This window comes from Aristolochia californica, unplaced genomic scaffold, assembly GCF_029961685.1.
Source record: "Aristolochia californica isolate CCGP_79_NKW_82.1479 unplaced genomic scaffold, dmAriCali1.0.hap1 SCAF_4, whole genome shotgun sequence".
Classification (NCBI taxonomy): Eukaryota; Viridiplantae; Streptophyta; class Magnoliopsida; order Piperales; family Aristolochiaceae; genus Aristolochia; species Aristolochia californica.
In genome coordinates this window covers 37068166-37140254 of record NW_027182103.1, presented here as the reverse complement: position 1 = coordinate 37140254, position 72089 = coordinate 37068166, and the positions used below count along the sequence as shown (strand labels likewise).

General features: G+C 38.3%; 3 protein-coding genes and 1 pseudogene across 3 annotated transcripts; 1 reads left to right on the top strand and 3 right to left on the bottom strand.

The window, feature by feature from the left end:
* Nucleotides 1-1393: 1393 nt before the first annotated feature.
* LOC137962481 (protein unc-13 homolog) lies at nt 1394-5511 on the bottom strand. The gene is made up of 5 exons (XM_068809370.1): nt 4705-5511; nt 3687-4556; nt 3043-3501; nt 2748-2934; nt 1394-2666 (listed from the first exon to the last, which is right to left on the bottom strand). Exons 1-5 carry the CDS (start codon nt 5254-5256, stop codon nt 1690-1692), a joined length of 3045 nt encoding a protein of 1014 aa, XP_068665471.1. The 5' UTR covers nt 5257-5511; the 3' UTR covers nt 1394-1689.
* A 9379-nt stretch (nt 5512-14890) lies between these two features.
* LOC137962967 (protein JASON-like) lies at nt 14891-17095 on the bottom strand. The gene is made up of 4 exons (XM_068810122.1): nt 16838-17095; nt 16653-16741; nt 15425-16427; nt 14891-15288 (listed from the first exon to the last, which is right to left on the bottom strand). Exons 1-4 carry the CDS (start codon nt 16916-16918, stop codon nt 15202-15204), a joined length of 1260 nt encoding a protein of 419 aa, XP_068666223.1. The 5' UTR covers nt 16919-17095; the 3' UTR covers nt 14891-15201.
* A 35142-nt stretch (nt 17096-52237) lies between these two features.
* LOC137963300 (K(+) efflux antiporter 3, chloroplastic-like) lies at nt 52238-55762 on the top strand (annotated as a pseudogene).
* Nucleotides 55763-59560: 3798 nt separating this feature from the next.
* Nucleotides 59561-69366, bottom strand: LOC137962813 (soluble inorganic pyrophosphatase 6, chloroplastic-like). Its single transcript, XM_068809894.1, has 6 exons — nt 69096-69366; nt 62708-62868; nt 61728-61828; nt 61436-61617; nt 61184-61282; nt 59561-59972 (listed from the first exon to the last, which is right to left on the bottom strand). Exons 1-6 carry the CDS (start codon nt 69321-69323, stop codon nt 59880-59882), a joined length of 864 nt encoding a protein of 287 aa, XP_068665995.1. The 5' UTR covers nt 69324-69366; the 3' UTR covers nt 59561-59879.
* Between the last annotated feature and the right edge of the window lie 2723 nt (nt 69367-72089).

Below are 72089 nucleotides of genomic sequence, written 5' to 3'. Positions count from 1 at the left end.
AAAAATGGCTATTTTGGCTAGGAAACTTACAAATAAGCTCCAAACTCGTAAGGTAGCATTTAATGAGCTATTTTGGCATACCAAACCTCTAGAAAAATATTTTTGTGCTTCAAAATTTTAATTATACCATTTTAAAGACAAAACCTCAAAATTTGTCTAAATCTTTCAATATCACTTCACATTCTTGTTGTTCATAGTTCCATCAAATTTCATACACTTCATTTTATGTGCTTAAAGATTTGGAAGCTTGGATCTAGTAACCTGAAAGATAGAAGATTTGGTATTTTAAAACCATGAATTTAGAAAGAGGGTGTCCACTAGAGCTGAAATCTAGTTGTATGAAAATCTCTTGGGGAGAGATTGGGATCATGTAATTGGGGAGTACAATTAGTTTAAACATAGTCAAAATCTCTTTGTATTTTCGGCACTAGAGCAAGATATTGAAATTTTTTTCCAAGCAAGCATTCTTAGTTGGTGATTACCACTAGGTGAACATTAGTAACAAAACATCTTTGTCTCTTTGTGTTTGTGTACATGCACTTTTATTTTTGCTTATTTGCTTACTTTTAATTACATATTAAGAGCCTAATTTTTTTTATCTTGTACTCAATTATCCTTCCTCCCCCTCTTGAAACATGACCTGGGCCAACAATATTCAGGTGTAACAGAATTTTAGTTTTTTTAATAGATTATATACTTCCAATGGAAAATATTTTCCATCGAAAAAGGTATAATTTTTTCAGTGGAAAAGACACCTGAACAACATTTCTTTAGAAAAAAAAATACTTTTCTAGGAAAACTTATTTTGGTGGAAAAATAAATAATTTATTTCCCGTTATGTTCTCTCTGTGACTCTACCAACAATTTTGGTTGATAAAGAATTATTTTATTATTCCCCATGCTCCATATTGACAAAATGATAATTCCACCGATAGAAATAACCTCTGCTAGCAGAATTAATTCCGCCAATACAAGTGTTTTTTCTTGTAGTGAGACTAAGGAACCAACCATCCTTGTTGTGTTACTTGTGTACACATAGGGAGAGGCAGTAGTCCTTCCTAAATAATGTGCAAAGAAATTTCATGTACTGATGAGAAGCATAGGGTTCCCTTCCCCTGAGAGGAAAAAAGGGAAAGTCTCTATCTATCAATCCTACAAGCAAGCAGGGTTAATGGCCTTTTTCCCTCCAAAAATAAAGATGGTTGCCCTTACTCCTCTTTGTATAATTGAAGATTGGAAAGGGCAAAACCGGTTAGGAGAACCAGTAAAGTTGGTCAGATAGTGAGTTTTTGCCTTTCCTTGGGTCTATAAATTCTAGAGCAAATAAGGGATCATGCCAACAGTTCATTTCTTCATCAAAAAAATCTCAATGCTAGCTGCTTGTAGTGTCCTCTTCAATTTCCTCTATATTAAATGATGGTTCTCTACTTTGGGGTCCTTTTAACCCACTGATACACTTCTGCTCTTACATAAATATGTTAATTTAACTTGAAGAAATAGTCACACATAAGCATGAAACAAGCAACCTCTGTACATCTCTCTCCAAAACTAGATTACAGCTCTCTCAACTCTTTGAAGCTCCAGCCTTGGACGGTTCCTTTTTCCTCTTACTTTTATAGCCTTAAACCCAAAGCATGTTCATGGGAGATGTGATTCATCTTACCTCCGATTGTTACTTAAAACTCCTTTTCATGACCTCTTGGCTAATTGGAATGTCCTCTTAAGGAAGCGATTAGCTACTTCGTCGTTCCTATGGCACAAGACTCTGAGGATGGTGTTTGGATCTGTGCGATTCCATCTCCCAGTGGTTGGAGGCATTGGCACCTTCTGGGCAGATCCCAAAAGCCCTATCCCACTAGCCTCACAAGCAACGATGCTAAAATCCTCGATTAGTTGATCTGTGCCTTGTCCCATCAGCTCTACTACTCCTTCCACCACCTCCGCCTCCCGTTGCACCACTTCCTCTGGAACCAACCCTTCAGCGCAAGTGCAAAACACTCGCTTCAAATTGGCAAAGTCCTCGGAGATCATCTCATTGTCTGACCTCAAAAAGACTCGGGATCCTCCTCCAGCAAGCAGCACCATGAGGAAGGCTTCGAACGAAGCCTTCATGAGTTCTTTCAGAGCCAGTGGCTGGGCTCTGTCTGTCAGAATAGCGGTCAGGAGTGTGAGATTCTGCTTAAGAATGCGTAAGGCCGGACGGATGCGGGCGTTAGCAACGTCACCCGCATAAAGGCTCTCATAGAATACAGAGTTTGAATCAAGGAATATGAGACGGTAGGCTGCGACCTCAGAGACATGTTGGGTGGCAGTATGGATAGACGAACGGGCAAGGTCGAAGTAGGAGGTGGCGGTGGCAAGGCCGCGACGTGTGCCGGCGTAACGGGAGCGAGGAGATGGGGTAGGACGTTGAGAAAGGGAGATGAGTTTGTCAAGGGAATGAATGTGAGCCTGGAGGTAGTAGAGAGTGTTCAGGCGAATGTAGAGACGTTGAGTCCCCCTGCTGGTCGAAGGACGAGGATTGTGACCATCGTTGGACGCTGATTGTGACGTTCTTTCTGCTCCCACCCGGCATGGGCTAGCCTTCCTCCACAACTTGATTATCCTCGAGTCCTGGTTACATCTAGTTAGAGCAGGCAATGTGGGCATATAGTTTTGCTTCGATCCTGCAAAGGAGCACGCTGAAGATGAGCATTTAAAAGCTAGCGTCAACTGCGAAACTTTAATTGACAACTAAATCGAGTTACCACAAGAAGCTGCAAAGGTCATATATTCCTGGAGGAGACTTTCTAAACCATCGGCAAGGTTTTGAATCTTGTCATTGCCAGCTCCTGCTGGGATTTCGAAGAAATGATCCAGAGTTTCCTTGGCCAGCGTCATGATTTCTACCGCCGACTGTGCATAGGGCTCTGTTTTTGACTTGGGGTTCCATGTCTGTAGAACAAGAGTTGCAATTTTTCACCTTCTTAAATAGCTCTTCTTTAAGTCTTTAAATTTTGAAACTAAAAAACATTATATCATAACTAAACACAACTTTCTTACTTCAGTGTCTTTTGCTCTGTTCAAACAATTCCTTATCTTCTTCAACCTCTCCTCGATCCAAGACTTCATGAGCCTTATGATGATCGAATCTACCTCATAAGGTACCATCTCTCTCACAATCGCCTTCCCTCCATCTTCACATTCTACAGATTCTTCCACCACCATTTGAACCAATACCTTTTCTAGCTTACCGGCTGTCTGTAAGACCTGAACCACATCGCTTGATAAGGTCGTGATAGTCGACAAGTACTGCTTCAAAACCACTGGATAGCAATTGTGAAGAGTGACTGCTGCCACTCCTGCTGCAATTGGGTGCCATTTCTTGAGGATAGGACTGAACACTTCCTTCTCTTTTATAGCTAATTCCTCTGTTTCTTGACATAAATCAATTAGAGTTTCGCTCATGTCTTCTTCTACTTCTTCCCCGGTACCACTGCTGGAATTATGAGCCTCTAAGATCTGTTACAGGAGTCAGCAAAGGTAAGATGTAGGCTAGTTATTATTCTATAGAGTTTGGAGGTAAGGCTTGTCATTTATTTTCACACTCATTCATAGAGATCATCAACTAAGGAGAAGTTCATCCACAAGACGCGGATCGTGTATGATTAGTTGAAAAAATAAAGGGAAGAAACAGTTCTTAATACCTTGGCGAAGGCATTTCTCAACGATGACCTAATGTAGTAATCAACTCTATTGCTGGTGGAATCCACGGTACCATGCTCCTTGTCGTGTGCATTGCCAGAAACATCATAATCTAAGATCCTGGCAGCTGAAAGTGCTAGAGGTAGAACGTTCTCCATTAAACTTGCACTCTCGTGAAAGAAATCGTGATAATCAAGCAATCTTTTCTCAGCCCAGCTCTGCATCGATGTCAATGTGGATGACAAGATCTTCATGTCTATGAGTTCGCGGTCTGTTCTCTTGGCGTCTTTGGAAACGTCGGCCAACATGGTGACAGTTGCACTGAGGAGGTCCTGCTCTGTCTGCCCTGTCACAACAAACTGCTGGAAGAGTGTCCATGTTAAGCAAATGTTATGTAACAGCCTATTGATTCCTAACATGGACCACGTCTTCTTCATAAGCTCAATTAGCTCATCAACTTCATCCAAAACCATGGTCTCGTCCTTGAGATCAAAGATGGATTGAAGGAGAGAGAGGTAAAGGTGAAGATTGAGAGGGAATCCATCAGCCCAGTGGCGAGTTTCGGTGGGGGCGCCGCTCGTCCCACGACAAGCTAAGGTGCTAACGCAGTTGCAGAGGGTTCGCATGGTTTCGGAGTTCTTGCTAGTGTCGATTGCTTTGAGCTCACTGGAGCGGATAATATCCCGGAGGCGCATAGCGGAGGAGTTGGATCGTTCTAAGGGAATGGAAGGGGAGAAGAGAAGTCCCGCTTCGAGGATCTTTAATTGGCGCTTTTGCCAGAGGTGATACTCGTGTAAATCGTTGAACTCGGACGGTTTTAGATCTCGGAGGAGCTCCAGAGGGAGGATTATTGTCTCTGCACGCCGCCCCATCTGTTTCAAAATATAAGTTAAAAGTATGCATGACCAATCGATCGAGCACTTGCTTTGACTAGCAACACATCTATGGTCCATGGGAATTGGAACGTAAACGAGTGACGCGCGAAGGAATGGTAGATCTAGAAGATTAATTGGTTCGTACCCGACCGGAGAGTGTACTTCTGAGCGTCTTTCGGAGGCGGTTGTTGCTCGGCTCTGTCACCTTCATCTGCTGTCTCATCAATTCTGCAGACGTCAACGGCCTTTTGGGCCTGATTGGCATCGTGGCGTAGGGCCCCACCGCCCCACCACCGCTGCCCGTCGTCGAACCACCGCCACCAGTAGTATTATTACCAGGGGAATTGGGGGTGGACAAACTCCTCCGGGGGGAGGAACGCTTGGCCGTCTTGAGCCCTAGGGCCATCTTGATCTTGCTGGTAGGTACCAAGCCCAGTCCATTCCTTCCGGGGCTCGACCCAACGGAGCTCGGTGAGTTCTCTCCATCTTGGTGCACCCCCAAGTGGATGTAGGTAAGCTCATTGCTTCCTCCAAATCCTGGTGACGACCGGCAGGCAGTAAAGAAAACCTCGTAAGCCGCCTCTCTGAGGTCATCTCGATCAATGGCGTCGAGATTGCCAAACGGCCAGTCGAGTTCAGTGTCCAGGCCGGTGTCGGAGGTGGAGGCGATGGAGTCCCGGTGGGGGTGGGGGCCCATTGGGTGCTACTGGGATTGGTTCTACTCACGATGGCGGCGGGGTTCCGGGCATCTCCTGCTGTTGCCGAACAAAGAGAGAGGAGAGAGCGCGGTGGGGCGGGGTGTATTTTGTCGGAGAGAGAAAGAGATGAAAAGGGGGAGGGAATTGGTTAATTCTATTTCTGCCACCCAGCGCTCTAGTCGACGAAAAACCAGGGGAGAGGCGGAGGGACAACTCGAGGGAGGTAAGATCCAGCGGAAACATTTGCGGGGCGAGGTTGGAATGCTTCTTTTGGCAGTATTTTTGGGTCCGTTCGTTCTATAATCTTCTCAATACCGTCCGATTCCATTTCCATACCACACAGACACACACCTTACAGTGAAGAAGATCCTTTTTTATTCTTGTGTTCATCGTAATCTCAGCCTTCTTTGCTGTCTCCCCTATATTAAGGCTTGCCACCCTGATATGGTGGATCTAGCTCTTAGTATTACCGGGCCAAGTTTTATTCGGTCAATTGGCCAGAAAAGTTTGATGAGTGTTAACGAAAGTTGGGGTGTAATCGAACAAAAAATTAAAATAATTTATTAACACTATATTCATTTAAGTTAAATAATATACTAAAAAATAATTAATATATATGAATAAGACCTGTACATTATACTGGAGTTAGGATAGAGTAAGGTTTAAGGATTGTATCACTATTCAATATTGACCTCCTCAAAAAATATTTCATATTGTTTTCTTCTTATATTACCATAAAACTACAATAAGCTCATCAACTTTTCTTCTCTCTGCCTCTACCTCTACCTCGGTGTTCCTCCGGATCATCTATTGAGATATGTAGTACAAGGACATTCACTCCTTGTGCAACTGTTAGTCCCAAAAAGGATTAGGCATGAAATAATAGATGATTTGAACATGTTTTTTGGAAGTGAATCAAATCTCACTTTAGCAACTTCAAGCACTTTTGCAAACTTATCCTTTGTCTCCAACTTCTTACCGATAAACTTGTGCAATTATGGGGTGAAAAAACAAATAGTAGAAATAGTTGAAAATAAATAAAATCTAAAATTTTTATTAAACAAATTTTAAATGAACAATAGGAAGAATAAATAAAAATAAAATACATGTAGAAACAAATAAAACCGAAACCATAATTACATAACCTTTAAATAAACAACAGGAGGCATTTACTCATAATTCTCAGATATATCTATCAAACTTTTTTGCAATTATCTAAAGCTTTTTGTTTTTTTTTTTTTTTTTTGCATAGTCTTCATCATATTATCATTGATATTTGTGTACTCTAGTTAACCTTTCTTGATTTTTTTTCATACTTGAATTTTCTTGAAAAAATATAATTTCATACATGAATATAATTATGTGAATGTTTACTTTCAGTATGTGAACCACATATTACACATAAATATATTTTTAAAATAAATATATTACAATATCATGATGATAAACCTATGGAAAACATTGAGTAATAAGCATTTAATGTTGTTTGATATTATTAAATATATTTTATTTTTATTTTCACAAACTTTAAAACTGTAAAAAAATAACAGTGAATTTTATATTTAAAGATATTGTTGAAGTAAATTAATTTAATGTGGAGAATGAAATCAAGGAAAATACATTAAACAAAAAAATAATTTATAGAAAGTAGTTGAAACAATAATCAAAATAAACATGAAAATATGAACCAAATAGCTAAAATCAAGATTTAAATAAAAACATCAAATTACAAATTAATTTTTTTAAAAATTTTAATAAAAATAATATAATTGCATAATTTAAGTGTAAGTTACCAATAATAATAAAATAATTATTTAACATAAGAATGAAAGCATCAATTATGAATAGTTTAATAATTTAAATATTTAACTAATTAATTAAGTAAAATATTTATTTAAAGTAAATTATTTAATTAATATAATAAATTAAAATTAAAAATTTAATTAAAATTAACTAACTAAAGTATTACTTAAATGAACATATTAAAAATATTTAAGTAAATTTAATTAATTAATAAAATTATTTTTTCATTTTTTCTTTCATTAATCTTTCATTGAAGTTTTTGGAAAAAACCAACGTATTTTTTTGTGTTTGTGTTCCAAAAACAATTATGTAATACTTGTATCTACATTAATAACAATGCATATTCACAAAATTTATTAGTTTTTGTGTCTCCATAAAAAAACAGAAAAAATCATTTTTTCTTTCAATAATTATTCATTGGCTTTTTCATTGGAAACGACTAAGGGTGATGTTGAAAGACATAAACAAGCTTGAGTGGCATTATTGTATTAATCTTAAGTTTTATTTCTCCTTCACTCTCTCTAGGGTAAAGGGCATACTTATAATTTATGTACCTTTGTCATCTATAAATAAAGGTCAAGGGGGAGGGTTGAGTATTGAACTACAACCATTATTTTCCCATCTCTTCTTTACGTATCTCTCTCTCTCTCTCTCTTCATTCACTCACTTCACCACTTCTCTTCTCCTCACTTCGTCTCTCTTACACTCTAAGTTATTGATATCAATATTATGGATTCCTAAAATCAACATGGTATCAAAGCAGTGATTTATAGATTCCAAATTTTTTTACTCGGATAATGATTCACGAAGAAATTATTCTACAACACAAAGATGAGTTTTTTTCTTTTTCTTGTTGTTCCTGGATCTGAAGCAATTGATACCCTATGCTTCCCTTTAGTTTTATAACTGCTTATTGTTGCTAATCCGTTGCTCATCCATACATTGGTTTATCTACTAATCCACTCGATATATCGATCTTGGTGCTATACGTTCACAAGTACTTTCATTGATAATCTCTCTTCGGCTGATTTTTTTCCCGAGATCATTGATCTTCTTACTTACTCATTGATTATTACTTCATCATCCGAACTCTTTTCTTTTGAGAAATGGAAAGATAACTAGTATGTCTGACTACTTACTGCTTCATCATTGATTACTTACTACTAGTTAGTTGTTGGTTCCTGTTGCTTGTATGCTGAATACTTTTCTTGGTATCATTTGGTAGAACCCACATTCTTGCCTGAAAAGTGTATGAAATAGTAGACTATAGACTATGGGCCATATGGACGAATAGCACTGCTGGTTGGAGGATTTATCACTCATTCCAGTCGGAAATAGACCCTTCTTTACCGCACTAGAGCCTTCAAAAGTTGCTGGACTTGGCATTCGGAAGTTGCAGTCAGAAGTCTCAACTCATTCAAAAGATTTACTTATCATTTGGCTGATCGTATTCTATTGGAAAACTTTTAGAGCACGTACCAGAGCACTCGGAAGTTGCAGGTGATTCTACTGTTAGCAAATTTAAAAATCACGTACTAGAGCACTTGGAAGTTGCTGGTTCTCGTTGATTAATTTCTGGAGGATCTACAATGTGGTTCCTAATCTTGGAAAGCTCTACATTGGCCTTAAGTTGATATTTGAAAGCTACTAATTATATTTGGATCCTTATCTTAGTTCCGTGTGATTGTCGACAATAATTCCATTACATCCTGATATTATTGCTAGATCCTTAATATGTTGGAAGGATGTTGTCATCTTGGCATTATGACATTATTGCTGCCAGCCTTCACCTACTGGTCTTACGACATTGCTATCCTTAATTTGCTTGATTATCTCTGCTATCTTAAACCGGAAAGTGAACTCACCGATTGCTCGCTTGTTGTCATATTAAAAGATGAGCTCAAGCCCACACAAGTATGGAGAAGGCCCACACATCCAAGAGGAGTGGCATGATAGTAATAAAGGCCAATGGAATAATGTATGATGGTCTATACCTCTTTCCTCAAGAAGAAAAAGATTTTGCAGTCACAAAAGAATCACAATCTATGTTGTGGCCTAGAAGACTTGGTCCTCCATCTTCAACTTGGATTTCATCCTTAGTTAGATAAAACTACTCCCTAATTCAAGTTCTTTTTTAGACACTTGTGTTAGTTGTTAGATGGTAAAAGAAATTAAATTTCCTTTTGATCATGTTGAACATAAAACTACTAAATCACTTGAAGTGGTTCATTCGGATTTATGGGGACCTTCACCATTAATTTCTAAATTTGGATTCAAATATTTTATTATTTTTCTTGATGATTATTGTAGATTTATGTGATTGCTTCCTCTAAAGGGTAATAATGGAGCCTTTGGAACATTTGCTAAATTTTGAAATAAGGTGGAAAATCAATTTTCTTACACGATCAAGGTATTTACATTCAGATGGAGGAGGTGAGTACATAAACTCTTTTTAAATATTATTTGATTCAATATGGAATTCTTCATCATCTCTCTTGTCCTTATACTCCATGACAAAATGGAATAGATAAATAAAATGTAGATACATAGTTAAAACTAGATTATCATTGTTACATGATTGTAATGTTCTAATTAGTTTTTGGGTTGAAGATTTTTAGAATACAGTATATTTGATTAATCGTCTTCCTACTGCTCCCTTACCAGGTAAAACTCATTACTCTTTACTTTTGAATACCTCTCCTACTTAAAATCATGTTCATGTTTTTTTATGTATATGTCTTCCTTGTTTACTACCTTATAACAAAACCAAGTTTGAACCATAGTCTCTACCCTGTGTTTTTCTTGGATTTCATGATTATTATAAAGGTTATCAATATTTTTGTTCATATTTGAACGAAGTCTTTATCACTAGGCATATTATATTTTATGAGTCATGTTTTCCTTATTCATCACCATAAAAATTTAAAATATGCTTCCACTTACTCTTAGTGTACCAATTTTTTTTGACAAATTACAAAACCACCAACTACTTCACCATCTCTTTCAACCTCTAATGAAATTTATGTTCAAAATTCTCCAAACTTATCTTTCAATTCTTCCACAAAACCTCCAACCTCGTACCCTACTTCCTCACAATCTTCGTGAGACAGTTTTCAAAATAGAATTATTCCAACTACTCTCCATCCTTCTTGCATTGATACCCAAACAATTAATTACTAGAGAAAAGAGTAAGCCAGTTGCCTTAACATTCAAGCTCTTATGGTCACATATATATCGGCCTACGTCATATAAACTTGCTCTTACACTTCCTCAATGGTATGATGCTATTCAAGATGAGTACAATGCTCATCAATGAAACAATACTTGGGAACTTGTCCCTAAGAATTCTAATATGCATGTCATACGGTCTCATTTAGAACCAAGTTCAATAATGATGGATCTATCCAAAAATACAATGCTTGTCTTGTTGCACAAGGACATCGTCGACTTCATGACATTGACTATGATCAAACATTCAGTCTTGTTGTTTGACCTCAAACAATTGAGTAGTACTCACCCTAATCCTTCATTATAACTGAACATTGCTTCAATCCGATGTTAATAATGTTTTTCTTCATGGGTCTCTTAATGAGAAAGTGTTTATGACACAACCACCAGATTTTGAAAGTTCCACCTTCTGAATCATATATGTAGGCTCAAAAAAACTATTTATGGTCTCAAACGAGCCTCTCGTACCTGGTATGATAAATTTAACAACTTCCTACTTTGGTTTTCAAATCAATAAAGTTGAACCCTCACTATTTTGTTATCATTCTTTATCTAACCATCTATGTCTACTTCTTTATGTGGATGATATTATTCTCACTAGGAATATCCCCTCGCTTCATCAAACTTTTGAAACAACACTAAGTGATACTTTCTCTATAAAAAGTCTAGGCCCTTTAGATATTATTTTAGGCATTCGAGTATGTAGAAGTCACACCAATCATTTTCTTTATCAAACTAAATACCTAAAAGATATATTAACTCGATCAGGGATGGAATCTTGTAAACTTGTGACAAGTCCTCTTACCACCAACACAAAACTCGATTTTCAAAGTACCCCTTAGTCTAGCCCTACTCACTATAGAAGTCTTATAGGAACCCTTCAATATTTAACATTAACTTGACCTGATATATCTTTCTTGGTCAATCTTGTAGCCTAATATGTGCACTCCCCCATTGCTTTTAAGTTTACCCCAATTAAAATAATTCTTCGATATCTTAAAGGTATCATAGACTATGGTTTAGTTTTTTTCAAAACCCTCATCACTAGATATTCTTGCCTTTTTTATGCCGATTGGGGTGGTTCCCCACTAACAAGGTATGTAGTATTCTTAGGACCCAACCTAGTCTTTTGGTATGAAATGAAAAAAACCTACTGTGTCTCACTCCACTATTGAAGCTGAATACAGAGCCATGACTTCTACATGTGCTAAAATCACTTGGCTTCAATATTTTCTAAAATATTTGCACATATACTCAACTCTACCTCCATCTCTTCTATGTGACAATTTAAGTGCTACTTGCTTATGTTACAACCCTGTTTTGCACTCTCGTAGTAAACATATTGGCAAAGACTATCATTTTGTTTGTGAGAATTTTACAAAGGGATGTCTTCAAGTTCATCATATTCCCTTTGTCAACCAGCATGCAGACATTTGCACCAAACTGATCTCTTCCAGTCATCTTCGACAACTTATCACCAAGCTAAATGTTCGGTTGACCTCTCAGTTTAGCCTGAGGGGGAATAAAAAGAAACAAAGAAATATGAACATACAAAGACAATTACAAGAAAGTACATTATTTGAAGTTACACCAAAACCCTTCACTACAAAGGAAGACCATGTTCATTCAAAAGTGGCACAAGAGGAAAAGCGGGACAATTACACATGTAAGGGTGATGTCCACATCATCCACTTAAAAGAGGACATCCCCATGCATGGTTCTAGAGAATTCAATCCCTTCAATCTCTCACTTGCAAATTCCACTACATCAAACTCAAGGATCCTCTACAAATCGTGATAAAATCAATCAAGGAGACAAATTTCAAATTACTCAATCAAAGGAAGAAGATCAAGGCAAAATCAAACAAAGAAATCAAGATCCAAAATCAAAGGAAGAAGAAAGGAATGATTGAAGTCTATTTTGAATTGATTTATATAACTATGTCAAGACACCTAGATTACAATTTGTAAGAGGAAGTCCTTGTGATTTATTCCTCCTTTAAGGTTTTTAAAAAACCTATATAAACCCTTGTAATCCTTCTATAATTCAACCCTTGCCTTGGCTCTCTCTCTCTCCTGGGTTTTGGTCTTGAATGTCTTGAAGCTCTCTCATTCCTACACTCATTCAATCACTCATTCATGGTGGCTCCAATTTTCTCACAGGGTAATGATACATCCACTTTATCACCCTCTCTCTCTCACTTTCTAATATTTTATTTGTACCTCAATTCCCACTTCTTTTCTGACTCACTTACAAGGGTTTCCACCCTAAAACTATTAGTATCAAACTAAGAGGAGGGGCGGGGGGATGCACTCGTGCACCTACCCTAATTCCTTACTTTCTCCATCTCCTTTCTTGCCTCATGTGCCTAGCCTTCTCTCCTAAACTCTCTTCTCTATTTTTCTCCTTCGTTCTCTTTTTTCTTCCCCTAAAACCTAGTTATTCTAAGCATGAAAACCTAAAATCTAACAAATAATAACATCTAATATGAGGCAAATGAGTATATTTATGCTCATGCTTGTTCACATTCCTCCTATTTTGCCCTTTGCGTGCATTCTTGTTAGTAATTGCAACTTAGAGATTTTTCTCCAATTCAATGCACTTCTTTTCAAAGTCCAATTTATCACAAGATAATTTATCAGTTAATTGTTGTTGCTTTAAAGCATTGGCCACATGGCCATTATTTGCTTCCTTTAAAGCAACTACTTCACTCTAAAGCTTGGCTAATTTTTGTTTTTGGGCAGCACATGTTTTATGTTTATCTATGCTTTTAATACAATTTTCAAGTAATTCTTCAAGTTCATGTTCATAGTCTGAATCACTTACCCATTTCTACATGATGTTTTCTCACCCCCAACTTGAGGGGGGAGTGTTGGAAGATGGGCTCAAGCCCACACGATCAAGGAAGACCCACATATCTAAGAGTGTTGGAAGATGGGCCCAAACCCATAAGAAGTAGAACCCACCATGATTACCACGAGCTGTCATATTTATCACATAAGTTGGAAGATCAAATGGAACTCACAAAGATAACCACAAGCTAGTTGGAAAATCAAGAAGGACCCACAAAGATAGCCACGAGCTGGCATATTTATCTTATGGTCACCCCTCATAGAAGAGTTCTAGTTTGAGTTATGTTTGTCTTTTATTTATATTGAATTATTTAATTATGCTAGGACTTATCTTTAAGTGTTAGAGTTTGGGTGTAATTGGGACAATGGTAGTTTAATTGTAATTGGTCTCTACTATCTTCCTCTATTTATAAATAGAGGTTCATGTACTCTGATTATAACAAGTCAATGAAGTATTTCTCTTTTTTATAAATTTAACAATTTAAAATTAGGGCGTCTAGTTTCTAACAACTCCTTTCCATGAAAGTTAGGTAAAACGCTTCCATATTTATTTTTTAACACCCCCTATTCGTGTGCAACCCTAAGATGGGTATTTTGAAAGAGATCGATGTTATAAATACTCTCACCATACAATTTTTAACATACAAGAGTTCTTTTGTAACTTGGACCTGAAGATTTTATTTTCAATTTGAACCACTTGAAGTCCAAGAAAAAAAGAAGAGGTCACCCATTAAACTCACTTTAAGTTCATTTATTTTTTCTCAAGGTATTTTTATCTTTGACTTTATAGAGTTTTAACTATTATGGCCTCATACTCAAAGATTAAGCTTGGATGAGACTCAAAAGAGGGTTTCACCATTCTAAGCACAACATGATTTGTAATTTTATTATTTGTCTGAGTCTCTAAAGTTCATCGTCTAATTGTAGACCTATGTGCTCTATGAAGATCTTGATTGTATTTTCTATTTATATCTTCACTACTCTAGGTAAGGTGTATATCAAGTTTAATTTAGCATAAGTAGGCAAATTTGAATTATACTAAATATATTCAATAACATGCTTTAATAATCTATTGTTGCCAATTAGACAAAGATTACTTATGTCTAGGTTTTCATACAAGTGAGAATCAAGAATAAAACTCATGCTTAGAATTAAATTCTGAATTGATTCATGGACAAGTGAAGAAAGTTGTTGAACTGCTCAAATGTATGATAGCAGGAACTGAGGGATAGTACATAGAATCTTATCAGTCATACTAAATGTTCTAGTGTTTGAAGATTTTTCTGGCTACCACTGAAAGATCGTTTTGTTGGAGCATTTGTTGAAACACTTTATTGGCTTTGAAACTTTTATGTTGTTGAGGGTGATCCGTTCATTCACTATTCATCCCCTTTTTTTTTTTTTTTAATATTCTTTGATGTACATAACTTGTGTTCAGTGTTATCTTTTTCTAATTACACATACACACACATGCAAAGATTTGTTTAGCCTCTTGTTAGTAAAAGAAGCTTTGCTACCAAAAAAAGAAAAAGGAAAAAAAGAAGCTTTGTTAATGAGATCGGGAAAGTGGAGTCTCATGCTATTAGCCTCATATTACTGCAATGGAGCAACTTGAGAAATAGCCCCTTGTGATTGCCATATAGTATCAGCATAATGGGACTTGCTAGTGAATGAGATTCACTATGTGAGAAAATGTAATGTGAATATTCAATGTGACTGAGATTCATTAACATGTGAGAAAATGGACCCTTTTTACAAGCTACTTGAAGGGAATAGCCCCCTGCTAGAGGGAAAGTTGGTAGTCTTATTTCACAAAGGCAAGGAATAATATTTCTATTATTGAACGGAAATGTCACAAACAAAATTTTTCCATTTTTTTGGTAAAAACTGAGTTTTTCTATCTATGTACTATATTAAAGAATAACAAATACATATCTATAACCAAGTCATTTCACAGGCATTACAACAAACAACACCCCATAAAGCCTTCGACAAAAGGTAGAAACAAGAAAACTGATGTATACACAAAAGCATCACACATCAACCTGCACACAAAATCCCTTAACAAGTCATTTCTGCAGCACCACTGCTCAACGCCCTTTCGAACCTCACCTCAAATGGAGTAGAATGCCAGTTCACTCTCTTATCCTGCATACACACCAAAAATATTATGGTTTCATCAGTATCAATTTTACATATCAGGAAATCTGAAAAACCTTAAATACTTCCCCCTTGAAAGTTACACAAAACATTCCCCTGTTTCTTCAGTTTCGCAACATCGTACCTCACTGTATTTGCTTGAAGTATTTGGTAGCCCTTTTAAATCCATAGTTTTGTTCTGATGATTCCAGTAACTTCCCACTGTTCCCAAGATTGGGATTTCATCGGGGCTCCTACTGGGTGACCTTCTTGGTGATGAAGATGCTGACCACCGAATCTCTTCAACTGTTAAAGCACCTAAGATTGGTCTGTCTTCATACTTTTTGGATGAATTAGATCTCGGAGAGACATTCTTTTCTGGTGATACAGTTATGCCTGATGTTGTCATGGGTGAAACCAACCAATTGGAGAGGCTAGCATCTACAGGAATTTCTTGATTTGGAGATGGATTTGAAAGAGTGTCTTTTGGGTCAGTCTCAAAAGGTTTTTTAGGCTTGGGAGACTGGAAAATTAGCTCAAAACTAGAGGCTTCCTCTAGAGCAATGTTTTCCTTTTGATTCTTCAATGGGATTGGTTTTGCCTTCACAGCTTTCCACTGAGATAAATTTTCAATAGGGTTGAGTACAGAATGGACATATTGGCTTCGGTCTCGTGGCCCATTGACAGAGTTGATAGGCGTGGGGCTATTAACTTCTGTTTTGGCATCAAAATGAGGACTAGTTTTTCCTTCGCTCCCCAATGGTAGAGAGAAACAGGACTCATAAGACTCTTCTATACCATCATCGTCAACCTCTTCAAAATCACTATCCCCAGATTCAATTTCATCATCATCATCATCATCATCATCATCATCACCAACTTCTTCATCACTAAGTAAACAATTTTGGTATCGATGATTTGAAGGGAAAGACACAGGATTGGTGCTACTATTGGACTGAGTAGCACTATCTGTTGAAGCTTCATTTTGTTTCTCAGCTTTGGCGTCACTGTTTTCCGTTTCTTTCTCTTCATCCGCTTGATATGAATTTAGAACTTCAGTGCTGTTGTGTACTTCGATGTATGTGTTGACATTCAGATCAAAGGTTACCTTTTTTCTACTATTGAAGCTCAAGTTCTCCGCTTTTTCCCTGTAAAAAATGATAGAAAGAGAATAAAGGTATTTTCAGCTAGCCAAGATGTCAAACGTGTATGAAGCACCACCTAATTGAGCGAAAATGATGTCAACAAATATACCAAAGTTAACTTTGGTGCAAACCCTTAACAAGTAAAACATAATGTTATAGATCAAAATCACAAGAAAACACAATAAACCCCCTCAAAAGAAAGAGAAAAACATTAACTGTAATACTTACCTTGATTCCAGTAGGGAAACAACTGCTTCTTCGGTTGCGGACTGCTTCGCAGGAGAAGCAGGTTGCAGGGATTCATAGTTTCTACGACTCTGAAATAAATAAGAGATGTTTGATCAGTGACAAAGACATAGATGGTACCATAACTATTAATCATCACTGGCCGTCAAGCTAGGAGAATTTCTTACTCGATCTCGGGGTAACGATTTCCGTCCGCGCTTTTGCCGTCTCCTATCAACTGAACCAAAACAGGCGAGGAAACACCCCATCGACGATCTGGTTTTGGTCTTGGATATGTATCGGAGAGGAAAGAACGGGGAAGACTAAATTTCTCTGTCTAGAACATGCCGGCGAATGTAGAAACGAGAAATCGGATGAGGAAGGGGACGAGGAGGAGAGGACCGGGGAAAGCCGTAACTGGAGGACAAAACGGTCATGAAAATTCGAAGTTTTGGTTAAGAAGATGTTGCGAGAATATGACCGTTGGAAGCAATGATGAAAAGGCCATTTTGAATTAAATAAATCAGAAATTACAGCTGTTGAGACGAGGGAGCCTTGGGAGAGTGGCCGTTGCTGGCTAGGTGTTTGCCCCACTTCCGTCGACCCGGCCCACTGCAAAAGAATCTTTCAAATGCCCGAAGGTACGGCAGTGGGGCAGTCACTCTGGGCCAATTTGAGCCCGTATGCTCCACGCGTTTTAATTTTTTCAATTTTCAGGTTCCGTTAGAGCCTCTGGCTTAGGAAAAACTAAAAATGATTTTTCAGATACATATTTTTAAGAAACCTTCTCTTAAAATCCTATTAGGCCCTGTTAATGCTTTTTCATAAAATACTAAAAAATTATTTCTAGTAGAAATATGTTCCAGGGACTATTAGTACTTTTGGTTTCCTGGAAATATTTTTCGACCCGAAAATTCTTACTAAGAAAATACAAGAAATTATATATTTTTTAGGTTAGATTTTCTAGCTAAGAAGGGTAAAAAAATCATATGAAATTTTTTTGAATAAGTTTTTAACAATTGATATTGTAATACTTTCAGCATAAAACAATTTTTATGGCAATTTTGTATTTGATATTTTATTATACTGAAAATTTATAGGATAAGTATGGTAATATATCAGTTTGATTATTAATTTCTATTTTTTTCTTGAAAAAAGCCGGTGCATTTAATTTTTCTTAAAAATTTCTCAACACAAGGCAATTTTCATGGCAAATTTTTATTTGAAATTTTATTTTACTGAAAATTTATCGGATAAGTATGGTAATATATAAGATTGATTATTATTTCTATTTATTTATCGTCACTGGAAAAGAAGGAAGACCACCATAGTTGTAAGGTGTGTAGCCACTAGCTCCACTACCACCAATCTCTCGCTCCGTACATGGTGTAGAAACTACTAGCGTTCGCTAGGTAAATCGAAAAGCCGAAAACGGCAACGACTGCGTCTCTGGACTCCTTTCAGAACTCCAGAAGGAATAAACAAATTTTTTTTTTCTCCCCGACATCACAAACGTCTCTTATACCAGAAAAACAAAAATACATAAAATTTGTTGAGAATTTAATATCAACCGGGCTGATCCCTTTTATATTCATGTTGCGCCTTTACTAATGCCTCGAGGTTTAACGCAAATGGTTTCAATATGGTATCAGAGCAAGGTTGGTCCTGAGTTCGAGTCTCGCTCCCACTTGTTTCCATGAGCCACAAATGGCAACGTGCGGGGGAGTGTTGAGAATTTAATATCAATCGGGCCGATCTCTCTTATATTCATGTTGCGCTTTCACTAATGCCTCGAGGTTTTAGCACAACTAGTTTCAATATGGTATCAGAGCAAGGTTGGTCCCGAGTTCGAGTCTCGCTCCCACTTGTTTCCACGAGTCACAAATGGCAACGTGCAAGGGAGTGTTGAGAATTTAATATCGACCGGGCCGATCTCTCTTATATTCATGTTGCGCCTTCATTAATGTCTTGAGGTTTTAACGCAAATGGTTTCAATATTACAAAGCAAGGTTGGTCCAGAGTTCGAGTCTGGCTCCGACCTGTTTCCACGAGCAGCAAATGGCAACGTGTGGGGGAGTGTTGAGAATTTAATATCGACCTAGTCGATCTCTTTGTTATGGACTCCATAGCATCACGAGTTATCCATAGCCATAGGAATTAAATTATGTCAATTTACTTTTCATGTAATTTCAATTCGGTTTGGTTTAATTTGGGTTGGTTCAGTGTAATGTGGCGTGAACCACTTGACCTAATGGGTCATCTTTGTATTTTCGTCCTCAACCCTATTTAGGGGGACGTGAAGGAAAAGAGAGGCAAGTATTGAGAAAATTATATTTTACAGGTCTGATTCTCCCTTAGAGGTTAAGGTCGGATTCTCCCTTTGAGGTCCAAGGTTGAGCTTCCTCCAAAGCTCCTTCATTCTAAATTGAGTTCCACCATTACTAGTTCAAGAAACAAGGTTTCTCTTCCAACGTCAAGATCAACCATGGAGGGAAGAGAGGAAAGAAGGGTGACTCGATCCATGGCAAGGGAAGAACCTAACATCTTGGTATCAGACAGGTCCAACCTTGGGGATTCCTCTTCCCCTGACGATTTGAGACAGTTAGTGGAAGATAATAGGCAAAGGACAGATAACCAGGCTCATGCCCTAGAAGAGGTGCATCAAACAACCTCTGATTTGCGTGAGGCAATAAAATCAATGGATGCTGCCATCCAAGCTCTCCTCCGGTAATAAGAGGACCATGATACACGAGCCCAACCTCTAGCTGCCTACTCTCCACCGGCCGAACACCATCCCTTCCACCCACCACCTCCCCCACAACCACCAATGCGTCAACACCATTCCCATCTGGGGCCTGCCGTTCAAGGACCAAACACTGTGCCCAGGTATTTAAAACTTGACTTTCCTACGTATGATGGGTCTAAGGACCCTTTGATTTGGTTAGCCAAGTATGATCAGTTCTTTTACCATCAAAAAACACCTGCGGATGAGAAAGTGTATTTGGCCGCCTACCACATGCTCGATGAAGCGCTTCTATGGTACCACCAATTCCGAAATGACCAAGTTGTTCAGGATTGGGCAACTTTTAGACAGTCTTGCATGATGAGATTTGGTCCTCCTGCTATTAGCAATCCATTGGGCGAATTAATCAATTACAAACAAACTGGAACACTAGAGGTGTACCAAAAGACCTTCCAAGAAAGGTTAGCCCGAGCAAACCAGTTTGTTAGCCACACACAGTATGTTCATATTTTTACTGTTGGTTTGACAGAAGCTCTGCGTTTAGAAGTTGAATTACATGCTCCTACAGATTTAGACCACGCTATGAATTTAGCCAGAGCAATTGAGCACAAGTAGCGTGTTCTAAAGGAGTCACTGGTCAGAAAACCAGCTTGGCCAGGAAGGCACAATGCCTCTGCGCCAAACCATTCCTATGGACTTCCAAGATTTAGAGACAGTGCAGCCCCACGCCCAGACATTTCTAATTCAGCTCCACCTGCTCCTTACTTCAAAAAACTTATTAGACAGGAAATGGAGCAGAGAAAGGCCAAGGGCCTCTGTTTTAATTGTGATGAACAGTATGTTTTTGGTCACCACTGCAAACGATTATTCAGTATATGTCTGTGGGAGGATGGAGACGAAATACCACAAGAGGAAGAAATTGTGGAAACTGACCACGAAGATCCAGAGATTTCCCTTCATGCTATGACTGGTCTACACAGTGCAAGCACAATGCAGGTTAAAGCCCAATTACATCAATTACAGTTACTGGCTTTAGTTGACTCGGGTAGTACACATAATTTCATCAGTCAGCAGGCGGCAGAACAACTTGGGTTAGTAGTACAACAACAGAATGGTCTTTCTGTATCAGTAGCCAATGGGGCTAAAATTACTAGTGTAGGCATATCACCAGCCACACACTTTGATATTGAGGGATATAAATTTGTTGCAGATTTTTTGGTGATTCCACTATCAGGATTCGATTTGGTGCTAGGAATTAAATGGCTACAATTGTTGGGACCAATACTATGGGATTTCCAAGCTCTGACCATGTCTTTTATAAAGGACCAACATCAGATTATATTTCATGGCACACAAGCACCACTCACCTATGCACTACAGGTTGCCCAGGTCCAGTCCACAAATACATGCCAGTTATCTCACTTACTTACAGAATTTGAGGATATCTTTTAAGACCCTACTGCCTTACCGTCACTTAGGCACTATGATCACCGTATCCGTTTCAAAACGGGGACCGAGCCGGTAGTGGTACTTCCGTATCGTTACCCTCACTTACAGAAGGATGAGATTGAAAGGCAGTGCCAGCAGATGTTAGCACAGGGTATTATTCAGCCCAGCAGGTCTCCTTTTTCTTCACCGGTATTACTAGTCCGCAAGCATGATAAGTCATGGAGGTTCTGTGTGGATTACCGAGAACTCAATGCCCATACAATTAAAGATAAATTTCCTATTCCAGTGGTGGACGAACTGTTAGATGAGCTACATAATGCTTTTACCTGGTCAGAGACAGCAGCTCATTCCTTTCAGCAATTGAAAGACGCCTTATCATCAGCCCCAGTTTTGCAGCTCCCCGACTTTGAGGAGTCCTTTGTAGTGGAATGTGATGCTTCGGGGGGCGGTATTGGTGCAGTGTTGCACCAACAGGGCCACCCGATTGCTTATTTTAGCCATCAACTGGGCCAACACCACCACAAGTTGGCAGCTTATGAGAGGGAATTGATTGGATTGGTGAAAGCTATACAGCTTTGGCGCCCTTATCTTTGGGGACGTTGTTTTTTGATTCGCACTGATCATTGCAGCCTCAAGTATCTTCTTGAGCAGCGTCTCACTACTTCACCACAACAGCATTGGTTAAGTAAGCTTATGGGGTTTGACTTTTCTATCGAGTATAAACCGGGAAGTTTGAATGTAGGGGCTGATGCCTTATCTCGCTGGGACGGTCCAGAGCCGCAATTAAACGCCATCAGTCAGCCCAGAGCTCTCTTGTTGGATTCTGTACAGGAAGAGGCACAACAGTACCCAGATATTATCTCCTTATGCAAGGATATCCAGCAGGGCATAGTGGCACGACATTGGACGGTTCAGGACAATCTCGTCCTCTACAAAAACAGAATTTTTCTACACCACACATCCCCTCTGATTAACAGCATTTTGGCCTCCTTCCATGACAGTACACATGAGGGCCGACAGAAAACATATTTTCGAATCAGTAGGGAATTTTATTGGAGGGGCATGAAGCGCAGTATAGCTGATTATGTGGCGGCTTGTCAGACTTGTCAATGGAATAAAGCTGAAACATTAAGTCCAACGGGGTTACTCCAACCACTTCAGCTTCCGTCACAGGTTTGGTCTGATATTTCTATGGACTTCATAGATGGACTTCCCTCTTCGTCGGGTAAATCTATTATCCTGGTAGTGGTGGATCGTTTCTCTAAATATGGGCATTTCATTCCTCTGGCACATCCTTACACTGCAATGCAGGTAGCTCAACTTTTTATGGATAACATTGTACGATTACATGGGATGCCTAATTCAATTACCAGTGATAGGGATGCAATCTTTACAAGTACCTTCTGGAAAGAACTCTTCAAGTTACAAGGCACAACGTTAGCCTTTTCTTCAGCCTACCATCCACAGACTGATGGTCAGACAGAGGTCGTCAACAGAACCATTGAAATGTATCTCCGCTGTTTCGTGGGGGACTCACCTAAGAGGTGGGTTAAGTGGCTCGCCTGGGCTGAGTTCTGTTACAACACCTCCTACCACAGTGCTCTCGGCACAACCCCATTCAAGGTGGTATATGGTAGAGAACCTCCCCGTCTTTTAGCCTATGAACCAGGGGCCTCTAAAGTCGCAACTTTGGACCAAGCATTGGCTGAAAGAGACACATTCATCACAGAGGTGCGCACTCATCTACAGAAGGCACAAAATTCTATGAAACAATATTATGACAAGAAGCACCGGGAAGTCTTCTTTTCTCCTGGAGATTATGTTTGGTTGCATCTCCAACACTACAGGCAGCTGTCGTTGACAGCCTCCAAACGTCACAAGCTCTCTCCAAAATATTATGGTCCCTTTCAGGTGATGGACCGCATTGGGACAATGGCCTACAGATTGCAGCTTCCACCAGAGGCCAGAATTCACAACGTCTTTCATGTCTCACAATTAAAGGCCTTCCACGGTGATTCGCCCATGCTGCACACCCCGCTGCCACCACTCCATGAGGGACGTGTACTTTCTACCCCGGCACAGGTATTACAAACTCGTCGTATTCACAGTGATTGGGAGATCTTAGTGCAATGGGCTGATGTTGACCCCAGTGACATGACATGGGAGCCATTAGTGGCGTTTCGCACCCTCTACCCATACTTTGAACTTGAGGACAAGCTCTTTCTCCAAGGGGGGGGGGGGGGGGGGGGGGTGATGTTATGGACTCCATAGCATCACGAGTTATCCATAGGCATAGGAATTAAATTATGTCAATTTACTTTTCATGTAATTTCAATTCGGTTTGGTTTACTTTATTTGGTTTGGTTTAATTTGGGTTGGTTCAGTGTAATGTGGCGTGAACCACTTGACCTAATGGGTCATCTTTGTATTTTCGTCCTCAACCCTATTTAGGGGGACGTGAAGGAAAAGAGAGGCAAGTATTGAGAAAATTATATTTTACAGGTCTGATTCTCCCTCAGAGGTCAAGGTCGGATTCTCCCTTTGAGGTCCAAGGTTGAGCTTCCTCCAAAGCTCCTTCATTCTAAATTGAGTTCCACCATTACTCGTTCAAGAAACAAGGTTTCTCTTCCAACGTCAAGATCAACCATGGAGGGAAGAGAGTAAAGAAGCGTGACTCGATCCATGGCAAGGGAAGAACCTAACACTCTTTTATATTCATGTTGCTCCTTCACTAATGCTTTGAGGTTTTAGCGCAACTGGTTTCAATAAAACTAAAAAATAAAAAAAACTAATATCTAGCAATTATGAAAAAAAACCCAACGGGGAATGAGATATGAAAACCATAGAACTTTGATTTTCACGACTCCATGAATTTAGCTCATGGAGAAAAAGGGAAAGAAACTCATTAGGAAAAAAATTGGAGTAAGAAGGGTTATGGAATTGATTCTCCTTACCCTCCCCCTAAAGCTTTATTTATAGATTTATGAAACTACTATATTATAATAATACCCCTAAACTTAGAGTTTAGAGTTTAGGGTTTTAACCTTGGAACTTTAGCTTAATTACATCAATGTCATCTCTATGAGTTGACCCTTTATTTAACATCCTGCTGTCAACGTATGTGGGTGTATGGGCCTTGAGCCCGTCTTCTATTTATCTTAGATCCATGGGTTTTCCTTGGTTTTATGGGCTTGAGCCCATCTTCTAATACACTTCAATATGTGAGTCTTCCTTGGTCGTGTGGGCTTGGGCCCTGTCTTCCAACAAATCCAAAATTCTAGTATCTAAACTGGATCCAATCAGTTTACACCCCTAACTTAGAGTTATGAATAACGTTTGTGTAGCTCATACCCAGACTATATAATTTATTAAAGAAGTAAGGCAGCACGTTTGTTCAAGACATATAGGAATTAATCACTATAGGCTCCAATGCTTCTAGCGAGGTAAAAGTGAGAAGTTATTTGTATTTGATTCAAGCACCAAGAGCGTATCTATGTTCTCAAGTAGGCACCATAAAAATGGCACATGAACAGGCGTTACCCTTAGGGGTGGGCATATGTCAGGTCGGGGTTGGGTTTACCAAAACCCAAACCCGAATCATGAAACCCGACCCTAATAGGATCACCATACTCATAACCTTGTCCCTATACCATCCTCATAAACCCGACCTGTCTCTGCCCTATCCCCTTAAACTCGACCCATCTCAATCCCATTTTATATTTTTGTCTTATATATGGGCCGGGATCAGGTCAGGTTTGGTAAAACTCATCCCCAACATGAAACTCGACAGGTTTTTCTTCCTACAGAGTCCCCTGCCTACGGGGTGAAATTAAAAACCAAAACCTAGGAATTTTCAGGTCAGGTTCCTCGTAAAATTCGACCCAAAGCATATACGACCCTTATTATCCCCAAAAAATCTCACCATCCATAAACGACATGAATTCAAAATTAGAATTGATCAATCCTTGGGTAATAAAGGTAGGCCTAGACGGTGATGCAATGCACTTTGCAGCTGCCGTTTATGTAATATGAATTGGGTTATCAGAGTGTAGTCACTAAGCACATTATATGAGTCCCAACAACCATGTGATCCGGATAAAAAATTCTTACTCAATTAAATATTTAAATAAATTTATTCATTTACCTATTTACTGTTTATTAAATAAAAAGATATGGATAACAATTATTTCGTACTGATTATGTAATTACTTAATAATAAATAAAAATTTTAATTTTAATTTTTGTTGTGGGTGTTTCTCCCAATGGGTCAACATTCTCTTTTATAAATATTAGAAGAAATGATCCACTCCATTTTCCCCAATTTTTATATCAAATATCAGTTTTATTAGTGTTACTTGTTTGTATGAATATTTTGACTCTTGCACTAATTTTATTAAAATATTTTATTATCAACAGCTAATCGAGTAAAAAAAAATTGATAACAGAGTAACTTTTCTGGTTTCAATCAAACGGGTAAAGAAATACCCCTTACCCGTTTACTCTTCTAACTACACAGCCACATCAGCCCATGCAACTTTGGGCTTTTTCTCTCTCCCGAAGAAGATTTTGATTCTCATTGACTAAAAAAAAACTACTTCCAGATCTTATCGTTTCAATAAAATAATGGAATATTATCAAGGTCAAGCAATCTTGTGGAGCGACGCTAGTTAGATAAATGAGAAAGGAAAACGAGATGGACGCAGGACGATTCTCCAAGCGGATGAGCAAGTCCACCAATGATTCTTCCTGGTGCAATCTCCTGTTTCCCTTGCTCCCTGGCAGCTTTTGATTTGATATGCGTCCAGAGTCTGGATTAAATTTAAAAAATGATGGAAAAGCCAATGCCCTGCACGGTATCCAAATCCAAGTGATGGAAAGCAATCCCTATAAAACCATTTGCTAACAGACCAAGACAGACACCCACTTAACCATTGTCACACAAGAAAATACCAACATTAGGTGCCTTTCTTATAAAACAGTTACACTGGACCTGTCCAAATTATTGCAGTGAGTTTGTGAAATGTAAAAGAATTGAACACACCACTGTAGAAGGAATATTTCGGAACCTAAATTACTTCTGATGGTAAAAAATTCTGCTTCCTGTTAAAACAGTAGGGAGACAATCCTCATTTATTGTCAAGAAAAGACACCCAATCCAATTTCTCTTTTAGAAAGGGGAAAAAACCACTTTGTCTGAATTCCTCCCTCACAAATAGCAGATGGGATCTGGAGGAAGTAAAAACCAGTGAACTGCCATATGCATAAAAATCTTGACTAGAAGGTGCTAACATCAGATTAGCACAAATTATATTACATCCAAGTATTATTGATACTGAAACGAGGAAGGAAAATTCATGAAATGTGGAGATTGTTGGCGCTCCAATACATGCGAATATCTTACAGATCTGGGTGAGAAAATTGAAGTACATGGATGCGTGTAATGAAATCTGTTGTTCCCCAAGTATGTCAGGAACCAACCCTAGCACCTGTAAGAATTTGTCTGTCATAGATTAACCATGGAAGTATGACAACATGGAGATCCTGCCATTCCTTTTGGGACCTTCGATCCCATGATCCAATAATCAAAATGAGTTGCAACTGTCCAATATCCAAACCTCTCCAAGGGATTGCACTGCTTTTATAACAGACAGTAAATTAAACCCAACATATGGATGTACTGCACGAGGCCTACATTATGGTACAAAAGCAAGAATCCGAATCTTCTTCAGCATCAGAGTCACTTGTATCACTATAACAAACCCCAGAATGGAAATATGAGAACAGAAAAACGAAAAAATAGTGGAATTTAACCCAAGAAAAGAGTCCTTATTTAAAGAGCTCAAGAATAGTTACTCCTTTTTTTCCCTGAGAAGTCAAGAATAGTCACTTGCATGAAAGATTAGGTTAATGATCCTCTGAAATGTAAAGTTAATGATTATTATGTTCCCTCATTTTCTCATTCAACATTTTTGCATCCTAGTATTATAACTTGGCATCTCCTAAAGAGTTAAAAACAACCCTGTCATTCTCAAAGCATTGAATTGGATATTAGGACATCTCTAGCACATTTCACAGGGACAAACACAATCTCTATCTTAAATTTGAAAATGATTTTTAGCTGCCACTAAGATTCGAAGGACACTAACTTAAACTGCCATTTCTTCCCAGATCCTCCAAAAGGCACATTAGGACAAGGTGCAATTATTCTACAAGAATAGCCATTGCACCTTTTTTCAAAATAAAAATAAAAATAGCCATTGCACCTGTTTTCAAAAAAAATAATAATAGCCATTGCACCTTCCCTTTTATCCAAAAGAAATAAACAAACAGCTAAATAAGCGTGTATACAAATTTGTAAGCGTTTGCTAGAAAAATAAAAAATAATGGGTTATATGTAATTTATACCATAAATAAATACATAGCTAGAAAAATAAAAAATAATGGGTATATGTAACTTTACCATACGTAAGTTAATCAATTTCATACACCAGCACACTGTCACAAACATTCTACGGAAGGACAAGGTTCACAAATCTTCTGAATGAAATAAAAAAAAAATTGAGAATTAAAGCTGTTACTAGCTTTAGAAGGAAGAGTATCAAATCACTTTTCACGGAAGAAAGGGACTACTTTCTTCACCAGTGTTCTGTTCTGGTGTTTTACACTTTCAGCCAAATGATTTTGACCATTAACCAAGAGATTTGACTGTGGGGAAGGGGATCCTCATAGAATGCCCAAATAAGTGTTGTATAATCCTGGGAGATTAGCAAAACAACTTACAAATTCTACAGAAACTTACATAAATACTCGGAAAATGCTGCTAAAACATTTCTGTGAAAGCTCACTTTATTATTGTGCCATATCCCATACTTGACTTACTGGGACAATACCTCAAACTGCAATAGAACTTTATATAGCTTAAACATGGGGAGGGGGAGGGCCGGGGGGGGGGGGGGGGGGGGGGGGGGGGGAGGGGGGGGCATGTGGATTCATCATGCTTACAGTGAGACCAGTGAAATAAGTAGATTATTTTCCTACATTCAAGCACCACTCTGCCCCCAATCAACTGTATCAATCTCAACAGAAACTAGTTCAAAAGGTAGCCCATGAATGAAAACACTCACAAAAGACACGAGCGGCTCACAATATCTCACATCCTCGTAAGGTACAACAGTCTCTCTTCCCTACATGTAAGATTAGACAAGTCTCCAATTGGATGGAATCATATGGCCTGCCATAGAAAAGAAGCTACAATGAAAACCTTTAAGGCCTCAATTTCATAGCTTCAATTGGATCTCTTGTCTAAATATCGTATGAAAGTGATCTTCACATCAGCAAATTTTATATGAATATGGTGGACTATCAGAGCTATTGAAGAAAATTAAGGCGACTATGAGGAAAACATAAGGAGGTTTCTCAGCTTCATGGCTTCAGAAATAACCACCACTACCTCTCCCTCCCCTCCCCCTGCTTCAGGGAAGGGAGGGGTATTGGAGGATGCAAAAAAATTTAAACAAAAAGGAAAATTAGGAAATTCCCTGCACTCTATCTCCTTCTTCAGTTAAGCACACAATCAGCGGATTTGCTATTGAACTACATGGCTTTCGCTCAGAAATGTAATAAACTCTATTGAAAGTAAAGTCTATTGAGAATATAATGATAAAGAACATGCTCTTTTGCCTGCCAAGCTCTTGCTTCAAATTAAAGAGTAATTGCACCTGAGACAACTTTCATGAAGGAAGCAGCAGGCAGAACACACTTCACTCATGCTTTACTCTCATCTATCTGTACCTTCTGCTTGTGGAAGCTAAAATATCTCTCCTTCTTGTCAAAAAGCAAAATATGAGTCAACAGTCACTAATTCCAAAACTTCAAATTGCATAAAGCCCACAATTTAATTTCATCTCACTGGTTGAAGTACTCATGACTTATTATTGTTACTTCATGAATCTAAATATCTTGATTCAATTAATTGACTGGATACACTCAACTAGATGCCAAAAGCTGGTTCACACGCACTCATTTTGTTCCTTACCCCAAACCATATCCAACAAACCAATACCACAAAGGCCTAAAGTTTAACCTAGATTTACTCACTACTTGTCAAAGCTCTTTGTCCACATGTAGTTCTCTATGTAGACAAAAAAATTATCATTATAGAATAGAAACAAATGATGCATAGTTACTATTGAGTAATCAACTTAGTATCTTAACCACATAGTTTATAAGGACGTGTTACCTTGGTTGGAATTCTAAAACTTCAACAAGCTTGTTCCCATTCCTATCGTTCCACTGTACTTTCCGCCGAGAGTTCGTCTGCCTCATCGACGTTTGGCCTCTTTGAGGTGATAGCAGGGCATTTAAATCGTCATCATCTTCCTTGCCGATTCCAACCTCCTCCATTGGAGGCTGTACGTCTGCATGACTCTTTTTGCCATCGCTAGGGTTCAACACATCAGAATCCATCCTTCACTAAAGAATGGCAATGACAAGGGCCTAAAGCTTGTCAGATTCATGGAACTAAGTAGACAGAGAACATTCGAAAGAAAGCAATCCGGAAACAAGAATTTGGAGAGTCTGCATACGGAGACCCATTTGCTCTTAATTTACCGGAATTTTCACGAATTCCGTCGGCGGTGCCGATCTAAAAATCCTGAAATGCGGTTTTCAAACTTAATTGAATCCAGATGCTATTTCAAGCTCCTAAAAGACGGAAGAGAAACCAGACGATCAAAAGAGAGAATATTTGGAGAAAAGAGAAATAAAAACAAACGACAAGAAAGAAATGGATCAAACAGTATTTTGGAACATATAATCACTGAAGAATCAGGTAAAGGAGGATCTGGAAATGGTAATTTGCTTAAACAAGAAGTAAATAAAAGAGTAAAAATGAGAAGGGAACGAGTTGCAATGAACGATAATGTCATTGACAGGTTTTTGCAGTTGTAACTTGTAAGCGAGTTGGATTCACTAACATGCGCTGTTACGGGTGCTTGACTTAAACACCGCCCTGTACAAAGCGACTTAAAGTCGTCGATAACAGGATTCCCCGACAGCGTCAGTGGGAAAAGAATACGGCGAGCCTAGACGACATTAATTATCCAATTTCTTTTAGTTTTTCATTACTTTTAGTTGTAGGTATTTGATGCCCAGATGTTGCCGATGAGAACATACAAATATTATTTTATTTTTCCTTCGTTTTTTATGTTTGCTTTAAATTACATTTATCTATTCCGATTAGGAGATCTTGATTCTATTTACCCGTTCAATTTTTTGTTGTAAATTATGTATAAATATTACTTTTCAATTGATGCAAAGATGGGGTTCAATTCAACTTTGCCTATGGTATCAGAGTAGATCAAATAATACTCTGTATCTGCCTTCTTCCGATTTTGTTTTTTAAATCGCTTCCTCTCTTCTCTTTTTCGTTTGAGATCTCTTGTACTCATCCAATCTCGTGTTTCACTCCAAAATGAAACATGCATCCGTGATCAGGTTCAAAATAATTTACTCCGTGTTGTTCACATTATTTTGCTGATAAACTTGTTGATCTCGTTATCAAAGCAGGTTGGTCCCAAAGTTCGAATCTCGCTCCCCCCCGAATGCCGCGAATTTGGCCACCGAATTTTCCACGGGTATTCCCCGTGCAGGAGAGTGTGAAACCGTATTTGTATTGGTCGGGCCAATCCTTGTATAAGGTTCTGTTGCGCCTCTCACTAAAGCCTCGAGGTTTAGCGCAACTGGTTTCAACATAAAGCCATTGCCAAGTTCACAGTTTTGGTTGTTACGAGACAAACTTGGTCTCTCTAACCGTGATCTATCTTGAGGGGGCATAAAAAAATTATCTTATTTCCCGTCAATTTAGGAGATAAGATCTATCTCTATTTCAAAATGTATTTATCTCGTCGGATTAGGAGATCTTGATTATATTTATCCCATTGGATTTTTGTTGTAAATTGTGTATAAATACCAGTCTTAAATCAATGCAAAAATGTGGTTCAATTCAACTTCTCATAGAACATAGCAAGATGAAAGGAGGTGGAAGGTTCCCTACTACTCCAAGCTAAGCACCCACTAGAATCACGATTAGTAGCCTAATACAATTAGTTTAGACTTTAGAGTTACAAACCTGATTTACTTCATCTTGTAATGGGGTTTCTTTAGAGCTACATGGTAAAGACTCCACGATCAACCTTAATCTGAATTTTGCAAACTCAAAATTAATCAAACAAGAAAGTTTGCAACTTCTCCAAAGGCAACATGGAATGTTGATATTCATATATGCTATTAAGTTCTAAATTAAGTAATCAAATTATAAATAATTCACTTTATTGGACTCTATGAACTAGTTATAATGGCATTTTCTTTAGAAGCTTATCTGAACTTGGGAAAATCTCTTGTTAGTTTCAGAGATTATGGCCTTCATTGCTTCAAACTTGTGTCAAACGTCTATAGAGTGCCAAATAAAAATACTTGAAAATAAAATAATTTGAATTGAGGAGAAAATTGCTCAAACTTAAATCACATAACTCACAAGATTTGTAATTCTCTTTCTAAGGACAAAAATATGGGAGAAATTAGAATTAGTAATTCATTACGTTTGTTTTTTTTTTTTTCGCTCATTGCATCCAATTTGACTTTACATAGTCATTGTTAAATAACTCTTTTCGTACTTGAGTACTCGTGTTTCAGGATTCTTTGTTTTAATTTAAGTCGAAGCAATCTTATCGAGTTTTCAAAAGTCTATTTAACATAGTTCTTTCGATTTTCTTTGACCTTTGGAAGTACTTTGGGTGATTCAACGTCTTCCGGTGACTTCCTTCAAATTCTCTAGACAACTAGGAAAGCTTTGGCTTAACATCATCTATGTAATTGAGATTTACTAAATAAATTAACAATTTGTTGTTCAAACCAATATGTGAGAGTAGGGGTGGCATTGACTCGAGCCGAGCCCGAACTTGCATATGTTCGAGCCAGGCATGATTTAACTATTTCAAACTCGAGCTCAAGTCGAGCCTAGCCTCAACCCTAAAACTATAATCAAGCTTAAGCCCAATAATTTAAATCGATTTCGAGCTCGAACTCGAGTCGAGTTCGAGCTTCCACCTATATTTAAAACTTTGCATAAAATACATGTCAAATAAATTGTATATAAAATTATTTATACACTCGGCATAAAATTATTCATAAAAACTGCATAATTATGCATAAAATTTATTCAATAATCAAACACAAAAAATCATTGAAATATCAATATCAATTTGCAATTATCAATATCAATATAAAATGGTTGATGTCTCCTCTGTAATTGAGAGCTCGAAACATGATGATATTAAACTATAATCTACAGATATCTAGTAGTGTTGACTGCTGAGGATTGACGAATCATTTGGCAAACAGTTAAAACGCCTAACAAAATAATACAATGGAAAAATAGAAAAAATCAACAAAACGGTAAGAGCTAAAAACAAAAAAATCAACAATAGGGTGAGATCCATTACCTCTGAGAAATGAGTAGCAAGAAGCTCCTAAAACAGCATGAGGCATTCGTCCATAATAGTTTTAATGCGAGATTGAAGATAAATAAAGGAATACAAAAGATAAAAAAAATAAAATCATTGTTAGTTTGTTACATTGCTGAAAAAAAAACCAGAAGATTAAGATTAAAAGAACTTACCTCTGTTCCGTCACTTTCGTCGGTGAGGAAGAAGTTCGAAGGAAGAAATCGAAGACTGAGAGGAAGAAATTGGTGAAGACTGAGAGGAAGAAATTGGAGACCGAGAGAAAAAATCGAAGAGGAAGAATGAAAAATAAGAAGATGAAATCGATCTTTGTTGCTGTCCCGAGTCATGGATCTTGTGACATGGCATTGAGAAGAGGGATCCAATGTTGAGGGTACGAATTGTTCTCTGTCAGATCTTCTGGTACACCCTATGATTTAGAAAAGGAGGAAGAGATTGAATCAGATTCGTTTAAAGGAACTTGTACCTTGGGTTCAATGAAGGAGAACGCCTATCCTTGGGTTCATTAGAGGAGAACACCATCCCTTGTTTTTTGGAGAATCAAGAATTGCTTATTTTCTTCCCATCGCCCTCTAAATAGGGCTTCCAACTACAAAGGAGTTCAAAATAGAAAAATTATTATCCATGCCACTGTGGCTACATTAATCCATTAGTTGCGGAATAAATTTGTACTAACACTATATATTGTGAGGAAAATTAACCACGGTGCCTCTGAGTGACTCGGCTAGCTATAGAATCCACAACATCACTCCCCCCCCCCCCCCCCCCCCCCCCCTCCCCGGAGAAAGAACTTGTCCTCAAGCTCAAAGGTAGGGTAAGCTTGCCGGAACGTCTCCACATCCTCCCATGTGGCATCCGCGACATCTGTGTCAACCCATGGACGAGGACCTCTCACTTGTTATGAATTTGTTTGGCTTGCAAAACCTTGGCTGGAGAGAGGATAACACACCCTTCTGCCACTGGAGGTAAGGAAGGAGCGGGTGGTGTTGTTGTTCCCTTGAAGGGTTTGAGGAGGGACACATTAAACACAACGTGAAGTTGAGAGTCTGGCAGAAGCTCGAGGTGGTAGGCAACCTGGCCAATGCTCTAGAGAGTAGAGAAGGGCCCTAAAATTTTTGGTGAGAGCTTCCATCGGTGGCCAGTAAGGGAGTGTTGATGGTAGGGGCGGAGTTGGAGCCACACATAATCACCTGGGTTGTAAGTAACATCTTTGTGCCCCTTGTCATAGTATTCCTTCATACGAGCCTGAGCTTTCTGGAGACGTTGGGTAGCGTCTTGGAGCACCTGATCATGGTTTAGGAGGGTTTGGTCAAGAGCATCAACTCGGGTGGAGCCTAGCATATAAGAGAGCAAACGTGGAGGATCCCTTCCCTATAAGACCTGGAAAGGGGTAGCCTGCAAAGTTGTATGAAAAGATGTATTGTAGTAATATTCTGCCCAAGGAAGCCATTCGACCCATCGTTTAGGGCGGTCGCCCACAAAGCACCATAAATACATTTCCACCGTGCGATTAACAATCTCAGTTTGGCCATCTGATTGAGGATGATAAGAAGAGGAAAAGTTGAGTTTGGTACTGCATAATCAGAAAAGTTCCCTTCAGAACTGGCTAGTGAAGACTGCATGTCGATCACTCACAATGGACTCCAGAATGTCGTGCAAATGAACAATGTTTTCTAAGAACACTTGAGCTACTTTGGAAGCTGTATAAGGATGAGCCAATGGAATAAAGTGAGCATACTACGAAAATCGGTCAACCACCACAAAGAGGACAGATTTGCCAAAAGTTTTGGGAGGTCATCAATGAAGTCCATCAAAAGATCAGCCCAAACATGTGCGGGAAGGGCGAGTGGTTGGAGGACGCCAGCTAGGCTTAAATGTTTTGACTTGTTGTGTTGGCATGCTTGATAGGAAGTCACGTAATATGCAATTGCTGACTTCATGCCCTTCCAATAAAAGTCGTCCCGAATCCGATGTAACGTCTTGTGAATGCCTTCATGGGTGCTATCATGATAAGTCGATAAGATTACTGAAATCAAGGGAGAAGAGTGTGATAAGTAAATTCAATTGTCATACAGTATGATGTTGTCCTGGATAGACCACTTGGAGTCCGTTGCCCCATCACTAATCTGATAATACAACTCCTGGAGTGTTGGAGTATTCTGAATTTCCTCTTTAATGGAGTCTAACAGGAGAGACTTGAGCTAACTAATGGCATAGAATTGTTGTTGTTCATCCAGACATCTTGATAAGGCGTCAGGCACCTTATTCAATTTCCCCGCCTTATGTTCCATTGTAAAGTTAAAGCTCATTAATTTGTTGATCCAATGTTGCTGTGGAGAAGAAGAGATCCGTTGCTCCAGTAGAAATTTGAGGTTGTAATGATTAGTGCGGATGAGTAAGGTTACCAATGTTGAACAACCTTGGCCAATCCAAAAAGGTCTCGTTCATAAGCTGGTAACTTCTGATAATGTTCCGCTAATTGGTGGCTAAAATATGCAATGGGATGTTGAGTTTGTTGAAGAACCGCCCCAATACCTCCCTCAGAAGCATCACAATCTACCACAAATAAGGCCTCAAAGTTTGGTAATTGTAGGACTGGGGCAAAAGCTAATGCCTGTTTGAGTTCATTGAAGGCATTACATTTGAGAAGACTGGTCAAAGGGTGTGGCCAGTTGTCCGTAATTTTTTATGAACTTGCAAAAATATCCGGCTAACCCCAAAATTCCTCTTAAGGCTGATATGTTTTGCGGTTGTGGCCAGTCCGTGACTGCTTTAATTTTTTCTGGGTCTACTGTCACACCTGCTGCTAAGATTATGTGGCCAAGATATGCAACTTGGGGTTTCCCAAATGAACATTTAGAGTGTTTCAATAAGAGATGATGTGCTCGGAGTAGTTGGAAAACAAGACGTAAATCTTCCAAATGTTGGTCCCATGACTTGCTATAAATTAAAATATCATCAAAGAAGACTGAAACAAACTTTCGGAGATAGTCACTGAATACCTCATTCATCAAGGCTTGAAAAGTTGAAGGTGCGTTAGATAACCCGAATGACATCACCACAAATTCGAAATGTCCATGGTGGGTACGGAATGTTGTTTTCTCAATATCCGGTAGATGCATTATTACTTGATGATAATCTTATCGTAAATCCAACTTGGTAAAAAATTGAGAACCATGCAACCATATAGCTCATCCACTACGGGTATGGGAAACTTGTCTTTGACTGTTTTTGTATTTAACTCCATGTAGTCCACACAAAATCTCCAGGTGCCATCATGTTTCTTCACGAGGAGGACTGGAGAGAAGAATGGTGACCGGCTGGGTTGGATGAGGCCTTGTACCAGCATTAGTTTGCATTGACATTCAATTTCATCCTTTTGGAGGTGTGGATACCTATATGGTTGGCCAACCACTACCTCTGATCCTAGTTTTAAACAAATTCTATGATCACAATTCCTCAAGGGAAGCAGCCCGGAAGGCCCCTGAAAGAAGTCTGTAAATTCTTCCAATAACTTCTCTAAAGTGTTGCCCGGTGGGTCCTGTTTGTGGATTAGGTGGATTTGATGTGCAATATCAGCTTGACTGCCCTGTAACATTACTTGGTGTGCCCCAGACAAAAAACTCATAGTTAAAGCAACAAAATCCCACAAAATTGGGCCCAAGGTTTACAACCATTTGATTCCAAGTACCATATCTAATCTAGCTAATGGTATGACAAAACATTCAATAGTAAAATGAGAGTTACCAATAGAAAACATTACAGTTGTGTTGATCCTGTAGCTAGGGACTTTCTCCCCATTTGCAACTGAAACTGTGGTAATTGGGTGAGGTTGGATCCCAAGTTGAAGGCGTTGAGCAGTCGTCAAACTTAAGATTTTGGGTACTTCCCGAATCCACAAGGCCTAATAAAGTCTGGTCTTGCACTAGTGCATGCACTTGCATTGTCTTGGTTGACTTTTGACCTGTAATGGCATTCAAGGAAAGAGCTGGCTAGTCCACCCTTGTTTGCTCAACTTCCATCCCATCCTCTTCCGTTGTATCTACTTCTAGCCAAAATAATTTCTTACATTGATGGCCCGCAATATATTTCTCATCACAGTTGTAGTATAATCCCTTAGCCCTTCGGTCTACCATCTCTGCTGTATTCAACCTTCGGATGAATTGTGGTGTGGTATTACTGGCCTTGGTGTATGTTGGATTACTATTAGAGAGACTACATTTAAGTGGTTGGATGTTTGTATTTGTTACCAAAAGTAAATTACTCCTTCCCCCTTGCCAATTAGACCTGCATGTCTACAATTTTACTTGCTTTGGTTATTTTTCCCTGGAACTGTTTCTGGTACTGCCCAACAGTTCCTGTCTGTCTTAATAGGACCAAATCCCCCAACGGATTGCTCTGTCTTGGTGGGCCAAACCATATGGTGCACAACTGTTGTTGGAAGATAGGGTCCAAGCCCACACGACCAAAGAAGACCCACATATCAAAGTGTGTTGGAAGATGGGCTCAAGCCCATAAGACCAAGGAAGGCCCATACATCCAAGATATATAGAAGATGGGCTCAAGGCCCACAAATCAAGGAGAAGACCCATAGGCCTACATATAATGATGGCTTGATGGTAAATAAAGAGTCATCTCATAGATATGGCATTTATGTAATTAGGTTAAAGTTATAGGGTAAAAATCCTAAACCCTAAATTCAGGAGTATTATTTTAATACATTAGTTTTATTAATCTATAAATAGAGTTTCAAGGGGAGGGTTAGGATCATCAAGTCCATAACCTCTTCTTCTTTTGGTTTTCTCCCAATGGGTCCCTCTCCCTTTTTCTCTAGGAGCTAAATTCATGGAGTCCTAAAAATCAAGATGGTATCAGAGCTTCGATTTTTAGGATTTTGACTATGGTTTTTCAGGTCTCATTCTCCTCTGTTTAGGCCTAGAAAATAGTTTTTTTCTTCTCTTTTATTTCATACTCTCGTGCACTATTTTTTATTTCTTGTATTTTATTAAATCGTTGCCATCATCACTGGTGCAAAGGCTAACGCACTGGACAAATCTCTCGACTGTCGACCCACTGTCACTGAAAGACTTTGCCTGCGGCTTCTTTGGGGTGTTTGGAAAATCTTGAGAAGCCCACTCCAATGCTTACAAAAGATTCACTTTGCTGTTGTCGGAGAAACATAATACCCTCGTCAAAATATCAAATGTCATGGGTTGGGATTCCATGATGGAGGAACTTAATACCCCTGTCAAAAATATCAAATGTCAATGGTTGGGATTCCATGACGGAGGAACTTAATACCCTATAAAAAAATATCAAATGTCAATGGTTGGGACACCATGATGGAAGAACTTATTATTAAATCTAAATTGGCCAGCTGGGCCTCATGGAAGAGAGCTCTAGCATGAGGGGGAGTGTTGGAAGATGGGAGGATTGCCATTTTATACAAAAAAAATTGTATACATCATTTGCAGCAAGCTGGGAGTTTATGCTATTTTCTCACCCCTAGCTTGAGGGGAAGTGTTGGAAGATAGGACCCAAGCCTACACGACCAAGGAAGCCCACATATTCAAGTGTGTTGGAAGATGGGCTCAAGCTCATAAGACCAAGGAAGGCCCACATACTCAAGTGTGTTGGAAGATGGGCTCAAGCTCATAAGACCAAGGAAGGCCCATACATCCAAGACATATAGAAGACGGGCTCAAGGCTCACAGATCAAGGAAAAGGCCCATAGGCCCACATACAATGATGGCAGGATGGTAACTAAAGAGTCATCTCTATGAGATGACATTGATGTAATTAGGTTAAAGTTCCAGGGTTAAAACCCTAAACCCTAAACCCTAAGTTCAGGGGATTTATTGTAATACAGTAGTTTCATTAATCTATAAATAGTGTTTCAGGGGGAAGGTTAGGATCAACAAGTTCATAGTCTCTTGTTCACCTGGTTTTCTCACAATGGATCTCTCTCCCTTTTTCTCCATGGGATAAACTCACGGAGTCCTAAAAATCAACAGCTCCTTAAATTCCTCCCTATCTAACACCGGTTTCTCCAATTTTATTTGATGGAACCACAGTTGTGCTTCATCGGGCATGTGGAAGGCGGCCGATCCCACCTTGTCTAATTCAGTTGTGCGTTGATTGGAAAAGAATTTCTTGCAACGAAGTAATCTATTAAAGGGTCTTCAAACCCATTGAAAGTAGGAAAATCTAATTTAGTGTACCTTGGAACCATACTCCCACCTTAACTAAAGCCCCCACCTTGGGCAAGGTACCTTGTGCGCCATACGGACTGCTCACCTTGTCTGTTGTTCAAATGGTCTTTTGCCTCTCTCCCTATGCGCCCTGCAAACTGCTCACCTTGTCTATTGTTCAAATGGTCTTCTGCCCCTCTCCTTTTGGGTGGATTCCTTCTAGTAAATAAATTCGATAGTCTGCTTGTCATCAGTTCCATCTGCTAGTTGATTTACTGGCTGATTCTACTATCTACCAGTACCATCTGCTGGCTGATTCTACTGCCTACTAATGTTGCCAGTCGCCCCTCTGTTTCTTCCTGCATCTCTTTGATCATTGCTCTCAACTCGCCATTGCTGGATGAATCCCCCATGTTAACCTGCTTTGATACCATGTTGTTGCGGTCCCGAGTCTTGGATCTTGTAACATAGTGCTGAGAAGAGGGATCCAGTGTTAAGGGCATGAATTGTTCTCTATCAGATCTTCTGGTACGCCCTTTGATTTAGAAAGGACGAAGAGATTGAATCAGATTCGTTTAAGGGAACCTATACGTTGGGTTCGATGAAAGAGAATGCCGATCCTTGGGTTCATTAGAAGAGAATGCAGTTGTTTTTTAGAGAATCAAGACTTGCTTATTTTCTTCCCATTGCCCTCTAAATAGGACTTCCAATTACAAAGGAGTTCAAAATAAAAAAATTAAAATCCATGCCATTGTGGCTACATTAATCCATTAGTGGCAGAGTAAAATTGTACTAATACTATATATTACAAGGAAAATTAACCAATATGCCTTTGAGTGACTCGACTAGTTATAGAGTCCACAACAATCTTCTCCACCAAATCTCCATTTTTTCTCAACCACCGCTTGCCGAACGCCAACTTTTCATATTCCCTCTGATTCCCAAGATGTGAAAATGAAAGACGAAGAGTCGAAACTCGAGTCTCAAAATGTCGAAGTCTCGAAGAGTCAAAGACACCTCTGGCTCCCGTCTCCGCGCAAAAGAATGAAAGACGTAGAGTCGAAATCTCGAAGTCTTGATTTTGAAGAGTCGAAACTCTCTATGACACTTCCCGGCTCCCACCTCTAGGCTCAGGCTCTCATTAAGTTAACGAGCCGGCTTACAAGCTTTCGAACCGAACCATGGTTCGGTCGAGTTCGACTCGTTAACTTAAACAAGCTTGATTTGGATCTCAAACTCGGTTTGAGATCTAGATAAATCAAGTTTAACCGAGCCAAGCTTGAGCCACTCGTGAACCGGCTCAGTTCGATGCCACACCTGTGTGGGAGAACCAAAGTATCACATAAGAAAACAATGTTAAATTAAATGAAAATCAACTTCTAGGCCCATGGTCTACTCATGAAGTACATTCTTATGGGCAACTTGAATGTCACTCACACTATCACAATAAAAAGAAGCAAAAGAAATAAGATAAACCCCTATCTCAAAAAGAAGCCATCAAAACCAAACAACTTTGAGGTTGTATCAACAAGTTGTTGCTTTTAAGCCTCAATACTAGAACAAACAATCCTAGTATATTTTCCACTCTTTTTTATGAGGTAAATGAGTCATTAAGAAGGATAGAAAGTCAATAATAGATCAATCATTAATAACATCATTGTCCCAATTAACATCAAATATATGCACACAAAATTAGTTGAGGTTGAAAAAAGAAGTAAACATTAAAATAAATAAAATTTTCATAACAAATGACAACAAGAATTGTTGCAAACTGGACATAATGAAAAGCTAAATTGAATTGGTTAACCACATAAGCAATATAAAAATATTTGGAAAAGTAATTTTTAAATAAACAAAGTCAATAACAATTTTCCGATTTAATCTTATGATTAGAAAGTGATTCACTATTTGTACAGTGAAGCATAAATTGAGCTCAAGTGGAGTCTCAAGCATATGTACCACTCTCTTATAGTTTATATGTAACTCTTTATTCCCATTATTAGAGTTCATGATTCTGCAAAGCCTTTTTTTTTTTTGTGCTCATTGTATACAATTTGACTTTACATAGTCATTGTTAAATAACTCTTTTCGTAATTGAGTACTCGTGTATTAGGATTCTATGTTTATATTTGAGTCAAAGCAATTTTATTGAGTTTTCAAAACTCTAGTTAATATAGTTCTTTCAATTTTCTTTGACCTTTGGAAGTACTTTGGGTGACTCGACGTCTTCTGGTGACCTCCTTCAAATTTTCTAGACAACTTGGAAAGCATTGGCTTAATATCCTCTATCTAATTGAGATTTACTAAATAAATTAACAATTTGTTGTTGAAACCAATACGTGGGAGAACCAAAGTATCACATAGAAAAAAAATGTTAAATTAAACCAATATGTTGAAAAGTCATGCAACTAATAGTTTTTAAAAACCATTATTAAAATCATCATCTTATATAATTGAAATGATAATTTTAAATAGTATATGTATATTTTTTTTAAAAAAAATGAAGCTTCCAAATGTATTATCTTACAATCACCAAAAAATTTCATCAACATTTTCTAATGAATTTAATGAAACAAGAAGGAAAAATGTTTGGAAAACACTATTGTTTAAGGTAGAAAAGAAATATTTGTATAAAACTTGCATAATATAAAAAATAAATGAAATTATTTGAAAAATACCAACAAACAAAATATAAAAAAAAGTTATGGTTATGATATCATGTTATTCTGGCCAAATTGATTCCAAAATGACTAATCATCAAAGTTTGGAAATTTCCTCCCAAGTAATAAGAAAAAAAATCCCATATCATTGTGGAATTATTCTAATACTCCTCGTCATGTGTGAGAATTCTTTATGGCTTTTTAAAGTCGACAAATTTGGATGAAGGCCTTCTTACAATGACCCCTCTATGATAAAAAGATGAAAATAATAAAAAATAAATTTAGATAAAATGGAAATAAAAACAGCAATAAAGTTTTATGTGACTCCATACTATTGAGCAACCAGGACATAATCCGTAAATTTTCATCCACTTTGAGGTTTTAATGACAAGGGTTCTTTATAAATAAATTAATCTTTTTCTTTAGCTCCTATACATATTTCAGTTTTTCATGCCCAAAGAATATAATTATCACTACTTGATTTTTTTGTGGTAACTTTTTCAAATTCCTCTTCTTTTTCAATAACATTTTGTTATGGACTCAATAGCAGGACGAGTCATCCAGAGGCGACGCGGATGAGTTGGTGACTCAGTGGAGCAGTCAAGTAGCTTAGGCATTATATGTTTTCTTTATTTCATTAATTGATAGCATGTAAGCCAGCAATGGCATTATGGTAAAAAAACTCTTATCTCGACCTTGGCGTGATTAGCTTTAAAAGAGCTCACGAAAGGGAATGAATTAAGCAGAATTTTACCTCAATCAAGGATCAAAATTCTCCTTCAAGGAACCTAGGGTCAACGTTCCCCTTGAGGAACCCAAGGTTCAGGTCTCCCTTTGACGAGCCTGGTTATCTTCGTCCTTCACTCCATCTTCCTTCCATTCCGCCAGTTCTCAATCCGTCACCATAGGGCGACTGGGTAGATCAGGACGTCAGGGTTTGGACGAAAATCACACGCATGACCTCTCCCTTCATTGAATCACTCGATCTATGGTCAGGGACCACAACACATTTTCAAAATAAGTTTTATAATTCACAACTTCTCCACCCTCATCCATTTCTACGAACACTTGTTTATCATTCTAGATTTCACAACACATGTAATCTCAGGAAATCCAAAAGTTACTCAAGAAGAGTCCATGCACACCATGAAACTTCAATAACAGCTCCATGTGAATTCAAGTTATTGTTGTTGAATTTAGGACCCCATTAATAATATCTTGAGCAAGGGGAAAGAGAAAGAAAAAAGAGAGAAAGAAAGAAGAGCTATCGGGTAGAGAGAAGAGAAGAAGAAAAAAATAAGAGAGACGTCAAGCAAAGAGAGAAATTCACCCAAGAGAGAAGTGTACAACTTGATGATCTAATTCTGAGTTATAACACCTCTATTTATAGTAGAGGAGGTGATAGAGTCCATGTACAATTAAACTTTAAGTCTCTTAATTACATTCCAATTCTAACTCTCTAAGATAAGCCTATCATGATAAGATAACACAATCTATTTAGAGATCTAATATAACTCAAACACTAACTCTTCTTTAAGCACATGAATACAAGAGTGGAAGCCAGCTCATGGTCTTATCATTGTGGGTCCCACTTAATCTTCTAGCTTATGTTGATAAGGATACCAGCTCGTGGTATCTTTGTGGGTCCCACTTGATCTTCAAATCTTCTAACTTATTCTAGCTCATGTTTCTTATCTCCTAACTCGTGCCAGCTTGTGTGAGGACTCTTCTTGACATCTCACGTCCTCATGGTTGGTCCCACCAGCTCGTACAATCATGGTGGGTCTCACATTATAACACTCCCCCTCAAGTTAGGGGTGAGAAAATATTGTAGATGACCAGCTTGCTGCAAATGGTGGACAAAATTTTATGACTAACTGGTTTGGTGAGAATGTCTGCAACCTGGTTCTACAAAGATATATGCTTGAGAGATAAGATGCCTGCAGTGAATTTTTCTCGTATGAAGTGGTATTCTACTTCAATATGCTTTGTTATCTCATAGAAGACTAGATTCGATGTGATGTGTATTGCGGCCTGATTATCGCAATATGGGTCCATAGGAGCTTCTTTGTAGAATCCCAATTCAGTAAGAAGATATCTGATCCATAGGAGTTCACTGACCGTGTTTGCCATGGCTCTGTATTTTGCTTCTACTCTAGGCCTTGCAACTACATTCTGTTACTTGCTTCTCCATGTAACCAAGTTCCCTCCAACTATCATACAATATCCCAAAGTACATTTTCTGTCATCCGGGGATCCGGCCCAGTCCGCATCTGAGAATCCTTCGATGTTGAAGTGACCATGATTTTAATAGAGAAGCCCTCTTCCTGGTGCTCCTTTCAGACATCATAACATTCTTTCTAGTGTTTGCCAATGACTGAGTTGTGGGTTGTGCATATATTGACTTACCACACTGACTACATATGAAATATCTAGCCTCGTTATGCAGAGGTAAATAAATTTTCCCACCAATCTTTGATATTTTTCAATATCGACCTCTTCTCCAGTACATGCACATAATTTTGTATTTGAGTCCATAGGAGTTTCTGTTGGTCTGCATCCCATCATTTTGGTCTCCTGCAGTAGGTCAAGGACATACTTCCTTTGAGATAATATAATTTCATGTCTGGATTGTAGTACTTCAATACCCAAAAATTATTTGAGCAGTCCAAGATCCTTAGTCTTGAATACAGCATATATCCTTTCTTTTGTTTTCTGGATGCTCTCGAGATCACTACCGGTTATAATAATATCATCAAAATATACTACCAGAATCACCTTGCCCTTCGGTGTGTCTTTAATAAAAATGGAGGGATCTCCAGAGCATCTGTGAAATTCGGCCTGTATGAGCATTTGGCTAAAATTTTCAAACCATGCACGAGGCAACTAATTCAGACCATAAAGAGAGTTTTTGAGTCGACATATGGACCCCCCTCAACCACATACCCAGATGGTTGCTGCATATAAATTTCCTCTTTGATATCCCCTTTCTGAAAAACATTTTTGACATCAAGTAGATATACCTGCCAGGAAGAGTTAGCTGCCAGAGATAATAACACACGTACCGAGTTCATTTTTGCCACTGGAGAGAAGGTTTCCTCATAATCAATGTCATAACATTATGTATAGCATTTAGCAACGATGTGAGCTTTCAGCCAAGCCACAGACCCATCCGGATTGTGTTTCATAGTAAACACCCATTTGTAACTGACGGGTTTCTTATCTGATGGAAGTGGGACTAGAGCCCATGTCTAATTTTCCTAAAATGCTTGCATTTCTTCATCCATTGTTGCCTTCCACCCTAGATGTTTGAGAGCTTCCTGATAGGAATGTGGTATAGATATGGAGGCAATAACAGAGAGAAATTGACAACATACAGGGGATAGACGATGGTGAGACACAAAGGTTGTTATGGGATGAGAAGTAGAGCGCATGGTGCATGATTTGGCTTCTTTTCTAATGGAAATAGGATGAATATCATATTGTGGGCCAAAAATAACTGGTGAAGATGGACTTACCTCAGTGGGATCCGTAAACTCAGCAGGTGTGATGTCAGCCAGTGTTTCTGGGGGCCAAGTAGTTTTTGTAGCATGGGGCACAACCGTTCGAGGAGAACCTGGTACTGAAGATGAACCTTTCAAAATAATATGGAGAGTCTTAAAAAAATATGACATCCCTGGACACAAGTAAATACTTAAGAGTGAGATTATAGTGAACATAACCCTTTTGTGTGCGATAGTATCCTAAAAAGTTACACTTGATAGATTTGGGATCAAGTTGACTGTGTTTTGGGGAGGAAATATGGAAAAAACATTGACACTCGAAGACTTTCAAGGGCAATAAAAAAGGATCATCATTGGGTAATAATAGAGAGTAAGGGGATTTATTACCAAGAATGGAAGAGGGTAATCGGTTTATAAGAAAACATGCGATAAGGATTACATGCGGCCAGTAAAAGTATGGAACATTATGACATATAGTAAACTGCAAGCTACCTCAAAAATATGACGGTTCTTCTGTTCGGCTACACCATTTTGTTGAGGGGTGTAGGTACATGATATTTGATGAATAATGCAATTTTCTTAACAAAAGGAGTCAAAGTCTTTGGAGGTGTATTCTTTGGCATTATCATACCAGAGTATTTTAATTTTCTGACCAAACTAAGTGAGTACCATAACATGAAAAGATTTAAAATGGTATTTTAGAACACTTTTAAACAGAAATAACCAAGTGGTACGAGTCATCAATAAATGTGATAAAATATTTGACTTGAGAAATGTTCGAGACGCTCAAGGGTTCCAATACAACAGTATGAATTAATGAAAAAGGAGTGACACTTTTAACTTCTAGTCGAGGTGAGTATGTAGATCTCTAATGTTTACTCATTTGACATACTTCACAATGACACTTTGACCTCGCTTTAAGAGTAGGAAAAATATGAAGAAAAAATTGTGCGGACGGATGTCCCTACCTGTTGTGCCATAACCTAGTCTCAATTTCACTGGTGGAAACAATATTTATTTTTGGCACATCCAGGTAGTAGAGCCCCCTTTGTTCACGACTTCCACCAATCACCCACTTCATCGTAAGGTTCGGAAACACACATGAAGTGGGTGAGAAGGTGATATAGAGCAATTAAAATGTTTGGTGAGCTAACTAACCGATAAAAAATTTAAAGGGAGGGTAGGAACAAAAAGGATAGCAGTGAGCGAAAGTGATGGTATAATAGAAGTGGATCTTTTCCCTTTAACTTTGGTCTATGAACCTTCAGCTATGGTAACAAATTTATGTGAAAGACACGGAGAAACTGAGGGTAATAAATTTTTGTTACCTGTAAGATGCTCGGAGGCTCCCGAGTCAATTATCCAGGATGGAGAGAAAACAGATAGCATACCTGAAGCGGTGGTTGCAGCGCTAGTTGAGGAAGTACTTGGGGAGGACCCCTTCATGGTTTTCATTTTCTGGAACAACTCATAGTCTTCATCAGTAATTTTTTTCTTTGTTGTGTATGTGGTAGACTGATCCTCTTTCGTATCACCCACTAAAGCTTGGTTAGCCTTATTCTCATCTGGTCTGCCATTGGCTTTATAACATCTTTCTCTATAGTGGCCATATCCTCCACAGTAGGAGAATTCTTTCAAAAGGAAGCATGTGTCTCTAGTGTGGCCATTTCCCTTATAATAAGTGCATTCCCTCCCATTTGTTCTGTCAAACCCATTCCTTCCACGTCTTCCTCGTCCCCTCTTCTATAATTTTTGCCACGACCTCAGCCTTGGTCAAATGATGCTCCCCTCTGTCTAGAGTACATAGTGGATGATACTTTACTATTTGAGGAAGATGCGTTTGGAATACAGAGAAGTGTGGCACATACATCATCAAAAGTGGGAACCACAAAAGAGCTAAGAAGTTGGCTCTTAGCAACATTAAGATACAACTTAATGTTAGAAAGACATATGGCAGTGACTAAGGCTTCTTTCTGTTTGTCTTGGACAGATATATTCGTGGAGGAGGCCGGGCTATCTTCCATTCTTGAAGAAGACCTCTAAAGCGAACCAAATATTCATGGATATTGTCTCCTTGTTTGGAAGTCAACATCTGTTGGAGGATATCATATGGCCTGTGTAAGTTGTTGGAGCTAGAATACAGCTTAGCACATGTCTCCCAAATTTGTTTAGCCGTATCAAGATGAATAACATTGTTGGAGACATGTTCTTCCATACTGTTGATAAGTCAATTGATAACCAACGTATCATTCTTAACCACTTATTATAAAAAATATCCTCTTCATCAATATGTGATCCACGGTTGGTGAGGTGACCAAGGAGGATTCATTTGATGTGGGATCCTAAATTGGTGGGTACTTCTATGAGCAGCTTTAATCATATCTTCGAAGAGCATTCCTTTGACGTGGGGATCCTAAATTGTTGGTTCTAATACTATGTTGAATTTAGGACCCCATTAATAATATCTCAAGCAAGGGGAGAGAAAGAAAAAAGAGAGAAAGAAAGAAAAGCTCTTGGGTAGAGAGAAGAGAAGAAGAAAATAAGAGAGACGACAAGCAAAGAGAGAAATTCACCCAAGAGAGAAGTGTAGAACTTGATGATCTAATTCCAAGTTACAGACCTCTATTTATAGTAGATGAGGTGATAGAGTCCATGTACAATTAAACTTTACATCTCTTAATTACATTCCAGTTCTAACTCTCTAAGATTAGCCTATCATGATAAGATAACACAATCTATTTAGAGATCTAACATAACTCAAACACTAACTCTTCTTTAAGCACGTGAATACAAGAGAGGACGCCAGCTTGTGGTCTTATCTTTGTGGGTCCTACTTGATCTTCCACCTTATGTTGATAAGGATACCAACTTGTGGTATCTTTGTGGGTCTTACCTGATCTTCAAATCTTCTAACTTATTCCAGCTCATGCTTCTTATCTCCCAACTAATGCCAGGTGCGTAAGGACTCTTCTTGACATCTCACGTTCTCATGGTGGGTCCCACCAACTCGTGCAACCATGGTGGGTCCCATATTGTAACAATTGCATGTGCATTCAAGCACTTGTGTTGGAAGACAGAGCCCAAGCCCACATGACCAAAGAAGGCCCACATATCAAAGTGTATAAGAACATGGGCCCAAGCCCATAAGATCAAGGAAGACCCATGAATCTAAGAGAGATTGAAGACGGGCTCAAGGCCCATAGATCAAGGAGAAGGCCCATAGGCTCACATGCATTGATGGTAGGATGGTAAATAAAGGGACATCTCATAGAGATGGCATTGAAGTAATTAAGTTAAAGTTTAGGGGTTAAAACCCTAAACCCTATGTTCAGGGGTATTATTATAATATTTTAGTTTCATAAATCTATAAATAGAGCTTCAGGGGGAGGGTAAGGAGAATCGAGTCCATAACCCTTCTTTCTCCAGTTTTCTCCCAATGAGTTTCTCTCCCTTTTTCTCCATGAGCTAAATTTCATGGAGTCCTGAAAATCAACATGGTATCAGAGCTTTGATTATCAGGACTTCGACTATGGTTTTTTAAGTTTTATTCTTGAACGTTGTTAGAATATTTTTCCCTTCTCTTAGTCTCGTGCATTATTTTTTTATTTTTTTTGCTTCCCTTGATTAAATCATATTTCCTTGCTTGTCATTGTCTCTGCCATCGTTCTTTGTTTCATTGTTGTCTCTCTATGGAAATTGTTGTGGGTATCAGATTAGAAGTCTAATCTCTCTTTGAATGATGGTGAAGAGAGTTTGCAAGCGCTCTCATGGTTCTTGAAGAACGTTGTCTCAGTAAATTACCTTGGAACGTTGCCTACATTCCAAATCATTCCAGCAACAGAGGCAACTTCGTTGTTGATCATCGTAGTTTGGTCTGATATTTTGGCTGGCATATATCAAGTTGCCATATATTCTGCTCGGTTGGAGCTTGTTTGGCAGATTGTGGCTGGCTTGATCCAGCCTATCCGGTCACTGCTCGTCCAAAGTTGCTCTTTGGACATTCTTAATTTTCTCGAAAAATATTGCTGGAAAAAGTCTGGTTCTATCTGGGCAAGTTTCCAATCAATTTTTCTTTCATTGCTCTAATTTGGAAAGTTGCCTTCGGAAGAGCTTTGATTTTCTGCTCTTTGGGGAAGAAGCTCTATTGCCGATTTAAATTGGTTCCTAAGGAAAACAATTATAATCAGTCGGCCACTCTGTTCTGCCGAGACCCGAACTCGCCTGAGTCAACTTGGACCAACGAGTCAGAATCCCAGCCGACCACTGTTTCAGCACCAACTCAAGCTGAGTCAACTCGGTTCGGGTCAACCTGACTTGGGCCACTTATTTTCTACCTCGATAAACATGCCCAAAATTTCGCCGTGACTTGGTAAATTTTTTTTCTCTAGCTAGATTATTATCTTTGAAGAATTGACAGATTATTCTTTGGTCAGCATATTAATTGGTACACTTCTAATACACTTCAATATGTGAGTCTTCCTTGGTCGTGTGGGCTTGAGCCCTGTCTTCCAACACTCCCCCTCAAGATGGGGGTGAGAGAACAGCATAAACTCCCAGCTTGCTGCAAATGATGTATAAAATCTTCCTTGTATAATATGCCTTCACCTTCCAATACTCCCCCATACGCTGGTGCTCTCGTTCATGAAGCCCAATTGGTATAATATCAGTGAGAGAAAAATCACTCCTAGCCACTAAGACATTGCTCAAAAGTGTCCACCTCCACCACCATGTCCCTCCACAGGACAACGACTCTCAAGTGGTAGAGTAATATATGATATTAATGGGGGGAAGTAACATAATATCAAATTTTTGTGGTTGGGAGTCCATGATGGTGGAACTTCATCCCCGTCAAAAATATCAAATTTTTGTGGTTGGGAGTCCCATCCCCGTAAAAAATATCAAATTTTTGTGGTTGGGAGTCCATGATGGAGCAACTTCATCCCGGTAAAAAATATCAAAATTTTTGAAGTTGGAAGTCCATGACGGAGGAACTTCATCCCCGTAAAAAATATCACATTTTTGTGGTTGGAAGTTCATGACAGAGGAACTTATTATTATATTTATGCTACTTCCCCTCATTAATATCATATATTACTCTACCACTTGAGAGTCGTTGTCCTGTGGAGGGACACAGTGGTGGAGGTGGATACTTCAGAGCAATGTTTTAGCAGTTAGGAGTGATTTACTCTCACTAATATTATACCAGTTGGACCTCATGAACGAGAGCACCAATGTGAGGGAGAGTGTTGGAAGATGAAGGCATATTATACAAGAAAGATTTTATACATCATTTGCAGTAAGCTGGGAGTTCATGTTGTTCTTTCACCCCCAGCTTGAGGGGGAGTGTTGGAAGATAGAGCCCAAGCCCACACGACCAAGGAAGACCCACATATCAAAGTGTATAAGAAGATGAGCCCAAACCCATAAGACCAAGGAAGACCCATGAATCCAAGAGAGATTGAAGACGGGCTCAAGGCTCATAGATCAAGGAGAAGGCCCATAGGCTCACATACATTGATGGTAGGATGGTAAATAAAGGGTCATCTCATAGAGATGGCATTGATGTAATTAAGTTAAAGTTCAGGGGTTAAAAGCCTAAGTTCAGAAGTATTATTATAATATTTTAGTTTCATAAACCTATAAATAGAGCTTCAGGGGGAGGGTAAGGAGAATCAAGTCCATAACCCTTCTTTCTCCAGTTCTCTCCCAATGAGTTTCTCTCCCTCCCTTTTTCTCCATGAGCTAAATTTCATGGAGTCCTAAAAATCAACATCTTGCATACATAAGATAGAATTCTAATCTCATGCAACTTCTCAAATTAAATGTCCAAACTACTTTGCAACTTTATATCTTTTGTTTCTTAATTCCTCTAAAAACACATGAATTACCAAAAATAATAGCCACAATAGATAAATTAAGCAAAAACTCTCGCAAAAAATATCGAACAAATAATTCAACATAAACAAGGCTTTAACTTGATAGTCTTAAGGTTCAAAACTTCCACCAAATTTCGAAAGATCTCTCCAAAAGTTTTTCAGAGTTGCAAAGTAGATTTCAATCTAAACTCCATAGTTACAATCTTATATAAAATTTCCATTAATTTATATCAAAGTAGAAATAAGTTACAAAAGAATAAAACTAGTTGAACTTATGCAAGTTTCAAATTTGAGGTCTTCCCGTGACTTCCTTCAGATTCTCTAGACAACTAGGAAAGCTCCAGATTGCATACCATAGTATTAGGTCTTCTTACCATAACCCAATTTTTGCAATCAATCGTTGCTATTGGCACAAACAACTTTGACTCATCTTCAATCTTTCAACGATCAACGAACCTATGTTGAAAAATCATGCAACTAATAGTTTTAAAAACCATTTTTAAAATCATCATCTTATATAATTGAAATGAAAATTCTAAATAGTATATGCATATTTTTTAAAAAATGAAGCTTCCAAGTGTATTATCTTACAATCATCAAAAAATTTATCAACATTTTTTTATGAATTTAATGAAACAAGATGGAATATTGTTTGGATAACATTATTTTTTATGATAGCAAATAAATATTTGTATAAAACTTGCATAATAGAAAAACTAAATGAAAGTATTTGAAATATTCCAACAAAAAAAAAAAAACTTTTGGTTCTTGTTGAATTTAGGACCCCATTAATAATATCTCGAGCAAGGTGGGAGAGAAGAAGAAGAGGAAAACCAAGTAGGAGAGAGAGAGCTCTCAGGTACAAGTGAAACAAGAAGAGAAGACGAAGAAGAAGAAGTGGAAGAAGAAGAAGAAGCTCTACAAGAGAGTGGGAGAGGAGAGAACTCCTTACTTTGATTGATTTATTGTGAATACAAGCTCTTATATTTATAGTGAAGGAGTGATATAATTTATTTACACTGTCCAACTATAATTCAACTCAATTTAGAACTTACTCAAAATCTAACTTACCCAAACTTGGCTTTCCCAAATCCTTCTTCATGAGCTGGCTAGGCTAAGGATTCCAGCTCGTGCTATATTCTTGTGGGTCCCATTAAATCTTCCAGCTCGTGGTATCTTAATGGGTCCCACTAAATCTTCAATTCTGCCAACTTATTCCAGCTCGTCATCCAACTCATGCTAGCTTGTGTGTTGATTCATCTTGGCTTCGTAGGAGTTTCTACTGGTCTGCATCCCATCATTCTAGTCTCCTCTAGTAGATCAAGGACATACCTAGTTGATAAGCTAGCTAAAGAGGTCTCCAACAAACTCATCGTGAATGTTACTTCCCCCTCTTAACCCTTGTATCTTCTTTTTATCTTTAATGAAATTTTTCATCTCTGGAAAAGAAAAAAATAACTGGAATTTGATGGTGAATTTAACAGTAACCATTTCCTTGGTTTTCTTGCTTTTATTTCTATTTTATGTGCCCTCTTAGGCTCTCTTGTATCTGTCCTCGGTGGATTCTTTTCACTATTACCCAATGTATTTGTTGTATATTGCTCACAATCACACAATAATAAAGTGATTTTCTTGTGCTTAATAATGATGTGGAACATCTTTAGCAGAACTATTGAAGTTATACTAACTGGTTATAACTCTTCTCCTAGAAACCTAGTTGGTCCTGGCCAAGTATGAAATGTTTTTCACTGCTTTCATCTCTTATTTGTAGAATCTCGTTGAAGAAAGCATTTGGCCAATGCTTGCTTCTGAAAGTCTGAAGGCTTTAGGTGGTCTTGGCTTACTACCTCTTGGGGGGAAATACCATCTTAGGCGTATTTTTGAAGTTGGTATCAAAAACCTCCTGTCATGATGTTATATATTCTGGTCCCAACGTAAGACAAATAAATGTTGGCTATACCATATTTGCCGGTTGTTGCAGAATCAAGAAGCTCAGAAGCTTTTGTTGCACTGTGCTTGCTCACAGTAGCAGGGACTTCACTTGTCACTCAAAAACTGGGCTTCAGTGATACTGGTATGCAGTATTTTCCTTTCTGTAAGTGGACTACTTTGTTATCCTCTTACTCCTTAATCGCGTTCCCTTTATTGGCCATCCTCGTTTAGCTTGGGGCATTTCTAGCTGGTGCAATCCTTGCAGAAACCAATTTTCGGACTCAAATTGAAGCAGATATTAGACCTTTTAGAGGCTTGTTACTTGGTCTAATTTTTGTGACAACAGGGACATTCATTGATATGCAGGTATTTCAAACATCTTCTCTTCTTCCGCCAGTTCTCTATTTAAAGTAGCACAAATGGGAACTACTAGAGAATATGCTTTTACTATAATTTCTAAGTGAGCCTCTTTCCTCGTGCAGCTTCTTTTACGAGAATGGCCAAGTGTTCCATCACTCTTAGCAGATTTAATTGTCATCAAGACACTGATAATAACTGCAATAGGTCCCAGAGTGGGACTAACTTTACAAGAAAGCATACGAATAGGATTTCTGCTCTCACAAGGAGGTGAATTTGGGTTTGTAGTCTTTTCTCTTGCCAACAGGTACATCACTAGTAACTTGTAGACCTAGTGGTCTTCATCTGCATTACAAAATTTGCTTAACACTAAACTTGCTTTCATCTCTTTGACTCCTGTGATAGGCTTGGGGTACTGCCACTGGAGCTGAACCAACTTCTTATTATTGTGGTCGTGCTGTCAATGGCATTAACACCTTTGCTCAATGAGATTGGAAAAAGAGTAGCATATATCGTTGATCAGAATTTTCAGGAGGAGAAAGTACGTGTCTAGACTAATGTCAGTGAGTATTCATTTGTAGGTCGTGTGTCATTGTATCAGCTGGAATTGCATTGAAGCACACACTAAAATTCATCTTACACAGAAAGCTCCAGAAATGATAAACTTCAATGTGAGCGAGCCAGTGGTTATTCTCGGATTTGGCCAAATGGGTCAGGTAATGCAACTGGATTGCAGTAAATCTTTTCTGGCTAATTTAGACTCTCTCAACTGCCTCCCAATGCAACTGGTTTGCAGTCAATCTTCTCTCTCTTGAGTATCTTATCTTCTAGTTACAGGTTCTGGCCAATTTCTTATCAACGCCATTGGCTTCAGGGCTGGATGGGGACTTTGTTGGATGGCCTTGATGTAATCTGTCCGCTTGCTTCTCTCATTCCTTAATGAATTTCTCGTTATTCTCCAAAAAACATTCCCCACCTATTGACTCCAAATTCAATGGTACTTAGTATGGACTCATCAGATGTTCATGTCATGTAAACAAGCAACCATAAATAACATTTTGAGGGTCCAACCATGGACGGGCTGCAACTGCGGAGTATAAGAGTCAGTGGTCTGTAAATTAGTGGTTGAATAAATGTGTTGAGCTATTTAATTTTGAATCATCCGATTGAAACTTTTAGGCCTTAATTTAGCCATGGTGCCTCCTTCCACTCTGTGGTTCGTATTTCTAACCAATATGTGCAGAAAATGTATTGCTCAAGCTGGTATCTATAATATCTCAAACTTAATCTACTTTCATATCCTACCTGGCAGCTAGCAAGCTTGGGTTTCCAGTCATTTATGGAGATGGTTCACGCCCGGCAGTGCTCCAGTCTGCTGGCATTTCTTCCCCAAAAGCTGTTATGGTCATGTACATGAATAAGCAAAGAACAACTGAAACTGTTCAAAGAATTCGGCTTGCATTTCCTGCGGTACAGCTTCAGTCTTTCAGTTGATTGATACATTATTTTTGCTCCACTTTATTTCCTCTGAGTAGGCATTGTATTTTGACAAAATCGATCAATTTTAGGTACATTAGAAGCCTGCATTGTGGTTCACTCTATAATCATCTGGTACCACAATGAGTTATGAAAATTTCCCATCTGAATGGACAGAGAGGGGAGAAGCAGACATTTCATGGTTCACCCTAAATATGATTTAAATTTTGAAAGAAAAAACAATGGAAAGAAAAAACTGACCTAATGGTGTGGAATTGCAACTCTCTACAAATCCTTTGTTGAGCGGGAGTAGTCTCATATTGTTAAGTGTTAAGAAATATTATTGGTTTATAATGTTGAACAATGGACCCCTAGGCGACTAGTTATTTTGGGGTGGCTCCGGGTTTAACTCAACAGAGGCATCGGGGCAAGATGTCTACTTGCGCCTAGGCCCAGTTTGTCCTCCATTGAGCGTGTGCTCCATGTGTGTTGCCCACGTCTCAGGCTCCATATGTGATTATGTGTCAACATAGAAGTGAGGGTGAGTATTGGCTGGAAATAATCTCACATGGAGAAGTGTTAAAAAGTGTTATTGGTTTACAAGGTTGAGCAATGTCTCCTACACAGCTAGTTATTTTGTGGTGGAATTGGGCTCTTGTTGACAGGATTCCAAATTACTCTTCCCGTCCTCCTAGTTCAGCAAGTATCATTGATAAAATAGACGCCAGTAAAATAAAATTATTATAATGAGGTGTTTTTGAGAAGTTACCTAGTATCTTGTCGAATGGGTACAAGTCTAGAAAGGAAAAAGTTGAACTCAGCCCTCCATGCTAAGTGGTGGTGGAAATATGCCTCAGAAAGTCAACCTCTTTTGGAGAAAAGTGATTGGTTTTTAAGTACAAATTCCTTTCTTCCTTTGCCAATGTTAGCTCCACTATAATTTGTCCACCTTTCAGTCTTCACTCACTTTGAGAGCCATCTGCAATCCATTAACATCAGACTGAAAAAAATCTTATATTCTGGGTCAGGGCAGATCAAATTTTGATTTTAGGCTGATTTTTGGATTGTGCAGTCCCCCTTGCTTGCAATTTCCTAGCTTCTTTTGATTTTGAGGGCATAGTATGATTTTTCAATTAGTTACATAAATTTTGAAAAGAAAATCATAAATTTCAGTGATGTGCTCACCAAAAAGTCATAATCATGCAGGATAAGGGTGAACCTTGGTTCAAAGCTACTGAAAGGACTCAGTGTCATGTCGGATGATGTAAATTTCTTGAGCCAGCTCGTGAGAGACTCCATGGAGCTCCAAGCCCAAGATTCACTTAAGAAATCTGACGAACAGGAGTACAAAGTCATGAAGCCATTAGAGGTACTGAGACATGCTTAAATTCATTTTTTTGCACAACTTTAAAAAACTTGTTTATATCTTAGATATTCTTTATATCTAAAACCAGGGTAGAGTGGCTGATTTTGCTGGAGCTAGGCCAGAAATTGGTTCAGTGGCTGAAAACAAACAACTCCGGGATCCTGACCAACCAAAGACATGTAAGATTTCTGCTTCAGAGGAGAACCAACTGCATGAACTCCAGGCAGAAGCTGAACAATCAGGATCACAAACTACCATTCAACAGTCACTTGTAAAAGAACATAACAGAGATGTCAGTTGTTGTGAGGACACTGGAGGGCAGGGTGCCGGACCTGATTCCTACAACAAGGTCTGAAAAGTAACCAACTCTTTGAAGCTGCGTTTCGGTTTCCTACCGGATGCTATTCAAGGAGAATATAGCCATCCAACTACTCTCCAGCATCATCATGCTGGTCTTCGCATGGCGTAAGGCTCTACTACTGCACACTGGTCGTTGGAGTTAGCGTAAGTGGAAAGAGGTTCTATATTTTGAGGTTTTATTGAAGCCCAAAACTATATTGGTTATGTAATCTGGACTTCATCATTGTTAATATAATGTTCCTCCAATATTCTTCTCCATTGTCCATGGAGGTTTAAGGATCAAACACCATTGTTATCAGACCATCTAGGTATCTTAAATTTGTTATTTTTATGTGCAAAATCAACAAATTTACTTCCATCCTATAGATTACATGATATTTCTTCTCCTGATGGCTTGCCCACGCAAGAAAAAGTGAGGAGGTAAACGCCCAACCGCCTCAACCTGATGTTGGGTGGGGGCACGCTTCTTCCTTGTCTATTTCTGATGAAAAGTTTACGAGGAAATGCCAACGTTGTTTAGTTGTGGGATCTTATTAACACTCTATGCAGAGAGTTTAGAGAAAAACATTTGAAAACTTGTAAACTGCTAGCAATTGGGGGGGGGGGGGGGGGGGGGAAGGAGGCCTTTATTAGGGTGATGGATGATTATGAGTTGTGTGAGAGAGAGGTCAGAAAAAAAAGACAGTTTGAGTGTGTACGATTTCTCTTGTAAACTTCACGTAATCTCACCTTAAAGCGAACCTGTATAAATATTGTGTGTTCATGTTTGATTATTTCTTCTTCTGAGATTATTATTGTTCTCGATAGTATTGAATTGAGGTGTCTAATTCCTAACAAAGGTCATCCTCCCCCTTTAGTTCATCTTCGGCAGGAGAAGGGAATCTAACAGCGGGAGTATCTCCCATGCCAACTCTCCATCTATGGTTTCCAAGAAATGGGAAGACATTTAAATAGATTTTTGACATCTATGGGAAAGAGAATTGACAAACCCAAAGAGAGACAACGGGAATTAGAAAACAACTTGCATATGCAAGTCTTCATAGACGCTAAATTCGATTCCTCCCTACTTTCAACCCAATTGGTACATGAAAAAATGTATTTCAGTTGTAATAGTACGAGTTTCGAAATTGTAAATGAAGCTCTATAACCCCTGCATCATACATTTGTTAAGGATCACATTTCAGATTTATTTACGTTGTCCAGTGCTCAAAAAACTGGAACTGGTTATTGAACAAAAAACATTTACTGGACCGACGAAGCAGCATCATCTTTGTGCTTGATCATACCAGAATCAACAAGAATAGGGACCTCAGCTGCCAGCCATGGAGCCAGACCCAAGCAAAGAGAATGTGTGATTCCAAACCTAGGACTACAAGAAAAACGAACAGTAGGAAAAAAAATAATCACACACCTACTTCAATTTGGAGCAATTGATGACAAAAACTAAAACTAACAAAACTATCAACAGTCATTAAAAAACTGTCATGCTATTAACCTCAAAAAAAGTAGGGTATTTCCAAACATGCCCAAATTCTAAACACAGCAAACGGAATCCGTTAATTCTGAGGGTACACCTTCTATAAACAAAAAAAATCATCAGAACTTCAAACTGATCTTTGTTTTGCTGCTGAGGCATGGAAGCTGGAAAAGTCCCCCTCAAGATCTAAGTTCTTCATCGAGAGTGCTGTTAGGTGCAGAATTCTCACTTCTGATAACTTCGTGAGAAGAGGAGTTCATATCCCCAACAGCACTTATACACTTCAAGGTGACCATCCACCATATGTCAGATCAATGCAGCCTTGCATCTCAGCTGTAGTCGAATTTCATTCCTAATTTCCATAAGCAGCAGTGCTTTCCTCTCATTTTCAAAAATCCCGTTCATCAGATGACTTCATGTTATTGCGTACAGCTGAGCAAGCACTCCTTAAGGTTTACATGTCAACAGGAACAGTAGGTACTTGCTGCACTTCAATAACAAGACCTCCACAACTGAAAATACAATTGAAGACCAGGGTCTGCCGCCTCTGAAATTTCATAACATTCATCTGAACGATGCTGAGATGCACCCCTCTAAACAACCTAACATTTCTACCTTGTCCCCTCCTGCTCAAGGAAACATAAAGCTCCTGGGTCACCCCAGGTCCAGCAGGTTTTGAGGGAGCTTTCAGATAACATGATAGATCCATAGCAATCACTTATTCTGGCCCTTAGGTCAAAAGCATTCTATGTCCCTGGGATTAGTGTGGTGCTTCATGGCTTAAGAGTCTATGCAAACACACGTCTCAGCTCCATGCATTGGAATGTATTTTATGAAATACAGGATCTAGCAAAAAAGTATTTTTTTAACTGGTCCCATGTAAACAGATCTGCCAATAACATAGTAGGTCCTTAGCCAAAGGGTGTTAGAATTATGGTTTCAAATATATTATTTATAAAATAAAACTACCATGATTTTATAGGCGTGGGGCCCACTTCTAAATGTTTTGTCATTGGATGTTCAGTACAGGGAATAATGGCCAGCACATCCCCCTGTAGAAGTAGATTAAATGGGTGCATTGACTTAGTGGACACATCCATTGGATTATTACCTACACAATAACCAGAAAAGAATACGATTCCGATTTAACCCGGTTGAGCCTGCCGCAGGATTCTTTTGACTCATCTAGAGCCCCTCTTTTATAAATTGGAAGTCTCTCTTGCCACTGCTCTCTACGCAATCGCCACGGCAGCCAATTTTCTACCTTTCAACGTACCAAAACAACGGCGCCAAAGCGCCCATAGATTTTTGTTCTTCTCCAATCTCCCGACCTATAACTTCGATCCACTCTCTTATATTCCCACGCTCAATAGTCTCTATCTCTGTTTTCATCTCAGCAGCTATGCTTGAATGGCTCCCATGGCTGCAATGCTCTTTCTCTCCCATCACTGCCGGAGTAATTATCCTCCCCCCCATTGTCCTCCGGAATCCACGTTTCAGTTTGCTGCTGCCGCTGGCTGGTTTTCATGGAAGTGGGTCTCTGATACCAGGCAATGAACTGATACCTATTCCGACTCCAGGTGTTGTGAAGAAGAGTCCAACTTGGAAGAACGGTTTCAGAAGGCTCTGGAATGGAGCTGTTGATCCCTGTGAAAACTTGGATATATCCATGCGACTACCACTAAATCGGTATAGAACAAGCTTCATCTGCTGAATTCTTCTTCCTTCATCTTTATTTTTTGTTTCCTTTAGTGGGTATTGGATGTATATAGAAATACTTGACTTCAGCTAAATGTTATCCAATAGTCTGAGTCAATTTCAATGTCATAAGAAAACTATAAGGAATGATATTGGAAGATTGAGACTTTTTCATCACCCCATTCTTGGTCCTTTTCTGCATTCTTCCAATTGTGGCATCTAATTTCTCAGGTGTTTTTATTTAAAAGTTGGTGTTGGAACTGAAAAGAACCTTTAGAAGCATGTTGCAGAATACAGGATGAGAACAAAACATAGTTGAAAATAAACTTAAATAAACAAGCTCTTTAAGAAGCAGAATCTTTTCATTCTTTGTAGTCAAATACGTTCGGCTTGGCAGTACTCGAACAAATATAAAAACACGAAATCTTAATGGTAATTGCACAAAGATCTAGCGATGGCGATCCAACCATGATTCAAATACATACCCATCCCAAGTTCAAGCAATATTTCTGCTACAATTGCCTAAAAAAATCTCAACTACATTGTCTCATTATTAGGAAATACCTCCAAGCGATTGAGAAGGATGCCCGGCCTTGAAGTTCAACTTAAGAAGAACAATTTTACACGAGGGAGAGCTCTCCAGCAGGAACTGATCTCTTAATCAATTTCGTCCAAGAACCATTTGTCTCACTAATGACCCTAAGAGCGTAATCCTGCCAGATAGAACAATAGTATATATAAGGTGATGCTTATGACTTATAAAATTTTAGAATTGAGAATTGAATCACCAAAAAACATATATAGAATTTTCTGGATCACACCTTTTTCAGAATAAAGATTTCCAAAATATAGCATTTCAAAGTTAATCAGACCTCTCAATTGTTACTAGGTGATCCAAGTAACAGAATCTGTTGTTAGTGATTTAGTGTAGTTAAATGGAACACTCAAGAATTAATTTAAATACAAATTCACACAAATAAACTATTATAATTATTATTATACTATATCTTTAACATATAATTGACTCTAAAATAATTTATAAAAATAATTACTAATAATTACCTCAAATCATGTTTATAAACAGCAAAAATGAATTCATGTTAAATAGTTAAAATTTAAGTTAAGAAATATGTTAATTTACATAGCAAGTATTTATTTTCTATAGTATGTAGTAAATGTGGTTTTAAAATATTTTACAAATTCAACATAATTTTATATTATTTTTTACGTTTTCTTTTAATTCTATAAGATGGGAAGGGAGCCCATACCCTCCATTGGCAGTTTCACCCACAAAAATCAGACATAGTAAAAGAAAAACAGGCCCTCTTTGGAGACTGCATAAATTTTAAAGTTTTTTTAAAACGATGAGACAGGTTTTCCATGATCCAAGAGCGAAAATAAATTCCAAATTCTGAAATTCTACTGGTTTAATCTTGGCATCCTTCGTTGGCTCTTGGGATTTTTTACTCTACATCTACAGAGCTTCAAGCCTTCGCTATTGTCTTCTTGTATTTAGAGAAAAATTTCAGGGTTTTTTATAGGTTAAAGGTGACTCAAGCAACGTGATCAATTGGTGCTCAAGCAAAAAAGATCCTCCTTGGCATCATTGGGCTTGTTTTTATAAGATTATGGAGTTAACCTCTTCTTTTGTTTGTCCTTGGAGTCATGTTCATAGAGCTATCGATTGTTTGGTAGAGTCTCTTGCTGAAGAAGGGTATCCCTACGATCCCTCATTTTCCCTACAATCCCTCATCGTTAGGGACCCTCCTCTTTGCATTTTTAGCCTTTGAACTTTAATAAAATCACACTTTTCTCAAAAAAAAAAAAAAAAAAACTCCAATTTTGAGAGAAGATTTTGGGGTTAAACATGTTTATAGAGAATATCCATAACAATTCTGAATACGAGAAGAAGAAATAGAGATACCTTGCTCGCAGCTTTGTTACCAAGACCAAACTTATTAGCAGGTTTTCCATCCGGAATCTTGTAGTCCCTAAACCAGTCTCTAATCGCGGTAAGAGTCCCCTAGAAAACAATATATGGTTGGTTAAACATGATAAAAGTTTAATGTCAAAACAACTTTACAAGATGGAGATGCCTTCAATTTTATCATTAAAAGGGAAATAATTGGTAACTATATATGGAAGTTAGAGATACGTTGAGAAGATAGAGCATTACTGGGAAATGTTTCTCAACATCGTCAACATCATTTACAAAGGAAGCCTTAGAATCATCCAATGAAATCGCAATTATTTTCCAGTCAAGCTCCCCTTCATCAATCATAGCCAAAGCAGCTAGAGGTTTGACCCTCAAAATTTGTCCAATCTTTGCACGGCTTTCACCAATCTCAACAACATCAACTGACATATTAAAGAAATCCATTGATCAAGTTACTATCCATCACTTAAAGAGACAAATTCAGAAGTTCAACTACTGCTTCCTGTATTAAGCAAAGAATGGAGAGATGTACCCGGATCATTATCACCAAAAGCTCCTTCGACTTCTACATTTGCATGAGAAGGGTCTTCCCATGTTTGTGGAAGCAGTCCGTAGTTCCAATTAATGTTGTAGCTGAAATAGAGCAGAATAAAAGAAGGCAATCATGAGATGTCCCATGTCAAATATGAAAAGAAGAAAAGGTTGCACCTTAACTAAGAACTCAAGAGCTTCCAAACATTTAAGAAAAAATTAGTCATATAAAAAACTGCGAGCTTTTTGCCCTCTAAATGGTATTTTTTTTCAGGCCAATTCAGTAAACTGCTTCAATGATTCTTATGTCGTTCTATTCAACAAGGACAAAAGGCTGCTAGGAAGGGTACACCACCATTCCATGGTAATATTTTTTTATAGCAAGGTCATATCATCACATTGTCAGCAATCCAACACTTCGGGTGACTAATAAGAGAGTATGAATGCAATTACATTTCACTTCCCCCCGAATCCATTTGCAAAAGCCTTGTTGAGTGGGAAAAAGTCACACATTCAAAAATGAGAAGAAAAATTAATAGGTTATAAGGTTGAGCAATAGGCCTCCTAAGTTGTTAGTCATTTTGGGATGGAATCAAGTTCAACCAAAAAATCAACCTGGTATCAAAACAGGTCGTGCGTGGGGGCTAAGACCCAGTTTGTGCTCCCCAAGTTATCTATATATTATGGGTTCTATAGAGTCAGTGTCTTGTGGACTCCATAAGGTAGGAGTCTATGTACCCCATTAAAAGGTTTGTGCCACTAGGCTCGTTATTTGTAAGTCTAGACTTGAGGGGGAGTGTTGAGTGAGAAAAAGTTTAACATTGAAAAATGATAAGAAAAGCTAATGGGTTATAAGGTTGAGCAATAGGCCTCCTAAGTCGCTAGTCATTTTGGGATGGAACCATGCTCAACCCAAAATTCCAACAAATATAAATTAAAGTAGATAATATTCTCCAATGCCTAGAGGTAAGGAAAACACACGGGTAGTATCGAAGCTTCCCCTTCTTTGTATCTTGCTTTATGGGAGTGTAAGGCTCTTCAGTAGCCACTTCCATCTTTGCACTAGATTCTTTTGGTATTTCAACAATAAAATTAAAAACGCCATCCCCTAATTGTAATGGAATGTCATGCCAAGGTGAAACCTGCACATTTTCAGCAATTATAGAGTCAATGAAGCTGCCATTTCCTATTAAAGATAATTAGCCTTATAAAGTATCAAAGCTTTCAAAACTACTGATTGAAACAGATCATAAGAGGTAATTACAATTACAAGATAAAGAATCATTTCCATTTTTTATTGTTGGTACCAAAGGTGGAAGCCAACCAACAAATGCAGTATCCTCCATCAAAGCTTTAGTAAGATTGAGATGCATTCTTTCTGAAAGCAGAAAGTGTATTTAACTTTCAAGATCATCATAGAATATGCGATAATCCAGAAAGGAAAGGTCTCATTGATGTCATGGCAATTGGTTTACCATGGGTGACTCCTCGCCTCCTTCCAACCATCAAACAGAGTAAAATTTACAAACAAAGAACCAGCAATTGTTTTGGCGCTCAAAACCAAACAAATGGTTTGCAAAACCCAACTGCTTTCCTGAAATAAAATTTAAGAGCAGTCCTAAGAAATTGCCTCCTCTCTGTTGATTATTATCAGTTTAAATCAATTTGAACAAATTTTTCCTGCTGCTTCAAAAAATATACTGCTGAAGGACAAAGAAGAACCAAGCTTGCATAACAAATGTTATCATCTCTGAAGAACTTTCCATAACTAAAATCATGAAGAGCATTTAGAATCAACGGTTCACTGGTGTTCAATTTGGAAGGCAGGGTTCCAAGCTAGTATTATCACCAATTCCAACCATATGCTCAGCGAACTGTGCTGAAGTTCTTGAACTTAATACCCAGTTCAAAACTACAGAATTTTTATATGTTGAGATAACAATCATAATTCCCTTACATAGCACTTTTTCTAACCACATTGTACAGAAATAATTAATTTTAGTAAAAAAACTAACATCAATGCGTCATTGAATATGTAAGTAACACAATCAATCTTTCTATTTGTTAAATTATGTATCTAAGGGCATATTGGTCTTTTTACCATGTATATCGTACCCCTCATAGTTTAGATGTCTTTATGAGTCTAGTAAATTCAGTTGGGTACACTGTTTACTTAAATCATAATTGTAATTATACAGTCATGAGATCTGTAGAGTGAAGGGAATTTTACTATTCATGTAATATTGTTTTAAGTGAGTTAATAAAAGAGGTAAGTCCCCTAACAAACAGGTTGCTCTCTCACAATTTATGAAATTGTTTTAAGTGATCCTCTTTGTATTTCACTGAAGTAAACCTCTTTGATCCCACTAGAAATTCCACAAGCGAGAGCCCATCTCTTCCTTCCATATACAGAACCCAAACATAACAAAAGTATTAATTCTGCTGATAAAATAACAAAATTTGGAGGTATTTCATTTTATTGTGGTTTCTATCACTTGTTTGCTGTTAATATTTCACTCTTTTACTGTTTCATTATTACTTGCTGTGTTTTAGTTATTCAACTCATGACACTTATCTATTTACTATACAACACGTTGTGAGGATCACTTCTGCCTCTCATCCTTTCGCCCTATACCAGTACCTTTTACATCACTCCTTCCTTTGGTCAAATTTCTCTACATTAAAGTCACTTGCCAATATATTTTTATAGAGAAGAAATATCAATCGAGTATTGAACCATATTCTTTGCTGGTAAGTCATCATGGCAAACAAGTAAAAGCTCAATCCAGGAATTCCACAGTGATACTTAACAACATAGTCTGAACCTGTTGTTGAATAGACTGAGTATTCTTAACCTTTTTCACTTTTTTGAATAGCATGAGCATCTAGAATCTGAAAATGATACATCATCATAATTATGTACCTAATCCCTGTAATGAAATTCAGATTTACTGAACCAAATGAAGAACTAAAAAGATAAAAGAAGAAAAGGAAGAAAAATATTTAAGCCTTCAAGATCTTCACTTGGGCTGATCAGAACATGTAACATTTTAGAATAGATAATTTGGTGAAATGTGGATCTTTATTTTTTTTTTTAAAAAGATGTATTTATATCAACAAGAGAAAAATTACAAAGGGAGAGGGAGCAAATCCCTAACAACAATAGATTGCAGGGTCGCTCCCTGCTTGGCTAGCACATCTACTGCCGAATTTGCAGATTTCGGGATGTGAGACCAAGTACAAGAGAATAGTGAGGTAATTTCTAAAATCTCTCGAAAGATGTCCCAATGGCGCCACGGGGGAGGGGAAGCACACTTGCACCAGCCAATGATACCTTCGAGTCCCCTTCAATGTGAAGGGGACCACTACATTTGTCTTTGAAAACACGAAGCCCATTGAAGAGGGCATGGAGCTCAGCTGACATTGAATCAGAAATGTCTACTGGGCCACATAAGAGAAACACTGATTGCCGGATGGATCCAAAATAACTCCCCCAAAACCAGCAATCCCAGGATTGCCGAGAGAAGAGCCATCAAAATTCAACTTTAGGTAACTAGCTTCTGGGGGAGTCCACTGCCGCATGACTTGGACCTTGGTCCCAATGTGCATCTTTACCAAATTGCTACAGTTTTCACAGATAAAGGTACCCTCAAAGGAGGAAAAAAACTTCTTAGTCAGAAGCCAAGCAGAGATTTGGCCCAACACCCTGTCCACTACTTTTACCACTGATTCACTTATAGTATCGAAAATCCTTCGGTTGCGTTCATTCCAAAGCCCCCACGGAACAAAACTGACACAGGCGGAGATCATCACTTTTCCGAGACCAGGAAGGGGATAGCCAATGAGCAACTTGCTGAAGGAGATCAAATCATTTGACATACAGAATTGCAGCCCCAACTTGCAGAGAACGGAGGTCCACACATTCCACGAAAAGGAGCACTGTAGCAGAATGTGACTGGTGGTTTCAACCTCTGTGTTGCAAAAAGGATAGATGGGTGGCCCCTTCTTCTAAGCACGACTGTCGTGAGAATCTTACTTTGGCAAGAGCTCCACATGAAGAATTTAATCTTTGGCAGTGCACAATGACGTCATACAAAGAATATCTGATGCTCCCTTTAAGTTGAATCCCAACCATTAATGTATCTGTATGCAGATGAAACTGAGAAGGTGTCGCTTTTGTCAGGCCACCGAATGAGCTTGTCTGCATCGGAAGGTCTAATTTTGACAGAATTTAAAGAAACCATCAAGCGGCTTGCTTCCAAAGCCTCCATGTCGGAGAAACCCCTTCGGGGATGTAGGCTCAGACCACCCCCCTCAAAAGAATCAGGTACTGATATCTCCCTTTGTGTAGAGAGGAGGAATAGATTCCCGAAAGAGATCCATAAAGGTTCCTGCCCTGTCCACCAACCATCCCAAAATTTAAGGGATCTACCGTTTCCAACAAAGAATCTACTGGCTGAGGAAATTTTTTGAATAAGTGAGTATAGTGATCTCTAGATTGAGGATAGGCCTCTCCGATTACCACCTGACATCCACCATGGAGAATTCCAACTAAGCTTGACAAGAACCATTTCTTTCCAAAGGTTAGAGGAAATTGTGTTGAACTTCCATATCCATTTTAGGAGCAGAACTTGGTTCATTTCCTTTGATTTCCAAATCCCCAAACCTCTCAATCTCTGTGGCAGATAGACTTCATCCCATCTGACCAGGTGATATTTAAATGCATCGCTCGATCCCCTCCTGAGAAACCTTCTTTTGAGCTTATCCATGATTTTACATACGGAAGAAGGGCAAGGCATAAAGGATAAAGCATAATTCGGGATGCCCACAATACAAGACTTAAGGAGGATGAGCCTTCCAACTTTGCTGAGTAGACGCCCCTTCCAGGTTGCTTACCGGGACTCAATCTTTTCAACCACCGAATTCCATAGACTTTGGGATATGCGGCCATTGAATAGGGGGAGGCCAAGGTAAGTTGTTGGGAGGCTAGTTGTTGTACAATCAAATATATTTCCCATCTCTACAAGAAGCTCATGGCCAACGTTGAATCCCATGAGAGATGTTTTCCCCCAATTAACTTTTTGCCCAGAGGCTAATTCAAAAAGGCCCAATACCGCTATGATCCTTCTAGCTCCTTCTATATTTCCGATTCCAAATATAATGGTATCATCCACATACTAAAGTATGGGGGTATTAAAAGCCTGCTTGGGACTAGTGGGGGGGAGCCATCCAAGATTAACAGTCAAATAAAACATAGAGGAGAGGAATTCTGCTACCATGTTGAATAAGAGTAAAGAGAGCGGGTTACCTTGTCTGATCCCCCTGGTACCTTTGAAATACCCACAGACCGAGCCATTGAGGATGAGAGAGTAGGAGGCCGAGCCCACACAACTTCTGATCCAAAATCGCCATTTTTCACCGAAACCCATTTTTTCCAGTATCTCATCAAGCAGGATCCAATTAACTCTGTCGTAAGCTTTTTCTAGATCAGGCTTTAGGGCGATTCTCGGGTCCTGGTTACAGCAGAAGTGATCAATAAGCTCATGTGCTGCCATTGTGGAATCTAAGATTTCTTTCCCCTTAAGGAAAGGTGGGTCTGGAGAATAGGGATGGGCACCCCTACCAAAAAAAGCTGATGACGGAGTTCCCATTTCACCTTGTGGGTCAAGGATAGAGCAGGAAAAAGAAAAACATCAAGTTCAGGTCAAGGAAGGGACAAGGAAAAAAGCTGTAAGATATTGGGTTGGGGACAGAATTCCCCAAACCCAACCTACAAGGATTTTAAAAACCTGCAATTTTTTGTTTTCTTGAGGACATCTAAGGAAAACTCTAACAAGTTTTATAAAACGACAGACATCATGTTACAACCTTTAATTATTTTATTATTTTTAACTTCACAGTTCTCAATGTTAATGTTTTTTTATTATATTTTTAAATTGAACGGGTGAAGTGTGAATATGTGTTGCATTTTTCATTTTTTTATCATTTTGACATGATTCGGTCTTAGTTTTTTATAATATTTTTGAACTTATAATGATTGAATGTCATCAGTGTTTATCTTTACTCACATATATACGAGTTTTCTTTCGTTTTCTTAATTTGAAAGTTGATTTTTACTGTTTCACAAAGCGAGCGAGGTTGGTTTCTAAGGGCAGGGATATGGAGACAAAGTCAACAGAAAGGGAGATGTGGCTGAGACGGTCGGTTTTCCAACCACGTTTGAGGTCAGGTTTGGATTTTTGAAACCCCGATCCAATCTTGACCCAACCGTACTTGAGAACCCTTCAGTTATGTTAAATTTTTCTACCTCATAATAATCCACCTTCATTTTTCTCGGAGATCCAACATGCTCTCTGACTGCAACTCATGGTTCCTTGTATTTAATTTTTCCTTCTACTAGTATTAAAGAGAAAAATGGGGTCGGTTGTGGGACCTGATCCTTCCACCAAGAACTCCACTAATAATCACTTCAAAGCAAACTGCAAAATGTTCATCCCATAGGTATGTAAAAGACTGAACTGAAACAATTTCTATCACAGGACCAAGGCCTGATCCATGTCCTCAATTTTAAAAGTCCTCATCACCAATGAACTCCCATATCCAGCACACAAAAAACTTTTGGTTGTAATAAAAATCCTAACAGAGTTCTGTATCTGTATTAATGACTTCCTTCATAAAAATGGCTCAGCTTGTCATCATGTGAAGAAACACTGTGAACCAGTGAAGGCCTATTTCTTCCATAATAGGTTGATACTTCTCAGGTCTTGTACCCTTTGAATCCAAGCTCCATTAATTTTTATTACATTTTTACAGAGCAAAAAAGCATGGTTGAACTAGCAAAGAGGTAAAAAGGGTCTAGTCATAAACAATTTTCCAATGAAAATTTACAAATAGAGCTCAGATAAGAAACTCAAAATGCAGATTTTGAATAAACTTTCTTGAGAGACAAGAAATTTGAATAAATATTTTTTTTCTACCAAAAATATGAGAAGCTGAACCTACAATTCCCAGCTCTATGTGATCAACAACAGTTCTGAAATTATGGTTAATTAACCAAAAAAAAAAATGCCTGACTAGAAAAGATGTTGATATTGTAACTCATGTTACCATATGTACTTTAGACAGAATTTGGGAATTAATATGAAAATCTAAACAAATGAAACGCAAGAAATTTGCTCTAGTCCTAATCTTTCAAGGTAAGGGATGGGACTTTTCTATAAAGATGTCACCAGATGACGGAGAGCTATTTCTATAACAGGCAACTAGTTCGAAGTGACCCTCTTTGGAATTACATTACCAAAACTCATGGTCGATTAACCGAAGTGAAAGCAATAGAGCGCTCATGAATATGGAAGAGTAAAAAATACACCTTCTTTCCCGAATTGTCGACGAAGAAGACCCTGTGGTCTAGAGTTTCTGGCTGCCCCTCCTCTTTGATCTGGACTTTTGGCGTATAGAGAGCTCTGCAAGTGAACAACCTTTTCGGTTTTGCCAAACAGAGAGCCTTTTGCTTGATAGAGAAAGTCTGCTTCCGAAAGATGCTTCTTCCATGAACGCCATGGAGAGCTCCTGCTGCTAAGACTTTAGTGGCCGCCATTGTAGAGCGTTAGCAGCCGCACTGACCAAAATGCAACCTTCTGTGCTCCAGAAAAATACCCGCAGTTCTTGTGACGTCTGTTAAAATTTATATCTTCTCGCTTAGCCATCAAACTGTGACGATGACAGGGTCCCACCACTTTCTCTACAGGCAAGAACAATTGTGCAGCTTGTAACATTAAGAAGGTAACGGGGCCTATGTCCTGACTGTTGATTGATAATGGGTGAATAGAAAGTTACCAATTCTGCACAGACCTAACCAAACTTTGCATTATACTCCGATTTTTTATTTTTTTATTTTGGGCTCAAGGAATGCATCAAAAGAAGCTAATATTTTTGTAATAACAGAGTTATATTCTTTGAGAAGCAGTAAAAATTCAACAATTCTGAAGAAAAAATAAGTTCACAAGGGTGAACGTAAAATTTTGAGCTCTAACAGTCACTTAATTTTAATTTCATATAATTTTAGCTCGGATGATTCATTTTCATAATTAAGAATTTATTGGCTTTTGTTGCAGATTAATGGTATTTGCGTTCATAAATGTTGTGGTTCATTTTCCCTCCCCCTTACCCGAGCTTTCTCTCGTCTTTCGTTTTTGGCAACCGTGAGGGAAAATCATCCCTCATCAACATCATAAGGTTCGTAGCTGTAATTGTGGCTTCGTGGTGCTTTGCAGCTGCGGATACTAGAGCTCCATACTAGAATACTTTGGAGGTAAGCATCGAAGATCATAGCTGTTAAAGCTGTGAAGATTGGACACTAATGAAGTCTCGTCATTTGGCTTATGACCCTCAGAATTGAGTGAATTGCTATGATCGGGAGTTGGGATTGATCATGCTTAAGCATAGAATGAATCTTTATAGCCTTTTAGTTGCTCTTTTTTTTATTGTTTCAGTTGACAGACTGAACTTGAGTGGAAGTGGCCCCGCCATGGTTATGCTTCTTGCTCTAATTTCAAAAAACTCAAATCTGATTGAAACTCTTTCAGAACCTGTAGTTTATGGTCCTGCTCTAGAATTTGACCTGTATTTTTGTGGGCACAATAGCAACTATTACATACTTCATGGTCTATTATATATTTGATGCTCTTTGGCGAAAAATAGAGAAATACCTTTTTCTTTGAGTCCAAGTACAAATGTACTCCCTCTAATTTGGCATTTCCTCACAAATGTCATTCTCTTTACTTGGAGTCTTCTTCGTTGCCATGACTTCCATCCTTACCATTTTTGCTCTGTTTGGTTTTGAGAGAAAAAGGGATGAAATGATGGTTTTAGCCTTGGATTTTAAGAGAAATCTCTCAAAAGAGAAAAAAGGAATGGAGATTTAGGTCAATGTAGATTTGGAAAATTATTGGATAAGGTTTTGAAATGATTTCGGATGAAGAGATAGGTTAAAAAATTCAAATGTGGCTCTTCATCTTCTTTGTTTGCACCATGAATGATCAATCATTCTGTTTCGATTAATTCATCAATTGCTTAAGTTGATTGATCAACCAATAGACATTGATCGATCAATGGCGTTAGCAGAGTGACTAAAATGTGATCTTTTGAATTCTATTTCACTCTTTTGGTTTTATAACCATGGGATGTGTAGATTAAGCTCAAGTTTTTTCAACTGAAATCAATCAAGGTGGGTTGCTCATGCCAAGCTCTCCTCAAAGCTTAAAGAAATGGTCAAGTCCTAATGGCTTTGTAAAAATATTCACTGATTGATTTTTAGTGCTGAAAAAATCAATTCTAATAACCTTGGTTTGTACTAGCTCTCTAATAAAAGGGTCTAATTTCTATGTGCTTTGATCGAGAGTAGTGAATCGGTTCCTACTTAGACTTATGGCACTCATGTTGTCGAAATGGACTGGAATTTCTTTTTCCTCTAAGACGTAATCATCTAGTTGGTGTATTATCCAAATAACTTGAGCACAACAAGTTCTACATGCTATATATTCAGCTTTAGTAGTGGATAGTGTAACTAAGTGTTATTTCTTGAAAACCAAGAGACAAACATATTTCCTAGTAATTGGTAACTATATCTTGTACACTATCTATCAATTTTGCAACTGGAAAAATCAACATCTGAGTAACCGACTAGATCAATAGCTAAACAGTTTGAGTACCAAAGACCTAAATTGGATGTCCCAAGTAGATAACAAAAAATTCTTTTTGCTACCTCTAAGTAAGATTCTCTAGGATTGGATTGATATTTAGCACATAAGCATACCGAGAACATTATATCCAGTCTACTGGTTGAAAGGTAAAGTAGGGATCCTATCATGCTTCTATACAATTTTTTATATGTGGCTCTACTGGAGTTGTCTTGGTCATTTATCAAGGATGAACTCCTGGGTGTGCTAATTGACTTAAGATTTTCAATGTTGAATCTCTTAAAAAGTCCCTTAGTTTATTTAGTTTGATTTATGAATGTGCTATTTTTCAGCTTGATGTACTTGAAGTCCAAGGGAGTATGTGAGTTCACCCATTAAATTCATTTCAAACACTTTCTTTGATTACAGTAGCAAATTCTTCATAATGAGAGGGATTTGTAGAACCAAATATGATATCATCCACATAAATTTGAAAGATAAGAAAGTCTTGATCATGATTCTTAGTAAATGGAGTCTTATCTTGGAGCTTGCTAACACATATAATGCTTTATGAAATTTGTATACATGGTCAAGCTTACTCCTATCTTCAAATCCTTTGAGTTGTTCAACATGTACTTCTTCTTGTATATACCCATTTAAAAATGCACTCTTAACATTAATTTGGT

Excerpts from the sequence above, each read along its gene's own strand:
- LOC137962481 (XM_068809370.1), bottom strand. The coding sequence starts at position 5,256 with ATGGGCCCCCACCCCCACCGGGACTCCATCGCCTCCACCTCCGACACC. Across the intron at positions 3,502-3,686 it reads TGAGAAATGCCTTCGCCAAG|ATCTTAGAGGCTCATAATTC; the intron begins GTATTAAGAACT and ends CTCCTGTAACAG. Across the intron at positions 2,667-2,747 it reads GACCTTTGCAGCTTCTTGTG|GATCGAAGCAAAACTATATG; the intron begins GTAACTCGATTT and ends GCTCCTTTGCAG.
- LOC137962967 (XM_068810122.1), bottom strand. The coding sequence starts at position 16,918 with ATGGGGTGTTTCCTCGCCTGTTTTGGTTCAGTTGATAGGAGACGGCAA. Across the intron at positions 16,742-16,837 it reads AATCGTTACCCCGAGATCGA|AGTCGTAGAAACTATGAATC; the intron begins GTAAGAAATTCT and ends TATTTATTTCAG. Across the intron at positions 15,289-15,424 it reads CTTCAAGCAAATACAGTGAG|GATAAGAGAGTGAACTGGCA; the intron begins GTACGATGTTGC and ends GTGTGTATGCAG.
- LOC137962813 (XM_068809894.1), bottom strand. The coding sequence starts at position 69,323 with ATGGCGGCCACTAAAGTCTTAGCAGCAGGAGCTCTCCATGGCGTTCAT. Across the intron at positions 61,618-61,727 it reads TTTTGGTGATAATGATCCGG|TTGATGTTGTTGAGATTGGT; the intron begins GTACATCTCTCC and ends TTAATATGTCAG. Across the intron at positions 59,973-61,183 it reads GTAACAAAGCTGCGAGCAAG|GATTACGCTCTTAGGGTCAT; the intron begins GTATCTCTATTT and ends TCTATCTGGCAG.